Here is a 66,661-nt window from a genome sequence, read left to right on the forward strand (position 1 = left end):
TGTGACTAAACAAATTACATGGACCAGTCTCAAAACAGGCATATTTAATTAATTCTTCTGTAATGTTCATTGCCCTAAGTATAAAAATGAAAAATGGTTGTTTGTGGCTGCTAGTAGTTTAGCATTGAAGGAACATACATTTTCTATTAAAATTTCCTGTTGTGGTTTACCTGTGCCACTCATATGAGACTTAGTAATAGTGTTGTTTTCTATATAGTCATTGTACCATTATGTGCCTTTTATTCTGTTGGACACAACTGTCACTTTAACTGAATTGATTACTGGAAACTCATGCATAATTCCTATTAGCAAATGTAGCACAAAAACAGGAAGCACAGTGATCTGTTACCAATCTGGCATTTCATCATACTCATTCTGAAATACTGCTGCTTCTGCAATCAACATAGACTGGAGTAAGAATCATCCACTTCAATGTATATATTGCACAGGGTGCTATTTAGCATTCCCATTCAGAATGCTTGTCATTCAAAAACTTGTTTGTTCAGAAACAGTTACAGTGCAACGTATAACATTAATATATCAGAGGTGAATTTCAGCAGGTTCTGAAGAACTGGTAGCAGAAATATTTAGTTCAGATAATCAATAAATACCACCTTTGATTGGCCCCTCCCATTGATTCTCTGCCCCCCCCTAGTCTCAGCTGATCGGAAGGAAATTGAGATTTTACAGTATCCTTCCCCTGCCACATCCACCAAACCACGCCCATAGCCCGGTTGTAAAAAACATTTGAATCCCACCACTGTAATATATGTGAAGTTCTTGTCATCTAGGAAATCATATAAAGGCCATACCCCACTAATGAGGCCAATATTAACTCCTTAAAAGGTAGGACATTATTTTTTAAAAAAATACCTATGAAAGTATGGTATTGCATTGGCTATTATTATTAGCCAAAAATCCCTCAAAAAACCCAGTCGAAACAAAACAGAAAAATAATGTAGAAACAAGTAACACTTTGAGGAAAGAGCTGACATTTGTTTTTGTGAAATTGATAGATGAGCACTTTTTGCCATTTGGCAGAATCCGGAAGTTAGTTTTAAAAATTTACATCCTCTTGAATAAGGCAACAGATTAAATACTGGCAAATATCAACCAGCTAAGCAGTACAAATTTGTGTCAGTAGAGGGCATACATTCATTTTAAGTACTACCACTAAAAAATCCCAATACTGTAGAATAGAATTCTTTATTGGCCAAGTGTGATTGGACACACAAGAAATTTGTCATTGGTGCACATGCTTTCAGTGTACATAAAATAAAACATACATTTTTCAAGAATCATGAGGTACAGCAATGATTGTCATAGGTTACAAATAAATAATCAGGAAACAATATTAATATAAATCATAAGGATACAGCAACAAGTTACAATCATACAGTCATAAGTGGGAGATGGGTGATAGGGACGATGAAAAGACTAACCGTAGTAATAATGCAGCCTTATTTTCAGGGAAAAACTGTTCTTGTGTCTAGTTGTTTTCGTATGCAGTGTTCTATAGCATCATTTTGAGGGTAGCAGTTGAAACTATTTATATTCAGGATGCGAGGGGTCAGTAAATATTTTCACAGCTCTCTATTTTGACTTGTACAGTATGCAGGTCCTCAATGGAAGGCAGGTTGGCAGCAATTGTTTTTTTCTGCAGTTTTGATCATCCTCTGTCGGTCTTGTTGGGTTGTGGAACCGAAGCAGGCAGTTATAGAGGTGCAGATGACAGACTCAATAATTCATCTGTAGAGCTGAATCAGCAGTTCCTTGGCCAGTTTGAACTTTCTGAGTTGGCGCAGAAAGAACATTATTTGTTGTGCTTTTTTGATGACGGGTGACCATTTTAGGTCTTGAACTACAATAGAACCTAGAAATTTGAAAGTCTATACTATTGATACTGTGTTGTCTAGTATTGTAAAGGGTGGTAGTATGGGAGGGTTTCCCCTAAAGTCTACCATTATTTCTACGATTATGAGTGTGTTCAGTTCCAGATTGTTCCGATCTGCATCATGAGGCTAGTTGTTCAACCTCCCATCTGTATGTGGTTTCATTGTTGTCTTGAATGAAGAATTTTAGTTTAGTTAGCTAGTTTAGTTAGAAGAATATCCAGTATGATGAACTAAAGTCTACAAAGAGGACTCTTGCATAGATCTTTGGAGAATCAAGATATTGTAGGATGTAGTGCAGAGCTATATTAAAAGCTATCGATCTATTTGCTCAGTATGCAAATTGCAGGACTAACAGTGGATCCATGTTGGTTTTCAAGTGAGACATCACCAGCAACTGGTCTGTAGTCACTTAGTTCCTTGATGGTGGGTTTCTTCGGCACTGAGATAATGGAGCATTTGAAGCAAGAAGAAACCTCAAGTGATTTGTGGAAGACTTTTAAGAAAAACCAGTAATAAAGCCTACTGAAGCATAAAAATTTGAGTTCTTACAATCTCAATCAGATAGCAAAGCCATGAACAAGACAAATTATCTTTTTCTAAAAAGTGAAATGTTAAGAGAGGGATTTTAGTCTTCCATCATTTCAAAAATGCAGTCTTGTTTTAATATATGTCAGTTCTACCTGGCCACAGATGTCCAAGCTTTGCAAAGAATTTCATTTTGTTAATTTTGAGTTGACACTTCTTAAAGCAAGTTTGGTAGCATGAAGTAGATTAATAATGAAGCTAGGGAAGAATTGGAGCTATGATTCCTCTACCAAATTTGTAATACAATAATCCCTCGCTACTTCACGGTTCCATCTTTCACGGATTCGCTATTTCACGGGTTTTCAAAGGGGGCTTAAATCCATTAAAAATTCATAAAATTCTTCTACAGTATTACTGTACTCTATTAAAGAAACTGGGAGGACATCACATGTAGTTCCAGCTGAGAAACATTATAGAATGACTGTTTAATGCAAAGGGTGGGTTTTAAAAGTCCAAATACTCGTTAAACACATAAAAAATATCTTTCCTCATTTTTCAGGGGTGGTCTTGGATCACATCCCCCGTGAAAAATGAGGGATCACTGTAATGGAAAAACTATTTAACAATTACTACCAGATAGGCATAAAGATAAATTTGCTTAAAAGGAAATAAATGATGAATACAGAAGATTCATCTTCTCCAATGCCAAACTTTTGATGTAGCCTATAAAATATCACCAAACTGATTTTTAATGGCCTAGAATGGGGACATTAAATATATGAGGAAAATATAATAAATTTAAATTAACCTTTTCCCCATTCCATAGCGTCAGTCCTGAGGTTCTGCACACTGGCAGCAGTCTGTACATATGTTACTATACCAGTATAGTAGTTCCTGGAATTGGATTCAATTTTATACTTCACAAAGAAAGACTGCTCCCACTGATGAAAATCAGCCAACTTCAGCATACATTTGAGAAATTTAATTATTCCCAATTCAACTATTTCATTTAAATTGCCCTTCCGCCACAAAAACACTAGTTCCATAAGCAATATTTCATAAATTTAGGGCATATTATGTTCCAGGTATCTTCTGAAAGACAACCAAAATTTCATGATGGTGAGAATTATAAAACAATACTGAAGAAAGCAGGATTCCATTACTATTTATTTAAAAAAATGAAACACTATAATCAAAAGCTAGGTTTTATTTGAGCTGTCTGAATGTACAATGATTAGGAGGATTTTTAAAACAAATAATTCCAGAATAAATCTTAGGGACAGGCTTGACACTGAATTAATCCAATGTTAAAACAAAAAGACAAACACAAGCAAACATAGTAAAGATTAACATTCAAGATTTAACTTAATCTAAATAATTTCCACTTACAAGACTTCTTTAAATTGTTTATTTTATTTTCTGGAATTATGTATATATCTGTCATTACCTTGTATCCACATTTCCAAATGTGGAGGCTCAACTACCCAAGAGTAATAGGGTAAATTTGAGGTAGTGTGCAGTATTAAACCAGACAATCACATCCATTTACTTGCAACCGATAGCATCCAATTGGGCAGCATATCAGTGATCATTATAATTACCCAGCTTGACAGAAAGCAAAAGCGAATATACTTATTAGTGTAAAGAGTTTTTTTTAAAAAACCCAATCCCATAATAAAGATGACAAGACTTTTTTCATTAATGGCTTTTATCTCTGGGTTTTGAAATTACTATGACTGAGTCAGTAATAATGATGAACCAGAAACAAATTTGATCTGGAACTGTCAGTATTGCCCTAAACGCCTGCCAAATTATTAAAGTTTTTGGGTGGTGGAGGGAAGCACTCTTTTCTTCTAAAAATTATTGTACAAAATATGTTTTAGGAGTACAATTTTACTAGTAAGTAAAATTGAAATAGTGTTATTTCTTAACAGTATGCTTGTGTCCTATTAGATGGAATTACATTTATCCCACCCCATAAGAGCCAGTAGACATCAAAAATACTTAATTCAGATTACTTAAAAGTCATCACTGATTTGTTTTGGTAAGGTAAAACATATGCTTATTTAATATGGATGGAATGGACATAAGTATTTTTAAATCTTTTACATTAAGTTGTTACATCCAGAGGCTGTACTTATCTCTTTACTACTAGTAAATATATGCACAACTTTGTCCATAATGCCTCCTATATGTATGCACATGATTGAGAGACAAAGCAGCTGTAGTTGTAAATTACAGTTGATAATAGCCACTGGGGAAAACTCATTGCCTAACAACCAAATCACACAGAGTGACAAATTCTACATTCTTTGTAAGTACAATCTAAAATGTAGGGCAATTTAATGATAATATAAATGAGCTAGCTACTGATGCATACAGTTACAAAGACCCTATTGTGAAATAGCAAATTGCTTGCACCAGCACAGTAATTTGTATCTTCATCAATCCCAATCTATATCTTTGGCTGGTAGATGGTCACTTTTATCACTATTTATTCCATTTTACTAAGAAAGGATATATGAAACAATATTGATATCAAACTGAACTTTACTGAAACAACTTTTAATTTGAATTATTAAGGATCTGAGAGAAAAAATGTAGTAGATTTAATCTGAAAGTCAAAAAGTTAACACTACCAAAATGTAATCAATTTTCTCAAGATTTCATTCAAATCAAAACTATTTTTAGGATCAATGTTCAAGCTCTAAGCATTTGAGATTTTATTGATTTTGGAATACATCTACTGAAGTCATTAGGTTTATGGGACTAATAACTAAATATGGAACTAATAACTAAAATTGAATCCAATTGCTAGTGCATCACTCTAAGTGGAAAATGTATGTATTTTTAAATATATTAATAAAATACATCCTTCATACTGGTAAAACAGCATCTCAAGCAAAGAACTGGTTGTTAATTTTCTTGGATTCAATCTCTGCGTGATCAAATTGCCATTGGATACAAATAATTCATAGTTGCCTTAGATATTAAACATATAAAACCTAATTAAAGTATTTTAAATGGTATGGACTGAATCATTACTTTTCCTAGATCTAACACTGTAACTGACAAACATTTGCTAGCTATTGTGACAACTCACAGTTTGCCTTATATATTTAATATAAAGTCCTTCACTTATGAAATCAAAAAAGCAATTTAATTGGAAGCTACAATGGCTTGCTCAAAATGGGAGCATACATTTGTCAAATGTTTTCTATCCCCTAAAAAGGTGGACACTATAAGTAGTGAAACCTCTGACAACAAGAAAAAGAAATCAATGTAAATTTTAGGACTCACTAGAGTTTAGCAAGATGTTTTAGTCGCATCAGTATTTGTGCTGTCTTACTATATTCCTAGAGAAAGAACTAATCAGGAACAATGTATGTTTTGCACAAACTTCAGAATTGTAGAATTTTTCTTAAGAGTTAAACACATCAGAATCTAAGCATTTACAATACATCCTACAATAGTCTCAGACAATCACAAGAATAAGCAGAACAGGTTAACTAACTACATAAGGCTTTAAAATTAGAAGCACAGTGTATTTGAATATTATTTTGCTTACAAGTCAGGCTATATTTTAATTTTATTCAAGCAAAAATGTATTCTAGGGAAAGGCAGCTTATTTTATGATGAGTTGTCAACATTTGTTTTACTATATAGGAATACATTAGTAAAATTTCATAATAATTGAAACAATTCTATATTGTAAAACATTCAAATCAAAGTGTCAATTAAGTCTGTAAGTTTGTCTATATTAAAAAAGCAAATCAATATTAGGTTTTTTGGAAGATTTTTACATGATTTTAAAATAGCTGTATATAATGTTCCTTAGATTATTTGTTGATATTACAGAGATATTGGTTCCGTATTTTGTTGAGTTTCTATTGGCCTTGTTAATAGAGCAGTGCTTTGAAAACAGCATTTTTGGCCATTAATTAGTTAGGGAAAGAAGAAAACACTGAGAAGACGACAAGGTAATAAAATACTGATTTTGATTTGCTTCCTACAATAAGGCCTGAAAATTCAAGTGGTTGTCTTCATTCTTTTTTATTCCTTCAAATGCAATGGCTATTTGTATTATATAACTGCTTCAATTATACCTGTGCAATAGAACATGTCACAGTACATTTTGAGATGTTTTAAAAATATTGTATATAAACTTGTTTGGGATATGCTAAAGCATTTGGCAACACGTTTACAGCATCAAAGTTTACATAATTACAATATTACTTCCTTCCAAGATTTTTGTACATCTTAAAAAGATTTGCAAATTGACTTATGCATATAAGAAAACTTGCACAAAATATATAAACTACACAGGTTTTGTTCCATCATCTACAATTCCAGTTAATACTGGCATTAAAACCTTCATTAATTATGTTTACAAATCATTTTACCTGTACATTTATGAAGGCAACTGACCTGATTTGAAAACAAAACCATCAGGTTTTATGTTGTGGCTATTAAGATCTGGAGTTCATCAATGAAATTCAACAAGTAACTAAACATAGTGGATTACAAATTCATCAGTTCCTGTGATACAAACTGTTTTAATCTTTCAAGATACTGTACGTAAAGTTCCACATCATTATGTCCTGCCCCTTCAAGCCACAATGGTTCCACAGGTCTTTGGCAACGCTCAAATAATGCTAAGCCATGTGAAAAGTCAATCACTTCATCTTCAGTCCCATGGATTATTAACACTGGAGAAGTTATTTTAGATATCTTGTCAATACTACAGAAACACAGGAGAAGAAAAATAACACACATAGCAGAAAATTCCACAGATGTCTTACATGCACATATGATTAAAATGAATATTTACTATGCTTTCTTGACAGTGTGCCATTAGAGAGTTTATTTGATGGAGATTTTCAAAACCAGGTCACACAAATTCATGCAGATATTAAACTTTTTTTTTGGGGGGGGGGACTGGATTAGCATCCTGCTGTGTACAGAATGCAGCAGAATTTTACTGTTAACTGAAAAACAGTATAAAGTGAGAGTTTCCCCTAACTTCCCCTTAGGGTTCCAACCCCACTTCCATGTTTCAAAGAGTAAAACATTTTGCAGCAATACATTATTGAGGCTGAAAGACCTGAGGAGGATGAAAGCACTGAAAAAAGTTGCTGGCCTCCCTTTCATGTAACTCACTTCTGCAAAAGGTAAAAACTTAAATATAGGTAGTCCTCAACATACAACCATAACTGGAATCAGAATTTCCATTGCTAAGCAAGAGAGTTGTTAAGTGTGTCACACCCAATTTGACCACTCTTTTTGTCATAGTTGTTAAGCAAATGATTGTTAAGTGAATAATGTGGGCATTAAGTGAATACAGCTTCCCCCACTGGCTAATTGTCAAAAGCCAGCTGCAAAGGTCCCAAATGGTGATCCCATGTCCCATGTGATCTGCAACCATAGTAAATACCTACTAGTTTGCACCTGATCCCTGACCATAGTGTCAACTTGCAAAACAACTTCAGCTGAAACCATTCTTTCTCATGCTTACTCCTGCTTCCTTTCTTGCCTGCCATTCATGGGGGGAAAGGATGGGAAGCTTAGGAATGTGGGGCCTCAGCTGCTAGTCAAAACATCTACTGTACCAGCTTGTGTGAACCAGGGCCATGTCAATGGATACCTGTTGGAGTGGGAACCAGTGGCTCAACTGATTGGCCCATGTGATCTAAAAGACACAAGGGTGTGGGTGGGGAATTTCTATTCTTTTAACTATCCCACAGCATGGTGGTAACCCATTAGAGCAGTGGTTAGAGCAGAGGGGGGTGGTAGGAGGTTGCTAAGAGGCAGGGGGGCAGCAGGGATGCATTAAGAGGCCATGTGGAAGGCAGGAAAGCGTGTTGGGGCAGCAGGGAAGGGAGGTAGAAGTTTATTCCTTTGCCCACAGCCCTGCCATGCTTGGCGGCCTTCCATGCAACCTTCCAGGTAGCCCACCCACCCCCGCCTGCTTGCCTTTAGTGGGTGGGTGGACAGCCCTTGGTGGAAATACAGATGCTAAGAGCGGCGGGAGAAAGGAAAATGGATGTCCCAATTCTGCTGCACATACGTGCCCCTCATTTCTGCAAAAGCAGAGCCACCTCTTGCAGGGCAATCCAAAGAGGGAAGGGGGGATGCTGCAGAAAAGGCCGCCTTCTACCGGGCCGGTGCTTGGGGCTCTGAAGCAGCCCACTGGCTTCTCACCCAGATATCGCCCGGCTCTCTTTGCAGATCAGCCTGGCCAACTGCTGGCACCACTCTAAGAACTCGTTTAATATGCTTTAACTGTCTGATATATATAGCAGCATCAAAGAAAAAAAGACTACTTACCCAAAGCAAGTTTCTCATTTAATAATTTTTCTTTTGACATTCAAGCAAAGATGGGTAAGAGAACTAATTTCTAACTGCATTTAAAAAACTATGGATGAGAACTAATTTCTAACTGCATTTTTTTTTTAAAAAAGCATAGTAACTTACTTTGGGAATGCATCAAAGCAGTATGTCTTCTTTATATCTGGAAAAGCTACTCGCATTCCTGAAGTCAGAGGAGAATGAAGAATTACAGCAGCACTTTCGTAACGAGCAGCAAGATCCACAGATGGCACAGTCCCTATGCTCTGGCCATAAATAATCACATTTTCAGGGCGAATTCCATATCTGAAAAAGTAGTTTTATATGTAGTGATGAAATATGCTATCAAGATAAATATACAAGTGCACATAAAATAGTAAAATTATGTATTTTACAGAATGTAAAAAAATGAATCATTTTATCACTTTTATAAAGGGTAAAAAGTTTTATAAGTACAAAAAATTATATTCAGGCAAGTATTTTTAAATGAAATGTACCAAAATATTATACTTTTAAGACTAAAAATAGTTATTGGTATGTTTTTTAAGTAATGTCTGAAGACAAGTACATAAAAATGGCATCCAATGTTTGACAGATATTTGTCATCTCAGATGGCTGTTCAATTGCTTTCTGAAACACATAGCACATAAAGTTTATTAATCCAATTACATTTTTCTAAACTGGTTTTACATACACAGAGAGAATCACACCTCATTCTTTCTGGTAAGAGGAATGCATGATGCTTCTTTTTTGCTGAATGACAACTTCCGTTTTATGCCAACTAGAATGCTAGTCAGGAAGCCAAACAAGCAATGAGGCAAGCAAGTACAGTACTTCAATATTTAGAGCAGTGTTTTCCAAAATTGGCACCTTCTAGGTGTGTGGAGCAACTATCAAAAATCTCATCATCTGTCATCTGTCCGAGTAACTCTGTGATGTGAAATTTACACTTGAAATTTCAGTTCAATTCAGGCACACTGATTTAGAGCATCAGCAACCCCCACCCCTTTCTTAGAACATGTACAAAAAGTATACTAGTAGCTGCACAATTTCTAATTAACAAATATCAGGAAGTATTGTGATCAAGGAACTACTCAAAAGTATAAAATAGCCTAGAGATCATACAATTCTCAACATCAATGTCGGCTGTTTGGTGTTACTAACATCTATTGCTTTAAAAACTAATAAGCATACAAGGTATGGTCAAACTTTTAAATTATTTAAATTATTATTTATCCCCATTCCAGCATAAAATCACAACAAACACTGGCCTACTAATTTATAAGTATTTAGCAAGGATCTGGTTTATCTTGTTTCAAACTGGAGGTCCCAATAATTACTTAAGACTCAAGATTTACATAGAATCCTGTACACACTCAATAAAATCAAAGGGATTATTTAATTAACATATTCAGGTTTTTAAGGACAAATAAACAAATCCCTCTTTCTATATGCATTTCCAAGTAATTAAAACATGAAAACATAAAGAGTGACTGCCTTACAATGCAAAAATAGTTTTGAAAAATTTAGGAATGATGAAGAGAGAAATGTGTTGGAGACATCAGTTAGCCTCAAGTAGATAACATATTTTTCTAAAGGCTAAAAAATTAGTTTGTAAAAAAAAACCCTCCATCATGCCTAGTAACAATAATAAAAGGTAACTCACTACTAACTGGAGCAAACTGCTCTTGATAAACAGAAGCAGGACAACAGCTTGTTCAAAAATATTCTTCCTCTCCACCCACAAGAATGAAAAATACAGTGCAACCATCCACTAAGATATTGCTGAAACTGCACGTGTGGTTTAACCAGAAATATTCAGGTAAATAGTACAAACACTGAGTGAAAAAGAGCAACAGCTGTTCTACTATAATCAGTGAGGAAAGGTTTCCACAGGTGCTGTTGGGAAGGATGTAGGAAAGAGTAAAAGAATTAATAAAAATTGGAATGTATCTTTACAAATAAAAATGAACAGAGCAAAAAGATAGTAAGCCTTAGCTCTCTGTGAGATAGCTAGATTTTTTAAAAAGTAAAAAAATTCTTTAAATATGCATATTAGATCACTGCATAAAACTTTCATTCTTAATGTTTTAGCCAAAAAGAGCCACAATAAGTAGGCTAGTACTAAGCCATTATTTTAAATTAATTGTTGCTTTAGTGATATAGTTCATATATAACGATAAGCCATATGACATGATTTACAAATCAAAATGGATTTCTGTAATACAGAGCTAAATATAAATAAACTACATGATGGCTTAGAATGATGGGAAGTTAAACAATGATGCTTTAATATAAGAAAGCATTCAATGTAGAATCCCTACCTCACTAAGTCAGCTTGATTCCAAATATTTATTTTCTGAAGATATGAATTAATCTGAAGTACTGATTCAATATAGCACCTCTCACTTGATTTTCATGGTCAATGGAAAATATATCAATAATATTAATATTTTACTAACCTACACTTTATACTTTACTGATCTGAATTCTGCTGTCACAATGTAAACAAAAACATTATTTTTCATGAATTAGTAACATGTCCCTTACTTTACTTAGTGAATTTTTTAAAAAGACAATATGAACAGATTTTTAATGTAAAATCTCTCAAAGGGCTGGGCAAACCAGGGAAGTAGAGTCCAATCTCCTCACATCTTATTTCTTGCAAGTCTCTAATGAAGCTTTCCTGAGGATTGAAAGAATCTGAATAATACCGGCAGGGAAAAAAATGTGAACAGAGTTACAGTCACTGTAACACATAGCCACTAACTCTACCTTACCCCTTAGTCCTCATACCACATTCTGCACACTTTTCCCAATGCTCAGATAAACTTTTTCAAGAGGGCTTCTGCCAGGCCTATTATGCACAGAGTCAAATTCACCATGAGAATAAACAAAAATTCTACTAACTTTGTAAAATAATATAATTCTATTTACCTTGTTCTAAGAGCTACCCAAGCAGCATCGATGTCAGCATACAAATTCTTCTCTGTTGGTTTTCCAGAACTTGCTCCATATCCAGAATAATCATATGAAAATATGTTGCAATTAATCCGTGAACCAAGTCCTATGTAAAAGCTGCTCATCTGACCTAAATCAACAGCATTCCCATGCGAGAAAAGCAAAGTATACTTGGCGTTAGGGGAACAACGCACAAACATACAGGCAATCCTGTTACCTTTGCTGGTTCTAGTCATGAAACATTCAATAGCATCTTTTTCTCTAGAAGAGTATTGCCAGTCTGCTCGATCAGAAAGATGTAGAGTCCAACGACTCCCACTTTCATCACACATGAGTGTATAGGTGGGGTCTGGGGGCAAAAATGCCAGTTTGGAAGCTATTTTTCCTGGACATGGTGGGCAACAGAATAGGCAGCAGAGTTCACTAAATGAAAGATTGTTCATCCTCCAATCTGAAATAAGAGGGAAAGGATGTTACCTTCTAGTAGGAATTCAACATCATTAAATACTAAATATACCATGAATTTTAGAAAGGTTAAGAAGGAGAGGATCAAATTCATTACACGTTTTCAGTAAAATATTTAACTTTTACATACAATACCAATATTATATTAGTAATTATTGCTAAAAGAGCCATCATAGGGCTTTCAAATCAAAATTTTGAATAAGAAGAAATTAGTGTTCTAAGGAAAAAAACATTTAATGGTAAACTCAATACCTTTTGTTTTTCTTAAGTGGAACATTAAATAATACCATTAGGAATGTTATTCAGCTTTCCTCTTAAAATAATAGCTCAGTTATAGAAAAACAGAACACTATTTAGAAACCACCTGTAAATTGCAACCAACTTAGGTATGACAAAGCATTGATTAATGCAATAGATGTGACATTCATAATCAACTGAAATCATGAGTGTATTTGTTTTCAAACTGCGAATATATTGCAAAGTTTACAAAAAGATTTACAAAATATAACAATGGTCAGACAGCAAATAATAGAACAACTCTGGGTAAAAGGCACTTTATGCACAGAATAGTCCACAAGCTGAAATACTGATTTGAAAAGGCCTTTTGACTTAGAAGAAATGGTTCTCATTTGCCTCAATGAGACAAATGATTTTATTTTTAATTTAACTCCTTTAAAGTTTTTATGCTGTTGATTCTTTAATAAGTTCAAACAGAAAAATGACCCATTTCAAAATAACACTTGACAAAAGGATTCTAATGAGGATTTAGGCATAATACATGTAACAGCCACTAGCAAAACAATTCTTCTAATGCCACTACAAATTAATACACCCATTTATAAAATGTGACATAAAAGGGAGATACCGTATACAGTATAGATATTCTTTAATGACCATTTATTCAGCTACTGGTTTAAGTTACAAAAACACTGAGCACAGAGACTTATAGCTAGTCCTCAAAGTTGCAGCAATTGCAGTGTCCCTATGGTGGGTGATGTCCTTGTAATTTGTGCATTTGGCTACCAATGCACAATTACAACAGTCACAGCACTCCATGATCACCATTTGCAACTTTCACTGTTGGCTTCTGACAAGCAAAAGCAATGGGAAGTTGGCGGAAAGTCACACTTCAGTCACACTGTGGTTAAAGGCTGCACAATTTTCTTAAGAACCACAACTGGAACTGCTGTCATAGGTTGTTGTGGCCACATGACTTTCAACTTTATAACCATGTTGTTTAGTGACCAAGTTCCTTATCCCAATTATGGTCATTAATAGCGAACTATATTGATTGATTGGAATTTATATGGCCACCCGCTCACTCTCAGTGATTGAGTGGATTACAAAAATTAAACCCAATATAAACACAATAAAAACAATATTCTACATACACACACCCTGGCAACAATTATCAATCAGATAAGTCATCTGATGGGGTCCATCCCATCTGGGTTCCCCAGGCGCATTGGCAAAACCAGGGCTTCAGGGCCTTGCAAAAGTTTCAAAATGGAGGCCAATCTAATCTCCCCAGGATGATGTCTCAGAGAGAAGGAGCCACCAGGAGGAAGGCCCTTCTTCTGGATTCCATCAGATGTACCTCCTTACGAGGGGCGACCCACAACATTCCCTTGCCTCCCCCTCTCTGTGAAAATATTGTCCTTCAGATAGCCTGGTCCAAAATCATGTAGGGCTTTAAAAATGTCAATTGGCACCTTGAATCCAAAAGCAAATGAACAGCCAATAAAGCTCCTGCAGGTAGTGACACCTACACACATCTGGGTCTGCACAAAACCATGCAAGCTGTCTCATTTTGAACCAACTGGACCTTCCAGATATTTTTCAAGGGCAGCCCCAGGTAGAATAAGCTGTAATAGTCAAGATGGGTGATGACTAAGACATAAGTGACTGCGAGCCTCAATGCATGTGTACAAACAAAAAGCCACAGTGGGCAGGAAAAAGAACCTTGGTTCTTCTCTAATATTGATTAACCCAATGATAACCTTGATTGAGCCACCAAGAGTTTTTAAGCCACTACCTCCACCTAAGGAAATGGTGTTTGACTAAGTAATGCAAACATTGCTGATATACCAGGTGAAAAAGAATATGCTAAAATCTAAACGCCAAATATTTTATATAATTCCAACAGCACAACATCTATTTGTTTACTTTTTACTACGGTAGTACATTATGCAAACATTTTAAACAAACTATATTATAACTTTAAATCACAGTATTAATCATAGTTACCATACTTTTAGTATCTAATTTTCCTGAATCCATGCAGTAATCATGAGACACCAACAAAAGGAGCAGTAATAGACAGGAACCATCAGTGTTGCTATGTCTAATCCAAATAGTTTTGTCTGTTTTATATCTGAATACTGACTACTTATTGTTTTTAAAATGTCTTCACACATAACTTTGGGGACCAGAGTGGATTCTTCTTCATTTGGTTTGGCATTTAATTGTCTTTAGTTTGATTCTGTTCCAACTATGGGATTCTAACTTTATTTTATTTTATTTTTTTATTTAGTCAAGCACCGGTAGTATACAAAGATATAACAATGTTTATATACATGATACTAGTAAGAGAGAAACATTAGGACAGGGGGCGGAAGGCATGCTGGCGCCCCTTACTGACCTCTTAGGAATTGGGAGAGGTCAACAGTGGATAGTGTAAGGCAGTGATGAAAAACCTATGGCACGGGTGCCACAGGTGGCACGCGGAGCCATATCTGCCAGCACACGAGCCGTTTCCCTAGCTCAGCTCCAAGGTGCATGTGTGTGCCAGCCAGCTGATTTTTAGCTCACACAGGGTGGGAGGGTGTTTTTGGCTTCCAGAGAGCCTGGGGGGGTGGGGAAGGGCATTTTTATCCTCCCCCGGCTCCAGGGAAGCCTTTGGAGCATGGGGAGGGTGAAACACGAACCTACTGGGCCCACCAGATGTTAGGAAACAGGCTGATTGTGGCCTCCAGAGGGCCTCCGGGAGGTGGGAGAAGCTGTTTTTGCTCTCTCCAGGCATTGAATTATGGGTGTGGGCACTTGAGCATGTGCAATAGCACACATACATGTTCTTTTGGCACCCGAGGAAAAAAAGGTTGACCATCACTGGTCTAAGGGTAGTTTGGGGGGTTAGGTAATGATACTACAGAGTCTTCTGTTGTATTTTTACTGTTCTTGTAGTAAAGTTTGTAAACCTTATTCAGAGTTGATACCTTAAAACAGTGTTTCCCAACCTTGGCAACTTGAAGATATCTGAACTTCAACTCCCAGAATTTCCCAGCCAGTGTTTGCTGGCTGTGGAATTCTGGGACTTGAAGTCCAAATATCTTCAAGTTGCCAAGGTTGGGAAACACTGCCTTAAAATACATCACTGCATCGAACACCCTATTTTAACCAGAACATATTGTACCAAGAATGCTATGATCTTCCTTAATAATAAAGCTTTTTATTAAGCATTAAAAATGCTGTACATTTATTCCTCCTCCTTGAAAAACAAGAACCTCAGGAATTAAACAAATCTGAACATACCCGAGTTTGAAAAAGTAAACTGGATGCAAATAAATCTATTTCTCAGAAGCCGAAGGACATTTCATTGCAGAACTAGCAATGGTACTACACAGTAGCAAATATTATTTTTTTTACTGAAAAATGATAAAAATTGTACTTTCTAAATGTATGTTATGTTCCATAAATATTTTGAACAATAAAGACCATGGAATTGCTGCTTGGAACAATTGTATTCTAGCAATTCTTGCTCTACTAGATTGCTAAATAACTTAGATATTAAATCTGTTTTTCTTTACTGAGCTACTTACAAATTTAACACATGTGCAATATACTGTACTGTATTAAATATGAGCTGGGGTAACACCTTTGCATAACAAGCAATCTGATAGCAGCACTAATGATGCTAATACTATTTCCTTTAGAAGTGTGACTAAGAAGATATATTAAAACAAGCTATACTGTAGCACATTTTCACTATGCAGTTAGTTCAGCAATGTGCATGCTTAAAAATAGAACCTAATATTTTCAATATAGAATTCAGAGACATTTCTGTACTACAAATAAGTGAAAAAAGACTATTTCATTAAATAATTTTTTTCTCGCAGCCCCATCCATTTATCAAAGAGAATTATATTTGAATGTTTGATACTGCAAAGTAAATGGAAGATCAATCTTGCAACCCAATGAATTATCAAAAATCACAATCTTTTTAGTTCAATAGGGTTAATTCCAATGTGTGCATTAGCTGATAGCAAATGGATCTTTCATGATTTTTAGGTGCCTTAAAAAAAGGATGATAATTCATTCTAGATTTTTCAGCCTTCAAAACCAGTAGATAATGTTTCTGATATTCCAGCCACAATAATGAAAGACTAGTTGTTGCTTTGAAATTACAAAACGTTTGCTTAAATTTTATTGCTCAGCTTCTAAACAGACCTATGTCATGAATCAGAGAGAATGAGAAATGAGTACAGTGTTTCCTCAATTTTCGCGGGTTCGAACTTCGCGAAAAGTCTATACAGTGATCCCCCGAGTTTCGCGATCTCGATCTTTGCGAAACGCTATATCGCGATTTTTCCACCCGATGACGTCACTCCCTTCCTTTCTCATCTTTCTTTCTCTCTTTCTCTATCTTGCTTCTTCCTCTCTCACTCCCTCTCTCATCTCTTTCTTTCCTTCTCTCTCTTTCTCTATCTCTCCCCCTCTTGCTCTCGAGCGGCAAGCGAGCAGCCAGGCGGGCGGGCGAACGGGCAAGCGGAGCGGCCGGGAGGGCGGGTGAACGGGCAAGCGAGCAGCCGGGCGAACGGGCAAGCGGAGCAGCCGGGCGGGCGGGTGAACGGGCAAGCGGAGCGGCCGGGCGGGTGAACGGGCAAGCGAGCAGCCGGGCGAACGGGCAAGCGAGCAGCCGGGCGGGCGGGTGAACGGGCAAGCGGCAAGCGATCTTGGGGTTTCCCCTTTGCCTGGGCAGCGGGAAGACCCAGGGAAGGTTCCTTCGGCCGCCCAACAGCTGATCTGCTCCGCAGCGCGGCAGCAGCGAGGAGCCGAAGATGGGGTTTCCCCGTTGCGGGCGGCCGAAGGAACCTTCCCTGGGTCTTCCCCGCCGCCCACACGCAAACTCCACCATCTGTGCATGTGCGGCCATGGAAAAAGGGGTGCGCATGCGCAGATGGTGTTTTTACTTCCGCACCACTACATCCCGAAAAATCGATTATTGCGAGGGGTCTTAGAATGGAACCCTCGCGATAATCGGGGGATCACTGTACCATGGTTTTTCAAAAATATTAATTAAAAAATACTTTGCGGTTTTTTCCCCATACCACGGTTTTTCCTGCCCGATGATGTCATATATCATCACCAAACTTTCGTCCACCTTTAATAAATATTTTTTTTAATAAACTTTAATAAAGAAACATGGTGAGTAATAATCTAAATGGTTGCTAAGGGAATGGGAAATTGCAATTTAGGGGTTTAAAGTGTTAATGGATGGCTTGCGATACTGTACATAGCCAAAAATAGTGTATTTACTTCCGCATCTCTACTTTGCGGAAATTCAACTTTCGCGGGTGGTCTCGGAACGCATCCCCCGCGAAAATCGAGGGAACACTGTATACAGAAAAGCCTTGACCTTACTGTGACATATTGCACCCTGATAACACTAACCTTTTCCCTTAGTTGTGTGATATGGTTTCAGGTTATGAGTGAAACAATCAAGTCATCACAAAGGCTATCAATATAAAAGTAGTGCAAAACAAAAAGTACAAGTCAGTCCTCAATCTATGACCACAATTGAGCCCAAAATTTCTATTGCCAAGGAAGGCATTTAAATGTTTTGCTCCATTTTATGATCTTTTTGCCACAGTTATGTGACTCACTGCTGTTGTTAAGTGATCATTATGGTAATTAGTGAATCTGGCTTGTTGGAAGCTAGCTGAACAAATGGTGACCACATTACTCCAGGACAATGCAACTGTCATAAATACATGCCAGTTGCCAACCACCCAAATTTTGAGCAGGGAGATGTTGCAATGATCATAAGCGTGAAAACCAGTCATAAATCACTTTTTCAATACTGTTGTAATCTTGAATGAGGACAAAATGTATCCCTAATTTTATCCCTAATATTTTACCAGTCTTTTAACAAAACACAGGAAAAACCTTTATTTTATTTGCAAAGAATGAGGTACTGTATAGCCACATAATTCCATTTTAACAATATTCCAAAACAGAAGCAGTATATATTTTTATCTTCAAGTGCAGCAGCTCCACTATTCTTCACTGCAATGTCCATTGCAATAATGAAGGATGCTGAGTTGCACTTTTGTGGCTTATTTGCCAGTTTCCCTATATCTGACACTTTTTCATATTCCCACTCGAAAATAAGTCTGTAGTACAGAAATGTAGAATAAGCTAACAATCAACTTGTTAGCTTATTCTACAATAACTAACTAGTCAGAGCATTTTATAAATGGGTATTTCCTCCCTATTTTCCCAATATAGGAAGAAATAGGGTGCCTTTTTCCATGTATTAATTTTGAAAATCAAGGAATAACTAATGCCAGTAAGAGTGTAACTGGCACTTCTCTCCTGGCAGTATCATTCAAATTCAGAAATATGCTATTCTATTTACCTTGTGAAACATATTTTTAATTAAACTATATAATGAGCATGTCACTTTTAATGAAAGCTTCTACACACTGAACATTTATTACACTTCTATGTCTGCCAAACTGGAAAGACTCAAAGTAGCTTACATTAAAAACTCAACGAAAACAACCAGAATGCAAAAAGTACTTTAAAAATTAAATGATACCATTGGGTAATACATTTTTAAAGTTTCAATCACCATAAAAACATGATCACAAACACTTCAGCCTATGGCCTGCTCAGTCACTTTTTTGTGCCTTTTAATGTAGAGCCAGCTTTGTGCCAAATATTTAAGAGGAGCAACAACAAAGAAGGTACACAACTGGATCCCACAAGATGTCATTGTTTTACTGAAGGACCTGACCCCTACGTACTTGGTAAGAACCTATAGGATGGGAAAGGGCATTTAGAGAAAAGCAATTTCATAGATAGTCAAACCCAGATAACACTGTGTAGTCATGGGTAGGTAATTAATTTTTCCAAGGGGCCACATAAAAAATTGGTACTGTTGTGGAGGGCTGAACCAAATAAGACTGTGAAGGTGTATAGGCACACATGCACACACATAAATAAATTGGGAGGGGGAGCAGTTGCCTTCAAAATAAAAGCAATGCAGTTGTATTGTGAATATGGCATACACTTATTTACATTTGATTTCTAATTTTCAATTAACCTCACATAAGCTAGATAGGGACAGCCAAAAGATTGGCCTCAAGGCCATAAAGTGCCCAGATCTGTTATAAATAATACTTTGAATTATATATGCTTATCTGCCAGTTAAGAATGAAGAGTTAAGAGAACTCTCATGAAACTAGGTTTAGTCACAGGACCAATTTTTTTCTTTTTGAAAACCTTATTTGTGGAAAAGAATTTTTTTTTGTATAGTATGTTGTAGGAGAGGAAGACAAATATCTTGATATTGTATTTTTCATTTTTTCTCACAAATATCTTCCCGTAAATAATGTACCAGAACCTGGGCATGTTGAGTCTTTCAATAATTTATAAATTTAACATAGCTAACTTGAATATTTTACACTATTTCCTCTTAGCCATTCTTTCTTAGAATGCAATGAACACATCATTAATATGGAATGTTAGGGTTATGGCATACAGATTGCCAAGAATATGCATTTAAAATAAACGAGGTAAAATATGAATTTGTTCCAAGTTTGGAATTGGCAATGTACATTTTTTATTTGAGCAAGGATAGTTTTAGACATGCTATGCAATATATTTAAAAGGATGCCTTTTTAGATGATTATATGTTATGGAACACATGGGATAAGCTATCAGAAGACATAAGAAACTAGACTACATTATTACTCTGACAAAATGTGAATCTACATAGACTTGATTTACTTGAAATAAATTTTTAACCAATAGACCCCTTCCCCCACAATTTTTTTTAAACAGTAGAATTTAAGAGTTTCAACTAAACCCAACTAAAAGAAACACATTGTTAAAAAGACCACCTGCCCATCCATAACAGAAACCCCACCTTGTAAAGTATGTTAGTCTCTTAAAATGCCAAGGATTAAGAAATCTTTAGGATCTCAATAAATAAAATCATAAAACCCACTTGTTTCTATTAGTTTTTAGCCAAGAATATAAACCTCCAAACAAAAGCCCCAAAAGACGTCTTCAGATCTTACGAAAATCCAAACCAGGGTCGCAGGAGTTGGGGCGAGGCTCGTGGGAAGAAAAGCTTTGTTCACAAACGCAGCCCAGCACTACTTGGCGCTTTTCTATCCCCTCGAACAGTATGCCTTTCATCCTCTCTCTCCCAAAGCTGCCTCGCATACAAAAGAAGGACGAGCACAGCGCAGGTCATTCTCTCCACCAAGACCCAGAGAGTTGTCGCCCCCCCCCCCAATCTCCAGAGCGCACACACCATTCAAAAAACCCCGACTTCTCGGGCCTGCTCGACACGGCCAGAGGAGCAACCCCCTCCCCTCCCTCCGCCCCGTTATATATAGGCTTGGGGTGCTGCTCACACCGGGAGGCGAGACGAAGCTCTCTTTCCAAGGCAGCCCGAAACTTCGCGGGCAGCCAAAGACGAAATCAATGGAGCCCAGTCCTGGCGCCGCTCTGGAAAGCCGGCGTATTGCAGAGGGGGGGCGGGAGATGAAGCACGGGGGGGGGTATTGCGCGCGCATACTGGGGAGGGCGCTACCTATTCCACGCGGGACACATTTTGGGGCTCCGGTTCCCAGAGCTCTCCCGGCGTCTTCGTCCCGGTCCTCGAGAAAGCCTGAGGGACCGCAGGCGGCCTTCATTTTACTTCAAACAAGCAACCCTTCCCCCTCATCCTACTTCACCTCATAGAAATAGCCCCCTCCTCTTTATCTCAGACAAGCAACCCTTCCCCCTCCTCTTACTTCACCTCATAGAAATAGCCCCCCTCCTCTTTACCTCAGACAAGCAACCCTTTCCCCTCCTCTTACTTCACCTCATAGAAATAACCCCCTCCTCTTTACTTCAGACAAGCAACCCTTCCCCCTCCTACTTCACCTCATAGAAATAACCCCCCTCTTTACCTCAGACAAGCAACGCTTCCCCCTCCTCTTACTTTACCTCAGACAAGCATCCCTTCCCCCTCTTACTTCGGCCATGACTGCTGGCGAGGCCACTATCTTCGGCCGGCTCCCCCCCTCCTTAAATGGTGCACTCACCTCCGTCCGCAGAGACCGCACGGCCGCGTCCAACTGCTTTAGCAGAGTGTGGGCGCGCTTCGGCTCCGTCCTTGAAGCGGCGCCGTTCGAAAGCCCGAGGGAGTCAGTTAAAGCCGAGTAACCGCCGAGGCTCCAAAGCCGGGCGACGGCCTAAAGCGCCGGCTCGAGTTCCTCCCTTCCTCTCCTCAGCGGCGCCCAACCTCGGGGTGGCGGTGTGGCGGGGGGGGAAACAACCACCGAAGCTAGAGCGCCGCAGAAGCTCCCGTGCGGGTTCCGTAGGAGGAAAAAAAAAATCCAACCCGCCTCCCGAGGAACTAAAAACCGGAGAGAGGGAGAAGCTGAGGATATAGAACCTTGCCAAGCGAGGCGAGGGGCGGGACTTAAAGCCTCTCTGACCGGTAGCTCTCGGGAACTGACCAATAAAATGGGCTGCGTGCCCTTGTCAGATTTCTGGCGGGAAGGCGGGATTATCTTCATTGAAAGCCAATCGCAGCCTGAGGTAACCTGAGGAGTTTCAACCAACCTCTTCGCCGGATGTGAGGAGCCGGTTTGCTTCCGGGCGAAGGATAGAAGCATGGAAGATGAGTTCGCAGAGAGGGAACCTATCCCGGACGCGAGCTCAACGGCATCAGAACGCTGAGACCTTCCGCAATGACAAGTACGACACCAGCGCCCAACGCAAGGTAGGAGGCCGAGTTTCAGGAGGTTCCCCACCACTACCACCACAAACCTTCCTTTCGGTCTCAGAGCGGCAGGTCTCTTCGCGCGTCGATCAAAATCTCTTGGATCCCGACTCTTTTTAAAAAAAAAATTTAGATGCGCAAACCCCAAAAAGGTGGACAGCTTGTGGCAACTTTATAGCAGTGTTTCCCCAACCTTGGCAACTTGAAGACATTTGGACTTCTGGGAGTTGAAGTCCAAATATCTTCAAGTTGCCAAGGTTGGGAAACACTGCTTTATAGCAATAACACTTAGACTTATGTATCGCTTCATAGTGCTTTTACAGCCCTCTGTAAGCGGTTTACAGAATCAGCATATATTGCCCCCAACAATCTGGGTTTTGGGGGCAATATAACATTTTACGCATCTCGAAGGATGGAAGGCTGCTGAGATTTGAACTGCTGAACTACAGCTAGCAGTTAGCTGAAGTAGCCTGCAGTGCTGCACTCTAACCCCTGCACCACCCGGGCTCTATGAGCTGTGGACTACAATTCTCAGAATTCCTGCGCTGGGCATGTTCACAGAGTGTAAAGTTGTCATAGTTGTTCACCCATCCAAACTAGTTTAAACAGTAAAGTGGGGGGGGGGGGAGTTTCCCCTCTAGGAGCGCGGTTTGCTGGTACAGTAAGATAATAATAATAATAATAATAATAACAACAACAACAACAGTAATTTATTAGATTTGTATGCTGCCCCTATCCGAAGACTCGGGGCGGCTCACAATAATATAAGCAGTGTACAAATCCAATTTTTAAAAAATCCAATTTAAAACCCTTATAAAATAATCACACAATCCAATCAAACCATACACCAACCTTGACAATTGTGTGTGTGTGTGTGTGTGTGTGTGTGTCAATTTCCCCATGCCTGTCTGCAAAGATGAGTTTTTAATGACTTACAAAAGGCGATGAGGGTAGGGGCAGTCCTAATCTCTGGGGGGAGTTGGTTCCAGAGGGCCGGGGCCGCCACAGAGAAGACTCTTCCCCTGGGTCCCGCCAGACGACATTGTTTAGTCGACGGTACCCGGAGAAGGCCAACTCTGTGGGACCTAATCGGCTGCTGGGATTCTCAGCGCAACGAGATTCCACAGATTATTTTATTACAGGCATTCATACAATAATTTCCTCCTAGCCAACGAAATGAGATATATGTTGTATGATTGAACTGGTATGATTGTTTTTAAATATTGGATTTTTAGATTGTAATTTTAAATTTAATTAGATTTGCCATTTATAGTATTGTTATATTATATGCTGTGAACTGCCCCGAGTCCTCGGAGAAGAGCAGCATACAAATCTAATAAATAAATAAAAAACTTGTGGTTATGATGCGATTCTTCTGCAGTATATTCTTTCCCATTGGGCAGGTAAAGAGATGTTGAATGGTCCTCGGCTCTACATATTGCTTCTACATGCTTTCTTTCTTAATGAAGAACAAAGGACCCGCAGGAATGCTCTCTCCAATTACCCCTCATCCCCGTCAGAGGCAATAAGAATACATAGATGTGGTCACATTTAAAACTACATTACCCAGAGCGCAATTTCACTACATTTCCCCTAATGCAATGTCTTAAAGAAACATGTCTAAATACAATCTAACTATTTCTGCCTCTGGTGACTGTACACCCGGGCTGCAAAAGAACTTGGAGTTTCAGCACTTTTTGAAAATGATTAGGAGGTTTTCATGCAGTTACTTAAGAGTGAGAAGATGTGTGTGCCTTGAGCAACTGCTAGTAATCTTTGATCACACCTGTTCATTTTCTGTTTTAGAGCACCCAGGTACCTTCATTAAGATGGTCTGGTTTAATGGGTAAGGCTGAGAAAGCAGCGTTTTTATACTCATTACTGTAAACACCACTTAGGGTAATATGCTAGAGTTAAAGAAAGATACTGCATTAAACTTAAGAAGTTGGGTGTGGTTGGTGGAATTGTGACCCATTTATAGTATGCAGAAAATGAGAGGAAGTTGTTTCACTTAAAAATTGAATTATGCCCTTACTTAAGCCACTAATTGGCCATCCTTTAGAAAGGAATCAAAACATACTAAATAAGTACACATCAACAAAATAACTACATTTGCAAAGTCATAATTGTAAAATCTGATTTTGTTTAACAAATCAGAGCAACTTACCACTGTGTTTCCTCGAAAATAAATCCTCTCCTGAAAATTCCAAGGAAAATAATTTCCTCTAATTAAGGTTAAGGAGACAGAGCTGGAATCAAGTAAGATGGCAAGAGGAGCCCTGTCTTGCTCCATCTGCCCCAAAATAATAAGACCTCCCCGAAAATAAGGCCAAGCGCTTATTCAAAATATATATATATAAGACATGGTCATATTTTCTGGGAAACATGGTATAATGATAAAGGGATAATAACTGTCAGATTGTCTGGATTAGTTAGATTTAATCAGTATTAAAATCAAAAGCACCCATAACATTTAAGCCCCTGGTTCATTTGAAAGGACATAGGTTCAGTGCCTATAATCAGGAACTGATCCAAATAAACTCATAATCACAGAATGGTACAAATACAATAAGTATCAAATTAAGATTGAATGGCCTGTAGAAGCCTGGAACAATAAGAAAGTTTATATTAAGAAGAATATCATTTTTTAAAAGGATCTCTTCAAATCCTAATGATGTTTTTAGAATGGTAGAAGAATGTTTTCAAAAAAGCCCCTGACCATGATCAGGAGGCTTATTTGCTAATCTTAAGTGCCTAAAATTTCAGGCATTAAAATGTTGCTTTTCTAAGTAATGAACAACATTTGTTAAAAAACACACAAATACGATTATAAAATCTGTCCAAATATAAACCATTAAACTTTGGAATAGCTAAGTTTCCTTTCAATTCAATTCTCTCAAGGCCAAGGCAATTTTTAATTTTATAGGAAAAAATAAATATTTTTACTTCGTGTATTAGGTCTTAGAAATATAATTTCCCTATCATTGACAGTCTTGTGAATTAATGCAGTTTAGACACTCTGATTTTTAATCAGAAATAAGGAGATTAGAGTGTCAATATTTTTTTTTAAATCACTGGTTTTCAGTAGAAGTGGAAGAATTAAAAAATGCCTATAAATTAGCAGGTAGCAGCATTTGGATGGCTTTATTTGGGCAGAGAAATCAGGACTGATTCTTACTTGAATAAGAGATGATAGGAAATATCATCTCTTATACAATATGTGGGCTCTTGGCTAGAGTAGGAAGTAGAAAGCGTATCCTAGAAAACAAGGCAGATTACTTCTGTTAAAGGCAGTTGTGTTTGTGTTTTAAAACTGCCAGGAGTTGGGCTCAGCTCAAGAGCATCATTACCTGTTGTACGATAAGAGGCTGAAAATGTGAAGTTAGATTAGATAGTAAAGTCACCTTCAAGATGGATACACAAAGATGTTTGGCTGTAAACATGTTATTATGTTAACAAGCACCCCAACTATAATATACATTGCTGTTAAAGGAAACAAACTGCATTCAGGATAACTAAAATATAGGTGCCATAAAGCACATACGGTATATATACATGTGTGTTCTATATCAGTATATGAACATGTACAATTGCTTTGTTCCACATAGAAACAAAGTTGGTTTGTTTGCTTTCTCATCCTGCTGTCCTTAGCAGAGGACTTTTAAAAGCCTAATTGGATTGAACTGTCCTGTATTTAGAGTGAAAATGGTTAAATGAGGTAGATGAATGAGGGCGTGCATAACTTGGATGAGTACAACTGCTATATCGGGAATCTGTTACCCATTCCCTTAAAATATTGTGCAATATAACGGTAGCTATTAGATGAAAATTTACGTTCTTGTTACAAGTCAACTGCTTTTTCCATCAGGGCAAACACCTGCCTATTACCAAATTCTGCTTTTCATTTCCTATAGACTAGATGCCTATAGGAAGTCTGAAAACAAGTTATGAGTTCAGGAACCCTCTGCTACTGATCCACAATAACTCAAATACACCACATGCTTTTAATTTTGAAAGCAGTAAATATTATTTCTGTGAGTCAGTCTAATCATTTTAAAGCTGCTGTATTTTATGATAGGCAGTTTCAATTATATGATGTCAGAAGTATTGTATGTGTTTATCCTACATCTGACATCATTCAGCTTCCCTGGATGATTCTAAAATCAGCTATTTCTACTACAATAGCAAAAATTACATTATCGTATCATTTTGTATGATTTATAAAGCTGTATCATATTGTACAAATGATGGAAGAATATAGGTGTTACATTATTGATGCTCATTTTTATGAAATTTTCTGATCTTGAATGTATGTTAAAGCCTATTAAAAGATCCTCTGTCCCTTTCTCCAAAAATGGTTTATTTGAGCAAGAATGTGGTAGCCAATAACTTTTATGTTTATTATTCATTGTCCACTACTGCTTATAGATGGCATGATTGCTGCACTTTAGAGAAACAAATATTTGGCCACTGGAAATAATAGCCCAGTTTGGTCATACTCCTAAACAGTATTAATACTGGAAGAGCCAGTTTTAGCTTTGTGTTTAACAACTAACAAAGGTGGAGTGTCATAACCTATGGCAAATAAAATAGGTAGTTTAATTACAGAACAAATGTATACCTAAGCACAATTCAGAGATAGCTGTAGGCTAATGTATAAATAATTCCTTATTCACCTTTATTGCATTGGATTTTCAGTCCTTAAAAAAAACAAATGATTTGTACACTGGAAGCATTTAAAGGAAATGCTTGTGTTGTTGTTTTTACTTTGTGTAATTATAGAAAGGCAGTGAAGCCCATCTATAAATCTCAAAGAAAATATAGTCACTGATACGGAACAAACATTTTAAAAGATAAAGAGGAGACTCATTGTGAAATATACTTTATATGCCACAGTTGGCCTATTTAAATTTCAGTTTCCTCCTATGAGTCAGTGATATGTCACAACTATGCCCTGCCTCTCATGCTTATTTTTTAAAATTTCTGTTCTTGCATTTTTCTAATGATAGAATTCACATATTTTTCCTCATGTATTTGCAGTGGATTATTTCCCCGTGGCAAATAATTGTAAATAATAGTTCAAGAAGGGAATGACTTAGCAAGAATTATGGCTATCTTTTAAAAAGTCTTGACCATCTGTTGTTCAAAACTGGTGTGTACTAAATGATACAGTGTTAAAAAAACAAACTGATGTGTGATTATCTAAGTCCTTAATTAGTCTGTTTCTCCACATGTTTGCATATTTTAGTGGTTAAGCCATTTCAACTCAGTCCAAATTTGTATCACTTTTACTCTTAAGATCTACCCTGCAGGGAACAGAGCAGGAGAATAGTAAGATATTGATGTGATACCATGGATGCATTTATGTAGAAATAATTTTCATGTCTGCTTAGTGTTTCCAGACCAAACTAGCTAAGACCAAAGTAGTAATAATACAAATAATTACTTAGACTATAGTATACGTAATCTAGTATACCATCTTGAATTCCTGTATCACGTATCTTAAACTGGACTTCGGATGAAACCTGTATCAGTTGATTTCATTTCCCAGTGGGTCTTCATTTCCCTTATTTCTACATTCCCCTGCGTCTGCTTTTGAGACATGGTAACACTTCAAGAATATATTTTGGGAATGAATGGGAAACTACCGTACTTGGAAAAAGCAGAGTTTGCTTCTTCAAATTCCAGTGGAGAAATTACTTTCATAAATAGAAGCATGACTTGAATATTATCTTTTCCTGTCCTACTAAGGAACCAGAGTATGACTTCTGTTGGATACTCATGTGATAGTCAGATGTTTTGAAATAGCCTGATGCAGATGTTAACTTCTCTTTATACTTGAGTTTTAGTAAAAAAAAATGGAATTTGTCTTGTGGCTTCATAGAGAATCATAAGAATTTCTAATATAGATATTTTTCCCTTTAGAGCAGAGGTCCCCAACCTTTTTTGCACCAGGGACCGGCTTTAAGCTAGATCAGTTCTCCGTACTGAAGGAGCGGGTCCAGCAGTCACATGGGTTGCTCATGTCCAATCCGGTGGAACTGAGCCTAGTGTTAAAAAAGCTTGCTGGATCCGCCCCTTCCCCAGAATTCGCTCAGTTCGCATATCCTGCGGTTGTATTGTGATAGCTCGTTCAACATTCTAACACCTTCCCTTCGATCTTTCCTTCAAAAGTAGTAAGAATTGTTTATCCTTATTTGTTTACTTGCACTAATAGCGCCAGCCGTTTGTGGCTCGGCTTTTTTCCTTGGGAGAAGTTGCGGTTTCGTTTTCCCCCGGCTGTTTTGCCGTTTACGATCCCCGCTGCCGCTTGTGGATTCCTTTAATCCTTTGGCCTGGAGGTCTTGGTGCAAGTATTGCTTCATTGATTTATTATAGTATTATTGTTAAAGGGCTTAAGAAATACCTCCTGCGGAGTGAGACGCTTGTTTCTAGTCTCCTGGACTTAGTCGATCGCTTCCCCTTTAAGAATTCTATTACGGAGCGATTTTTCGGCGCGAAGGCCTTCGCGCCCTTTTTAAATTTAGGCCTCTCGTGTTGGCCTTCTGCCAGCCGCGTAGGCCTCAGTCCACCGCTTGGATCCCGGAGTGGGCTTTGGGACGCTCAGGCTTAATTCTCCACCGGCTAAGCCTCCAACCAGAGTGCCTTGGTTACTTTAATTAAAGTTTAGGGAGGCTGGCCACGCTGTATTTGGGGACACGAACTCTGGGTTTGCCCAGATTGCCCTCAAGTCTCAGCAGCTCCGAGGCCTAGGAGCAGGATCCATTCCTCTTGGGAAGTCTTTGAAATTCTTCTCCCTAATTATTCAGTTATTTGGCTCAGCCTTGTCTTCTGTTAATTGTCAGACTATGGCTACTTTTCCCAAGAGAGGCACCACTCAAGGTCCCAGAGAGGCCAGGCCTACAGGCGATGAGATTACCAGTATCCCCCAGGCCTCGACCTCCTCTTCTTCAGGGGCCCGCCCCTCGACCAAAGTCACCAGGGCTGAGAAGAGAAGGGACCTAGCCCTACAAAAAATCCATGACAAATCAGCAAAGCGTTTGAAAGTACAGGCCCAAGTACTCAGTAGTCATGACCCCCCAGAGGCTTCTAATCTGCCTTCTTCTGGGGTCACTGTGTTATCTCTGGATGAGCCAAACCTAGACAGACCCCAACCTAACCTATGGGGAGTAGGTCCAGAGGAACCAGATATTATTGAAGATTCCCCCCAGCCAGGATCCTCCCAGGCCTTCAGGGATTCTTCTGCCATTCCTGCTGATATTTCTAATTTACCTCCTGAATTCCAATCTATTTTTTTCTGTGTTATCCAAGGCCATTGATGCTAAACTCTCTACCATCAATGCGCTTCCCTTACCTCCTCCACCTCATCGTCCCTCCCGCCCCTTGGGTTCTTCCCCAACGGTTAGAGCTCCTATTCAGGATGAATCAGATTCCTCTCAGGACGAATATGAGGATATGGAGGAGGATGAGGATCCCTTTCAAGGCCTCTCAGATGATGAGGAATCCCAAATAAAGGTTCCTTCTCCAATTACTATTTTTCCCTCTCAATTGTTCAAATCTCTCCTCCTCAAAGCTAGAATTTCTACGGGATTGGCGGCCCAGGAGAAACAGGCCTCCACATCCACTGATCCCCCGGAGGAGAATTTACCTTACTTCACAGAGGAACAGGAGGATAACGAGGTAATTCCTATGCCTAAATTGTTTAAAGATGCCTTACTTAAGCAGTGGGATTTCCCAGCCTCTGGGCTTAATCCCACAACCAAGGACAAAAAGTTGTACAAACTCTCCTCTTCCTATGAGGAGCTCCTATCTTTTCCTAAACCGGATGAACCTGTCAAGATCCTTCACTCGGCGGCTGCTGTGCCAGGCGAAGCAGAGGAAGTCCTCCGCCCAGAGGACAAGCGGATTGAACAGATGCTCAAAAGAGGATTCACCGCAGATTCCTGGGCCATTAAAAGTTCTGCAGCGGCTTCCTTTTTCTCCAGAGCCATGCTTCTGTGGCTTCGCCAACTTCAACAGCATATTCCTCCCGATGACTTGAGAGGTCAACAAGACTTCAACAAGGTCTTTGCAGCTGCTCAGTACGTGGCTGATGCCACTTTACAATCTACTAGATTTTCTGCTAAGTCTATTGCAGCTTCTACAACGGCAAGAAGACTCCTATGGCTTCGCCCTTGGCAAGCAGGAGTACGTCAGAAGTGGCAGTTATCTCTGGGACCCTTAAAGCGCGACCTTCTTTTCGGGGATCTTCTGGATCCACTCCTCACGGAAACCACGGACAAGAAGAAAGTATTGGGTCCAACCACCAAAAAGGCTACCAAAACGCAGTCCTTCCGTCGCCCAGGGCGTCAGCAAGATCAAGCGGCTTCCTATCAAAGATCTCCAGGTCAGTATTCCCCCCGCTTTCGTTCCCAAGGTAGGAACTCCAGGGGCAGAGGTTTTCGCTTCCAAAGGGGAGCGTCCTCTAACAGGGCTTCAAAAAAACCTAGATGGTAGTTTTTCCTCGATTCCCATAGGTGGCCGCCTAGCCCATTTCGCCTCTAATTGGCGTCTCACCTCCAAGGACCCCTGGGTCATTGACACTGTTCAAACAGGCCTTCTTTTAGAATTTACTTCTCCCCCCCCCCCCGAAACGTTTTATTTCCTGCCCTTCTCCCAGGTCCTCCTCAGATTGTAACCGTATGGAGGAGGCCATTTCCCACTTATTGTCCATCAGAGCCATTCAACCGGTTCCCCCCGGTCAGAAGGGTCTAGGTTTTTATTCCATCCTATTTATGGTTCCAAAATCCTCCGGAGGTTGGAGAGCTATTTTGGATTTAAAGAAGCTGAACCTATTCATCAAATATAGGAAGTTTAAGATGCACTCCTTATCATCCATTTTGGCCGCCATCCACCCGGGAGATTTCATGGTCTCTTTAGACCTCACTGAGGCCTACCTCCATATTCCTATAGCCAAATGCCACAGAAAATTTTTACGTTTCTCCTTTCAGGGCAGGCATTTCCAGTATAGGGCGATGCCATTTGGCCTTTCCTCGGCCCCTCGGGTCTTTACAAAGCTCTTGGGGTCCCTGGCGGCCTATATCCGGGCGTCTCCCATCCACATTTTATGTTACCTTGATGATATTTTGATTCATGGGAACTCCCTAGAGAAAGTGAAAACAGACCTTTCTGTCACCATGTCAGTTCTACAGGACCATGGATTTTCCATCAACTTTGACAAAAGTCATCTCCTACCTTCCACATCCATTTTACACCTGGGATCCGTTATTAATTCAGAATCCTCCCAGGTCTTTCTCTCTCCTGAGAGAAAAATCAGTATAGGGGAGTTAATTTCATGCATTTTATCTCAACCTTCAGTTTCCATTGTATCCCTGTCTTCCCTTTTGGGGAAGATGGTGTCATGCATAGGCATCATTCCCTGGGCTCGCCTTCATGCTAGGGAACTACAGTGGCTCCTATTACCCTTTCAGAGATCGGGGCACAGCAACTCAAGTCGTCGCATTGTCATCCCACCAATCGTTCGCAGATCCTTCAAGTGGTGGAAGTCTCCGGCCATGGACAAAGGATCCCCGTTCAGGTGCCCGGATCAATTTGTCATCACCACAGATGCCAGTCTATCGGGATGGGGCGCCCACGCCCAGGGGATGATAGCCCAGGGCACGTGGTCCCCGGAGGAAGCTTCCAAGCCAATCAATTGGCTAGACTTAAGAGCCGTATCCCTGGCTCTGAAGCATTTCTCTCCTCGCATTCCCAACCGGCACGTTCTCATTCTCACCGACAACATTGCCACAAAAAGCCATATCTGCAGACAGGGGGGCACGAGATCCAAGGCCCTCATGAGGGAGGCCCTCAAGTTAGGCCTTTGGGCGGAAAAACATCTTCGGTCGCTCCTAGCCGATCACATCTCGGGGAGCCTCAACGTCCAGGCGGATTGGCTATCTCGAGCAACGATAGACCCAGGAGAGTGGAATCTCCATCAAGACCTGTTCCATCAAATCAGCCTCAGATTCGGCCTACCAGTTCTGGATCTCTTCGCGACCAATGCGAACGCCCAACTCCCTCGCTTTTTTTCCAGATTTCCATCCCCGGGAGCGGAAGCAATCAATGCCCTCCGGAGCCCATGGCCTCCAGGCCTACTTTACGCATTCCCTCCAATTCCAATTCTCCCGGACGTGATTCACAAGGTCCTCACCGAGAGGGCCCGAGTAATCCTAATCGCCCCTCATTGGCCCCGCCGGCCCTGGTTTGCGGATCTCCAACAGTTGTCCGTCCAGGACCCTTGGCGACTCCCCGTTTCGGGGGATATGCTGCGGCAGGGGGCCTCATTCCACCCAGACCCGGAGTGGTTCCACCTCACCGCCTGGCTGTTATCAGGAGAGACTTAGAACTGCGTGGCCACGACCCCGATACAGTGGAGGTCATTTTAAAGGCCAGAAGGGGTTCGACCAATCGAATCTACGACCATACGTGGTCCAAGTTTCACCAGTGGTGTCTACAGGAAGGCCTCTCTCCCCTGTGCATCCCCATACACAGGATCATTTCCTTCCTTATGCAAGGTTTCCATCAAGGACTTTCCACCAGCACCCTCCGGCGTCATCTGGCGGCCATTTCCTCTGTCCTAGCGGGGCCCCGCAGGCAGCCTCTCCGTTCCTTTCCAGAAGTTCAGGAATTCCTCAAGGGTATAGCCAACCTCAGACCTTCCAAGGTCCACAGGTATCCATCCTGGGATTTGCCACGGGTTCTCCATTCCCTCACGCAGGCACCATACGAACCCCTAAAATCGGCGTCCCTCAGGTACCTATCCTTTAAAGTAGCATTCCTGGTGGCTATTACCTCTGCCCGACGCATTTCGGAGCTGGCTGCCCTCTCAATCAGGCAGGACCTCTGCCAATTTCATCAGGACAAGGTAGTCTTGCGACTGGACCCCACCTTCTTACCCAAGGTCAGTTCCATGTTCCACAGAACTCAGGATATTGTCTTACCTTCCTTCTGTCTCCAACGGGACCATCCCTTGGCAATTAGATGGCACACCCTGGATCTCATCAGAGCGCTGAGGATCTATATCCAACGCACAGGACCCTTTCGGAGGTCAGAAGCACTTTTTATAGCCTATCACCCCAGAGTCATGGGTACCAAAGTGTCTTCAACAGTGATTGGCCGTTGGATCAGAGGGACTATATCTAAGGCCTACGAGTCGGCCTCCCTTTCAGTTCCAAAGAACATTACAGCGCATTCCACCAGGAGCGCAGCCACCTCGGCCGCTTGGGCGACTCAAGCCCCGTTGGAGGAGGTCTGCAAAGCAGCCACTTGGGCCTCGCCAAATTCCTTCATCAGGCACTACAAGATTGACTCTTACGCTTCAGCGGACGCTGCCTTCGGCAGAAGGGTACTCCAATCCGTTATCTCTCACGATAGCAATCTAATCCCACCCTAGGGACCATCTATTGGGTATGTCCCATGTGACTGCTGGACCCGCTCCTTCAGTACGGAGAATAGGCGTTGATTGCTTACCTGAACGCCTCTTCTCGTACGGTGAGCGGGTACAGCAGTCACTTCCCGCCCTTGTATGTGTCTTCCTTACCTTCCTATAACCTTTCTTCCTCTAACAATGAGAGTTGAACACTACAGAGCTTCACAGCTGAGCCTAGTCTATGGATTCGCGAATTCTGGGGAAGGGGCGGATCCAGCAAGCTTTTTTAACACTAGGCTCAGTTCCACCGGATTGGACATGAGCAACCCATGTGACTGCTGTACCCGCTCACCGTACGAGAAGAGGCGTTCAGGTAAGCAATCAACGCCTATTTTCCATGGCCCGGGGGGGGGGCTTTGGTCAAATGGGGGTGGGGTTATGGAGGGGTGAAGCTTAGTGACGCAGCCCTCCACACTTCTCCACAGGGCGGGGAGAATCAGGAGGTTCCTTTGGCGGCTGGGGGCTGCCTGACTTTGTGATTTTGGCTGGGGGGGGGAGTTAGGAAGGTCCTACTTCTCCCCCCCCCAGCCAAAAATTCAAAGCCTATCTGCTGGATACGGGCGATGAGTGGGACAGAGCGGCGCGGAAGCCTCTTGCAGCAGCTGCCACAGCCACCGGCTTCGGCGCCGCTCGTCCCGCTCATCGCCCGTATCCAGCAGATAGGCTTTGAGTTTTTGGCTGGGGGGGGGGAGAAGTAGGACCTTCCTAACTGCCCCCCAGCCAAAATCACAAAGCCAGGCAGCCCCCAGCCGCCAAAGGAGCCTCCTGATTCTCCCCGCCCTGCCCGACGCCCCACCCTGTCCTGCATAATGTCCTCTGCCGGGAGGGCAGCGGCGTCGCGGACCGGCTGGAAAACCCCAACGTCCCGGTCCGCGGACCGGCGGTTGGGGACCTCTGCTTTAGAGTATCAGTAAAATCATGGCATCTCCTTTGCATGTGTGTCTGTCTGAGATCTTCCTTCTTATCCTATTTTATTTGTACTCTTCTCTTATGTCTAAGTCAGGATTGTTAAACTCATAGCCCATGGGTCAATTCAGGCCCGCTGGGTGCTTAGATTTGGCCTCGGGAGCCGCCCTGGAAATAGCGAAATTGACTCTACCAATAAAAAGTGCAGCTTGGGAGAGCTGTGCATGGTCTCCCCAGGCTCCATTTTTGCTGGCAAAGGGCTACAGGAGGCCGTCGTGGCTGAAAATGGAGCCTCGAGTGACCACCAAGATCAAACACAACCCTGATGCGGCTCTCAGTGAAAGGAGTTTGACACTCCTGGCCTAAGTGGTTAGAGACTTGAAAAAAAGTGTTTCTGATCCTTCAAACAGATTCATCTTAAATGAATCCTCTGTAAATGAAGATTCAAAGGCTAGGATTAAAGATCCTTTATGGAACTCTATATTTCTTGCTGTCTCAATTTTACTGAAGTTTTGCCAGGTGGATGTCTCTTGCTCCTTGCTTGGAATTTTTGGGAAGGCAGGGAGGCGTGGGGAGTTGATCTCATTTTGTATTGTGAGCGTAATAGAGAACTTTAAAGAGAAAACTTGTAGTTCAGAATTGAACTGCGGGGTCTTTAGTGCTCTCTTGTTTCCTTGCAGATATTTCATTACAAACTAGGGAACATTAGTACGAGTGCTGATCAGGCAGGGGTTCATCTTAGCCAATGCTCCCAGTGACTGGCGCGTGGGCATCGGTGCAAGATTTGGCTTCTGCACATGCGCCAGAAGCCAAATCTCATGTAAGGACATGTGAATGAGGAAATTTGGTGATTTTAGCCAATATTTTTGCTTTCACACGCCATTTTCACTACCGAGATGCCATATTGGGGCATACCGGCTGCAACCCACTACTGGTGCTGATGTTGCCAAGCTTAAAGAGCACCAAGGATCCCACAAATAACTCTAAATTTAGAGAATATACAGTTTTCAAAGCAATTCTCTTATCCATCTTCTTACTTCTATTTCTTTGTTAACTGTGTGGAATGTTTCAAGGTCAAAAAGTTATGAAGGCTGGTCCAGCATTTTTTTAAAAAGAAAAGCCAAGGCTTTTTTAAATCTCACATGGAAAAATCTGCATTATTTATTGACTTGATTTGATTTGATTTGTATGCCGCCCCTCTCCATAGGCTCGGGGCGGCTCACAGCAATAATAAGAACAATATACGGTAACAAATCTAATAATTAAAAAACTAAAAAAAACCTTATTTAAAATAAAACATACACACAAACATATAATGCATAAAATATATAGGCCAGGGGAGATGTCTCAATTCCCCCTTGCCTGACGGCAATGGTGGGTCTTAAGAAGTTTACGAAAGGCAAGGAGGGTGGGTGCAATCCTAATTTCCGGGGGGAGCTGGTTCCAAAAGTTCAGGGCCGCCACAGAGAAGGCTCTTCCCCTGGGTCCCGCCAGCTGACATTGTTTAGTCGACAGGACCCGGAGAAGGCCAACTCTGTGGGACCTAACTGGTCACTGGGATTCGTGTGGCAGAAGGCGGTCCCGGAGATTATCTTACTCTGATCTTTATGTCTTATAGTATTGTGCATGGTATATTATTATAGCATTATGTATCACTATTTATCTTTGCTTGTCTTGGTAGTATGACCTTAATAGCCGTATATTTTCATTAAATTTCTTAGCTTTTTAAATTTGAGAGATTAGTAAATTTATCCTGTAGCTTCTGCCATTGGAAGCTACAGGATAAATTTGGAAAAAATAGAAATAGTTACCATTCTCCTTCCCTGTGAACATTAAAATCTGGACATTTTAAAAAGGAGAATAGACACAGTAATGGGAGGTTGAAGTGAACACAGGCAGTATGGATTCCTTTGAGTGTGAAAATCAAGTGTGTATTTGTTAAACCAATTGACTACCTGCTCATAATTGAGTCAAAAATTTCCACTGCTAAGCAAGATAATTGTTAAGTGAGTGCCACCCAATTTTACAACTTTTTGCTATGGTTGTTTATCAAATCACTGCAGTTGTTAAGTGAGTCATGGTCATTAAGTGAATCTGGCTTCCCTATTGACTGTCAGAAGCCAGCTGTGAAGGTTGCAAATGGTGCTGCCATGACTCTGGGACAGTGCAGTTGTCATAAATAAGTGCCAATTGCCAAGCACCAGATAACCATTGACAGACTGCAATTGGCATAAGTGTGGAAAGTGATCATAAGTCATTTTTTTTCAGTGCTGTTGTAACTTCCAAAAGTTACTAAATGAATGGTTGTGCAAGTCAAGACGGCTTGTGCCAAAACTAGCTTCCAGGTATAGGTAAAACAAAACTGGAATAGGAAGTAAATGTCAAACAGGAAACGAGTCATTGTGAGTGCTACCTCAGCTTTTATTCATTGTCTCAAATGGTATTACCTGGGAATCTTATAAATAGCAGCCATGAAAATCTACAGTCTGAGTCATGGTTTTGTTTTTTAATTGCAATATTTTTTTTGTTTTCTATAGATTCTGGTTTGACAAGTTACATGGTTGATATTTAAATAACTGTTGGAAAAAGTATACAATTGGTTTAGAACTGCACACATTTTGCATTTCATGCGGTCAGATATTACAGGCTTGACTCTTTATTTAGCAAGAAACATTTCCTTTTTCAATTGTGATCTTAGAGTCCATTAATGGGATAGTAAAAGAAAGCTCAGTCTGTTTTTATTTTCCGAAAGAACATCGTGGAGCGTCATAGATTTCTTTCATGCTTGGCCCTGAACTGTCTTTTGAAACTTGCTGTTGTCTCCCAGAAGTATTAAAATTGTGAATGATGCTAATGCACTCCCAGTAATATATAAAATAGTACATTATGTTATTTTTTAATACATAAATTAATACAAAACACTTCTCAGAGAAAGAGGAATGATAAGCTCGCCCACACATGTCCTTCCTAGCAGCCTTCTTTAAATAAATTAGAGGTACATGACTTCGTCCTGAAACCTTTAGTGGGGAAATCAGATAAATCATTGACATATTTGATTTATTAATTTAGTAAATGTGTATAGCTACCTTTTTTCAGGATAGTGTAGATCAGTGTAGATAGTGCTCCTTCTCCCGTTATTCACTCCACAATAACCAAGTCTGGTAGGTGGAGCTAAGAGGGAATGACTGACTCAAAGAAACCTATGAGCTTGCATGACTGAGGATGGACTGTTTAAAAGTTTGACAGATACCATGGCTGCAAGTTCCTCTGGATAACTTTAGATTTTATTATCATTAAATTTTTACTGGCTTGCCCTCCCCCCACATAAAAAGGATTAAGCTTTGAATTCTTATGATGTATTTGAAATAAAATGGGAAGCTGTCAGCCTGTCAGAGTTTAATTTATTTCAGTGTTGTCAACTCAGGGAGACAAAGGCATGAAGCACTTAAGTGGCCCCTGTCACTTACTCTGCAGTTCACATTTTGGATAAAAGGGCTATCACCTGAATATTAGATTTCTGTCTTTCAAACCAAATATTCTGGGCATATTCATTACCTTAATCATACTACTGTATTTAAGATAGAAAATAAATTCTATGCATTTCTTAATTTTGTCTTCCGTTTATCTCTTACTACAGTCCATTGTCTTGAATAAGATGTTGGGTTTGGACTTACCATAGTTGAAATTCTTAACGGAATGTTAAATTCCCATGATGCCACTCTTTTCAGTTACTCTGATAAATGGGAATTATTTTAACAAAAAAAGTCCAAAATCAAGACAGATTGTGTTGTAGACAAAGTGTCATGAGGTAGTAGCTGGTGCATGTACATGGAAAACATGGTTTTGCAATTAAAACTGTTCTGGCTATACACACAGGGTAAATCAGATATAATGACTATACAGAACAATAAAAATTATCTCTACAATAGATAGCTTTGGACTTTGTGTTGATGTGGAATTCAAACCACAAATGTTCAAATGTCACTTTTGGTTTTTTAGTAGGTCACTTGTTATTTCCTGACTTTTTTCATGTATAAAGCTATTGAGTATTATAATCAATAGATGTAGAGATAGCTAACAGAGGGAGTGTTAAAGCATTCTTATCTGCTTTTCTTACCTAAAAGACTCATGTTGCATATCCCTATGGAATATACCTATTCATTCTCAGGAGTTTCATACTTTTCTTTTTCACTCAGTTCCGTCTCCTTTCTCTTCTAATTCAGACTTATGAAATTCAGAGACTCATTAATCTCACTGTCCATAATGGAGGACAGCACACCATGGGCCCTTAGATGTAGATAGAATTCAGGAACTTAAGGTTTCCTCCCTCCCTCTCTGGACAAACTGTCCCTGTAGTTTTCTTAGGATGATTTCACAGGTGGCTTGCCATTGCTTTCTTCCTAGGTCTCAGACAGAGGGACCCTATTGGTTTTGTGCCTAAGATGGGACTAGAATTCACTGTCTCCTGGTTAACCGCTACACCAGACTGGCTCTTCGGATTGTTCAGTGGTTATGCTGTTTCCTAAATAAACTTCATCTTTAGTTTTCTTTAGTGTAAGCATCAGAGCAGAAGTTATTTTCCTAACTACTTATTTATTTATTTTGTCCAATACATAATACACATTGAAGAGAATAGATATGTAACAATATAAATAAAGAAAAGAATAGAAGAAAAGATATAAAAGTATAGGTGAACATATTTGAAAGGAAGAAAAGATAAATGAGATAAGGAAAGACAATTGGACAGGGGACGGAAGGCACACTGGTGCACTTATGTACGTCCCTTACTGACCTCTAAGGAACCTGGAGAGGTCAATTGTGGATAGTCTAAGGGAAAAATGTTGGGGGTTAGGGGTTGACACTACTGAGTCAGGTAATGAGTTTCACACTTCGACAACTTGGTTGCTGAAGTCATATTTTTTACAGTCAAGTTTGGAGCGGTTAATATTAAGTTTGAATCTGTTGTGTGCTCTTGTTTTGTTGTTAAACAATTATTTCTGCCACATAAAGCTATCTGTTGCCCTGCAATAAGCTATTGAAAGGTTTAAAGATTATGAAAAAAGAGATAGGGTTTTTTATTACAGTTCACAAGTGCTTACCTGTTTGCAAGAGGGACAAATCGATAACGCAGGATGGGCAGTTGTAAGGAGAGCTGACAATTGAGATGCTGAACCAACAGGATGCCCTCTTCAGTTCTGCAATTTAATTTGTCCCTTTCTCTTAAGAACATAGTGATTGTGTTTGCTTCCCAGAGCTGTATATGTGAGATGGCAGATATATAAATGTAACAAATACAATAAAATAAGCATACACCTTGAATCCAAGTTAATATCCTTTGCATTTGTTCTGTGCTTTTTGTATCAACGAGAACTGAAAAGTATTGCTCCTGTGCCTTTTCTCTTTGGCTGTCAAAACAAGGAGTGGATTAGACCCCTTTTCAGGCTTGAATAAATGTCTGCCAACAAATTATCAATAGGATTACCAATGCATTCAGCAATTTATATAATTTAATATTTAATGTAAGGAATTTTTTGTCACTTCTGCCACTGCCTTCCCTTTTTTCTTAAGTTAAAGCAGGAAGGAATACCCATTAAGACACACATTTCTCTTCAGGTAGTCTGTTGAAGCTATGTGGAGGGTAGGTCCAAGGTAATATATTTTTCAACACTTCTGTCTTTTATTTCATTGCCTTCTTCATGCTTAAATGGAAGAGAGTTGGCTGACGTCTTATACAGAAAGCTTTTGAAATTAAGCCAAGGACTGCATTAAATTAAGATGAATCCTCTAGATGGCTCAACAGCTACTGATTGCCCTTCCCTGATGTAGATGCCAAGTGATGATCTGATATCTTCCTGCAAAACAATAAGAGTGACTTATTTAGAGCCAAGAGAAAAGGGGGAGTGCTCTGAAGTGGCTTCCTCAGCCATACTGACTAGGGTCCTGGGAATTACAGTTCCAAGAATCTGAAGGGCACCAGATTAGGTAGTTGTTGTTTTTTATTGTGTGATGCACAGTCACATGCACAATGATTAGGTAGGTTGGGTTTATTGGTACTAATGACTTCAAAGTTCTTTAGTATCTGAAAATAGGCCACTCTATTGGATATGATTTTATCATTTGCATACAGCAGTAGACTTACGTAGCTTGATTGCTCACAAAAGCCATAAGAGGAATTTTTAAATACAAACAACCTCTCCCTTAAATTTTCCATTGAAGAAAATGTGTATTTCTCTTATCTGAAATACGATGAGCTTCAATCCTCAGAAGATTCTTAATTGCTGTAAGTTTCAATAATTCAGAAGTAATATTGATCGCAGAGATGACACTTAGACTCCAGGTTGAACAAAACTCTGCCTTTGGAGACAACATGCTGTCAATCTAACGTCATATCTAAATCAGCAGGTTAAATTCAAAGATTATTTTTTTATGACACCTTCTCGATTACCAGAATTACCAACATTGTCTTGAGGAGCCAGGACTGGAAAATGTAAAGGGGGGGGGGGGGAATCTTTTGAACAACTATGGTGAGAGGGGGAAAATGAAAGAGAAATCCTAATGAAAGCCATAATGCTCTGAAAATAATGTTTTTGATATAGATTTGCAAGTTTGATTAAATAGTACTATTAAAAAATCATTTTAGGACAATAGGGAGACTATTATTCTGTGTGGCTTGTTCCACTTGAGATAGTTTAGGTCAACAAGGACAGCTTAATGATTTATGATTTCTTGAAATAGTGTTGTAATAAACTTATAGCTATTGAATAAATATGTGGTAGTTACTAACAAATGCAGCATCTATAAATTAAAAAGTACCTGTTAATTTTGACTGAAGATAATTTTGGGGTTGGGGAGGGCAAAAACATGATACATGGAGGTCAGAAATTATTTTTTCTTGTTTTCTTCCTGTAAATCTAGGTACATCTTATAGTCCAAAAACATGGTAATTTTTCATTATAGTTCTACGTACCATACCAGAAAAAAAGGCCAAATATTGTGCTTTCAAGGCAAACGTGAATGTTCAAGCTTTTTGAAGATTAAATTGCAATGCCATATGACCTTCTTTAAATTCAATCTGAGGGCATTTTCAGAAATGGATTGTAGGATGGCATAAGATAAACATGGATGTTTAAACTCAGAAATCTGACTCAGAAATTCTGAGTCAGAAGTACCAACTCCTTTGGCTATAATCCACAAAATTATTTGAGATACATCAAGCAATTACAGTAATACCTCATCTTACAAACCTAATTGGTTCCGGAAGGAGGTTCGTAAGGCGAAAAGTTCGTAACACGAAACAATGTTTCCCATAGGAAACAATGTAAAAGCGATTAATGCGTGCAAGGGGGGAAAAATTGCAAAATGGCGCTCCACTGGGCGGCGGCACCCGGCTGTCACCTTTTAAAACAGCCGGGGGGCTTCTCAGCGTTCTCCTAAACCCAAACCCGAACCAGAACTTTTCAGGTTCGGGAGGCCATCGAGAAGCGCTGCCGCACGGCTGTCACCTTCTGAAACAGCCGGGGGGCTTCTCGGTGTTCTTCTGAACGCCGAACCCGGAAGTTCGGCAAAAGTTCGGGTTCCGGAGGCCGCCGAGAAGCGCCTGGCTGTTTCAGAAGGTTACAGCTGGGCGGCACCGCCTGGCGGAGCGCCATTTTTGCAATCAGCAACGGCATTTTCGGCCAATCTGGAGGCTGAAATGAAGGTGGGGAATCCCAATAGGGAATTCCATGGGTGGAGCTTTGACGTCACGAAGACGTCCTTCCTGGAGGCCACGTTTCAGCCGACCAGGAAGGACATCTTCGTGACATCAAAACTCCGCCAATGGAATTCCCTATTGGGATTCCCCACCTCCGTTTCAGCCTCCAGATCGGCCGAAAATGCCGCTGCCAATTGCAAAAACGGCGCTCCGCCAGGCGCCGCCACCCGGCTGTAACCTGCTGAAACAGCCGGGCGCTTCTCAGCGGCCTCCGGAACCCAAACCCGAATTTTTGCCAAACTTCTGGGTTTGGCGTTCAGGAGAACGCCGAGAAGCCCCCATGCTGTTTTAAAAGGTGACAGCCGGGCGGCAGCGCCCAGCAGAGCGCCTTTTTGCGATCTGCGGTGGGTTCGTAAGTCGAAAAAAGTTTGTATGAAGAGGCAAAAAAATTCCGAACCCCCGGTTCGTATCTCGAAATGTTCGTATCTCGAAATGTTCGTATCATGGGGGGTTCGTATCACGTGGTACCACTGTATATCTAGTCTTGCTTTTGGAAGAAACCATATAAAAGCCAGAGCAGGGGGGAGAGGAGAAACCTCTATTCTCTGTCATGCTGACAGAATAATACAATTTGTAGGTGTTCCTTTGCTTCCTTGCTTTGAGGCTGAGTCAATCATTTCTTTAGTTCCACCTCCTCCTACTGTGCATGCCCAGTTTTGACTCAGCCTTCATGCAAAGAAGAGCCACGGAGTATACTCCAGAAGAAAAGATTTGTTTTAGACCACAGGAAAATTAAAAGTAACTTTATTTTCTTAATACTGTAGTTTCATAAAACTGAATTTGTTTCTTATGATATTGGCCTAAGGATGATAAAGTCAAATAATATTAATTCTTACTCTAAAATCTTACTAGGTAGCTTTCTCAAAACAATCCGGAAAACCAAAGTGTGAATTTAAGTATTTCCTCGTGCCTGTCCTTTCCATGAGTCAGTGCCTAACAAGAAGGTTCCACAGAAATGACAGGCTGCTGATATCCTGTAATGAAAATTGTGGGTCAGGAAATACATGTTCTGTAGTTTATGTCTAGCAGTAGAAAACGTTTACAGTACTAAGTATTTTTAAAAAACCACCAGTCAAACTAAAATTGAATTGTTACCAATTTGAAGGATGAATGCATATCATTAAATCTGATTTTTCAACTTTTTCTCATAGAAAATCAATGCAAAAAACCACGAAGGGCTCTGTCAACACTGTAAGGGGGTCCTGGAATGGCGGATAAAATTCAACAAGTATAAGCCATTAACACAAGCTAAAAAATGGTGAGTAAATTGTTATTGTAATATACTAGAAGCCATATAGCCAGTCCAGCAGGTATGGAAACTTTTAATTGATTGTGGCCAAAGAGAGGATAGATCAGATTGTATTAAAACACACCAATTTAAAGGGAGCAAAAATACTTTAAGAGACAACTAAACTAAATGAGCTAGCGGTACTTGAACACACTTGTAAATGGACCACAAGCTTCCTAACAGGCAAGAAGCAGCAGGTGAAGCTAGGCAAAATCACATCAGATACCTGTACAATTAACACAGGGGTCCCCCAAGGCCATGTACTCTCACTGCTTCTCTTCTCTCTATATAAGAGTGATGGTGAACCTATGGCACGAGCTGGCACGTGAGCTGTTGTCCTAGCTCAGCTCCAACATGCATGTGTGTGCCAGCCAGCTGATTTTTGGCTCACACAGAGGCTCTGGGAGGGCATTTTTGGCTTCCAGGTGGCCTTCGGGGGAATCAAGGAGGGTGTTTTTACCCTCCCCCAGCTTCAGAAAAGTCTTTGGAGCCTGGGGAGAGCAAAAATGAGGCTACTGGGCCCACCAGAAGTTGGGAAACAGGCCATTTCTGGCCTCCAGAGGAACTCCGGGGGGCATGGGAAGCTGTTTTTGCCCTCCCCAGGCATTGAATTATGGGTATTCATGCATGTGCAATAGTGTGCGCGCACGCTCCTTCAGCACCCGAAGGAAAAAAAAGGTTCGCCATCACTGCTATATACCAATGACTGCATCTCAGAAGATCCATCTGTTAAACTACTGAAGTTTGCAGATGATGCAACAGTGATTGGTTTCATTCAAGACAACAGTGAAACCGCATACAGATGGGAGGTTGAACAACTAGCCTTATGGTGCGACCAGAACAATCTGGAACTGAACACACTCAAAACCATGGAAATGGTGGTAGACTTTAGAAGAAACCCTCACATCCTACCACCTCTCACTAGACAACACAGTATCAACAGTAGAGACCTTCAAATTTCTAAGTTCTATCATATCTCAGGACCTAAAATGGTCACTTAACATTAAAATCGTCATCAAAAAACCAAAGAATGTTCTTTCGGCGCCAACTCAGGAAGCTCAAACTGCCCAAGGAGCTGCTGATACAGTTCTACAGAGGAATAACTGAGTCTGTTATCTGCAATTCTATAACTATATGGTTTGGTTCTGCAACCCAACAAGACAGACCCAGACTTCGAGGGTAATCAAAAGTGCAGAAAAAACAATTGCTACCAATCTGCCTTCACTTGAGGACCTGTATACTGCACGAGTCAAAAAGAGGGCTGTGAAAATATTTACTGACTCCTCGCATCCTGGACATAAACTGTTTCAACTCCTACCCTCAAATGTTGCTGTAGAGCACTGCACACCAAGACAATTAGACATGAGAACATTTTTTTCCTCAACGCCATCACTCTGCTAAACAAATAATTCCCTCAACACTGTCAAATTATTAACAAAGTCTGCACTATTATTACTACTAGTTTTTTCTCATCATTCCTATCACCCATTTCCTCCCACTTATGACTGTATAACTGTAACTTGTTACTTGTATCGTTAAGATTTTTATTAATATTGTTTCCTCATTGCTTATTTGACCCCTATGACAATCATTGTGTTGTGCCTCATGATTCTTGACAAATGTATACTGAGAATATATGCACCAAAACAAATTCCTTGTGTGTCCGATCACACTTGGTCAATAAAGAATTCTGTTCTATTCTATAATCTATTCTGTACTAGAAATATGCATTGTTATGTACTTCCGAAGCATCATTAGTAAATGACAAGGTACACCAATTAGCATAAACCCCTCCTTGTATACTAAAAACTGTTAATTAAGCCAGAGCCATACAAGACTTCCTTAAGCTAAAATAGGTAAATAGTTTAAGTAGGAAAATGCATCTTCAAACTTTCTCAAGCCTACAGTTGATAAATAAGTAACTAGTTCTTCCATTTTTTCATGAGCAATTGAGACGCAACCTTAGGAGATTGATTTTAACCACAAAAACAATCATCAGTCCTTTCCATGATAACAAAGGAAGCAATTTTGCGCAGCTTTAAGAATAGTTTTTCTGTGACCCTTGTCTTTTCTAAGATTTTTGGAGATATTTTTTTAATTTAAAAACAACATATCTAGGTTTTGTAACATGCATTTCTGCCAAGAGCATCAATATGTGATTCATGCAAAAGAATTGTAAATAACCCTTGAGCTGAACTCTGTTTAAAATGTCTTATCAGTATTAGTCAAGTCTCTATTTTCCAGTGGAAAGGAAGTGTTCAAAACAAGCATTGTGTCTTAATTCAATCCTGTACATAAAACAAAAAAGAACATAACTTTAAGAAGCGTCTGCACTTCATTAAGGGATAATTTTAATACTACTAACATAGTAGTGTGAAAACTACTCAGAGTTGCATTAATGGTTCTTGGCAAGCTAAAAAAGAAATCTTGCAAGACAGGGACTACCTGTATTTGTTACACATGTTCCTCCTGCAACATGCTTGGCAAGGCCTTTGAACAGATTGGCCTCAAGTTCCTCTTACTCCTTGTTTCTCTTGGATTCTTTTCAGTGAAGATACAAAATCACTTATGAGCAGGATTATCTGCTGGCCAGAAAAAGAAGAGCTCTATGATCAGCTCTGTCAATTTATGAATATGCCTGGTATAGTTGTTGCTTAAAAAAACCATAGAGAGACTGGTTGGCAGCTGCTACTAAATATTTAAATCTGATAGTTTTAGTTTCATAGATCCTTTAAAAATTAAGTACAGTGGTAACTCGTGATACGAACCCCTCGTGATACGAACCCGGGGTTTGGAATTTTTTTGCCTCTTCTTACGAACTTTTTTCGGCTTATGAACCCACCACAGATTGCAAAATGGTGCTCAGCTGGGCGCCGCCGCCCAGCTGTCACCTTTTAAAACAGCCGGGGGGCTTCTGGGCATTCTCCCGAATGCCGAACCCAGAAGTTCGGGTTCGGGAGAACGCCCAGAAGCCCCCCGGCGGTGGCACCCAGCGGAGCGCCATTTTGTGATTTTTTTTCCCCCTTTGCATGCATTAATCGCTTTTACATTGTTTCCTATGAGAAACAATGTTTTGTCTTACAAACTTTTCGCCTTACGAACCTACTTCCGGAACCAATTAAGTTCGTAAGATGAGGTATTACTGTATTTTTCTAGCAAATGGTAAATATGGCCAGAGAAATGGACAAAAAAATTTAATGAAAGATGCATTAGAATGTAAAACAAATATGCCCTGGTATTGTGAAGTCCACATCCATAAACTAATCACCATTTGGAAGTAATTTCCAAATTCTTTGTTCTTGAGTTGTATTTACTCCATAAGAGATTATAGTGATTTATTTAGTAAAAAGATTGAACTAATGTATTTTTTGGAATATAACACGCACGGCCCGCCCTCCCAGAAAGGTGCATCTTATACTTTGAATGTAGCCCTGCCCACCCACCACCACCCACCCTACCTGGACGGAGGGGAGGCGGCGTTCTGATAGCAGAAATGGAGCTGTGGGTGAAGCTCCAGGTGACTGGCGTGCGGGCGTGCATGTCGGGGCAAGATTTGGCTTTTGTGCATGTGCAGGAAGCAAAATCTCCCAAGAGGATGCATGGGCGCATGAGACAATTTTTTGCTTCATCGGATGCGCAGAAGCAAAAAACCCACCCCACTGAAATCTCACACGCCTGTGCATTTTCTCGCAAGATTTCTCATAAGATTTAGCTAAATCTTGTTCCAACGCATGCGCCGGTCACCTGGAGCTGCACACGCATCAGTAACAGAGATAAATTTCAGCCCCTGCCTACTGATCAGCACAAGCAGCTGATAGTTTGTTGGATCGGCCTCCTGATCATCAGTTGTTTCAGGCTGCAGAGATTGCCATTGCTGCCTCCACTCACCCTATTTTCGGCCTCCGCATCCCATTTCTGGCCTCCGCATGCCCAGGTTTCCACCCATTCTGATGCCCACCACCCAGAATGGGTGGAAAATGGGCACACAGAGGCGGCAATAGGCTATGGCAGGAGTCTGTCTCCAACCTTTTGGACCTCAGGGACCACCAAGGTCATACTTTTAAATCCCGTGGACCACCAAATTTGAAATTTTAAATCCCATGGACTTTAATTCATAATTTTAAGTCCCACAGACCACTAATATGAATTTTTAAAAGATAAATACATTTGTAAAATAATGATAAGAATTTCAAAATTTCCAAAAGGTTTTCCAAATAATATCTTTTTTTAAGTTTAGGATACTTGGAAAAATTCTATTTATGATTTCACCAGTTGCTAATTTATAATGCTTTATGTCAAATAGCCATATGAAATATTTTAATTCAGCTTTAATTCTTTTCCTCTTAATAGCATAAAATGTCTGCAAAAGACTGTAAAGGATCCTTACCATATTATCTGCAAGTCATGTGCCTGCGAACTAGAGTTGTGTGCTAAGTGGAAAGAGAGAAGACATCGCGATTCCGTAAGATTTCTTGTAACACCATAAAATTAATGATTACCTTATGATACCTAATAATTCTGCCTCCCCTATGAGGTCATTAAGAGGTGGCGTGATTAAGATCTTGTCACCAGACAAGGTAAAGTGGGCCGGGGGAGACATGAGGTTAGAAGCCAGGACATTTCATCTGTGGGAGCTGGCAGGAACTCACATATAAGGTCCTCGCTTAATGACGCATGATTCTCTTTAACTATAGAAATAGGGACTTCTGGGTTTACTGTTACTAAGCAATATGATCATATGACATCACCACATCACTTAGTAACAGAAATTTCAGTCCTAATTATTACAGTTAAGCAAGGACTAGGGTTGTATATACTACCAGAGTCATTTGATCTGGGTTGTATAGCTTTTTTGTTCAAGCTGGGGAGAGAAAACCCTTGGAAACTGGGTATGTATACCTGGGACTTTCCCTTCTGTTTGGAGGGGTAGAGGCAAGTGCAAATGCAGTGGAAGTTAAATGTATGATATTGTTTTGATTTGAACTTTGTAATCTATGATTTTGATAAAATATGTTTTACATATACATTCTGCATGTACACAGCTATATTAAAAATTATATAAACCTATAAACAAGATGGCAAAATATTTATTTATTTATTTATTATTTATTATTTGGATTTGTATGCCGCCCCTCTCCGAAGACTCAGGGCGGCTCACAACAAGTGAAAAAACAATCCAATACATAATCCAATTAATTAAAATATTAAAAGTTTTAAAAACCCCTATACTAACATACACACACACAAGCATACCATGTATAAATTCAGCGGGCCCAAGGGGAGATGTTTAGTTTCCCCATGGCTGATGGCAAAGGTGGGTTTTGAGAAGTTTACGGAAGGCAGGAAGAGTAGGGGCAGTTCTGATCTCCGGGGGGAGTTGGTTCCAGAGAGTCGGTGCCGCCACAGAGAAGGCTCTCCCCCTGGGGCCCGCCAACCGACATTGTTTAGTTGACGGGACCCGGAGGAGGCCCACTCTGTGGGACCTAATCAGTCGCTGGGATTCGTGCGGCAGAAGGCGGTCTCGGAGATATTCTGGTCCGATGCCATGAAGGGCTTTAAAGGTCATAACCAACACTTTGAATTGTGACCGGAAACTGATCGGCAGCCAATGCAGACTGCGGAGTGATGGTGAAACATGGGCATACCTGGGTAAGCCCATGACTGCTCTCGCAGCTGCATTCTGCACGATCTGAAGTTTCCGAACAAAATATTGTTTGGATGTTACTATTTTATACCGTAAACATGAATGGCTATACATGAACATATGGGAGTAGGCTTAACACAGAATGCCCTTAGACTTCTACTTCCAGTTTGTGATGTTCAGCATATTTTCTTATGTTACATCTCTAAGATAATATTCACAGTTCTATATGATCTTGCTGTGAATATAAAGAGATTCCATAAAACTCAAAAACTCAGAATGGTAGCTGACACCAGAGAAAGCAGAATCAATATTCCAAAGAATTCTAAGAGGCTAGGACAGTGTACTGTACTGAAATTAATAAGAAAAGAGGTATGTAAATTAAAATTTTCTGTCCAGGTTAGGAAAAAATAGACATAAGTATCAGATTAGGAGATCTAGCTTGGGAATGGTATGGTAGAACAGGGACAGACTATCTTAATTTGACTATAAACCCACTGTGAAACAACACCTATGGTGGTGGTGGTGTGGGGGAATCAAAGGAAGTTTGATGGGTTACCAAAAGTAACAATTCCATTTGATTTCTATGCCGCCCAATCCTGAAGGACTAAGGGCGGCTAATTTGGAATACTCTATCCAGTTTCTAGATGTCTTAATCTAAGAACAAGTTTAATGAACTGCATTGTATGTTCAAGAGAAGAGCAAATAGAAAAGTCAGTAGCTGAGTACAAAATGAGTGGTATTTTTCCTTTATATCCCCCAGACCTGTGATATTTTCCTTTTCCTAGGGTTTCTTGTCCAGATCTGTTGTCGCTCCCTTTTAGTGACTCTGTAATTCTTCAAATCATTCACATTTTGAGTTTGGGATGAGTATTGTTAAGTGTAGTTTCTCTAAACTGTTAAATAATCAGCATTTTGTAATTTAGAATTTTAAACATTTAAAATAATATTTAATAACAATATTTCCTCTCCCTTGGTGAGATATACACATATTCACAAAAAGGATTTATGGTGTATTTCTACCAATAGCCTACAGCTAAAATTATGGACGGTTTTGCAATGTACAAGCACTAAACAGTTTTAGATTTTGGCAGTGTGTCATTATAGAAGCAGATGGTATCTTTTGTGTCGCTGGTGACGAGCTGCATTGTACACGAACACTCTAGGCAGAAAAACATTATGCCTGTACTGGCATGCCTCCTTAGCCAACCTGAGCCATTACTTTGCACTGTCTGCCTCACCAAGCTCCAGGTTACAATCTGTCCACTCTTACATTAGATTTTTTGCCACCTGGGAGAATTGATAAAAGGTCATTTTCCTTTCCTATCAGTAATAAAGCCTGACAAATATTGCTATCTTTCTTTTTTCATAGAATTCAGACAAATCTACAGCATACTGAGCAAAAGCCTTCCCCAAACCATCAAAGAGAGAATAACAGAAAGGATGCGTTTGAGAATGATGATGAAACAAAGTTAAGTGCCTTGGAAGATGAAGATCTGGATTTACTCACATAGCAGATTAAAAACTTAAACTGAAAACTACAGGGATCTAAACAATTTCTTCAAAACAAAGCTTTTAAGGCATTGTTTCATTGGACACTTTTCCTGTGTGTGGCGCTCACAGGAAAAAGTTTTCATAAATCTTATAACTCCTTTTTGTTCAATTACTACCATAAATTTGCTTAAACGTTCTGTTGTTAGGATAACTTTTTTATTTAAAATAGCAACAAGTATGGTATCCTATATCTGACTTTAATGTATTTGTTGTTTCTCATTCTTTTCTCGACTCCTGTGCTTTCTTTCAGTCACCTTATTCCTTTTGTTTATAAGGCAAGAAACTCCCCACTTCATTTTTTTCCTTCAACAATTGTTGTTTCTTGTTTCATCTTTTACATTTATTTCAGCATGTTTGGTGCTTCCTCTGCCAAGTTTCTGTTTTTAAAGATATAGCAGCATCACAAAATCAACCAATGATTAGAGGAAAAGCAGAGCTGCCCCATCTCCTCGGCTAAGGGAAAAGGGGCTTCACCATCTTCAGTGGCCACTCATGCTATTGTTTTTCCTCTTAAACAAATCATAAGCGAACAATGGAGGCGTTTAATTTTTTGGGGGTCTGCTTTTCTTCTTGCCTCTTCTGCCTTTAAATTGTTTCTCCCTCAGTCTTACTTTAACACCACTGATCTTGTAAAGCATTTGAGAGCATTTGATAACACACACGGACGGATGGGCAGACAGAAGGGATAAAACACATAATAAGCAAGGGGCCAGTCAGATCCATTCTGTGAATCCTATACCCAGAACATGAAAGTATCTAGGCCTCTTACTGCAAACCCTTTGCACAGTGCCTAAGCGTCTGGAGATCTGGTGGTGCAGTGGTTAGAATGCAGTATTGCAGGCAAACTGATGGGGCTCAAGCTTGACTCAGCCTTTCATCATTTTAGCCTTCCAGGTAGATAAAATGACACAGATTTGTTGGGGATAATATGCTGACATTGTAAATTGCCCAAAATGTGCTATATGGCGTGGTGTATATAAGTCTAAGTGCTATTGCTTTTGCTAAGATATAGAGGCCATACTGATAAAGATGAAAAACATTATCAAGGCATTATCCTTTCTAAACTGGAATTAATTTCATTTTGAAAATGAATTGTCAGATGGGAAAAAGAAACCAGTTGCTTTACAAGAAATATGTTTTGCTTCATTCTTATCCTTGGTTTGGAGAAAATTAAAGAAATTATTATAAGAGCAGTTTGGATTGTATTTATTATGGTGAATTTAAAAGCGGCAATTATGATAACTTCTTAACATGTAAATAGAATGTGTAGGATGATGCCAGTTTTGTGCCTTGCTTGCCCATTGCCACATCACACAACTAGAAGACTGGCTTATATTTTGATATCGCTTATCTCTATATACTTGTTCTAGCTTAATAAATGAACATGGCCTTGATGGTGATCAGGGTGATTTCCTGCAACAAAACATTCTTATTGGTACACAAATGTGTTCACAGAACCATAATTGCTGCCAATCTCCACCCTGAAAATCTAACTTGACAAAAATAGTAGGAAATGAATTTTATGCTGGGATATCAAGCTTTTATTTGAACCACAGTGGTGAAGTGGTTGCTTGCAATTTGGCCATTTGAATCTCACCAGGATAAAGGTTGACTCGGCCTTCCATCCTTCCAAGGTGGGTAAAATGAGGACTCAAATTGTTGGGGGCAATCTGCTGACTCTAAACCGCTTAGAGAGGGCTGTAAAGCACTATGAAGCGGTATATAAGTCTAAGCACTATTGCTATTTATGTCTGAATTCTACCATGGGAGAAAGGCATGATACTATTCCCATGAAGAGATGTCAGTCACAGGAAAGAGGGTACAGGTTTATTTTTTACAATATTCAAGATTAAAACAATAAATAATGGATGAAAGCTTTATAGAGGACGATCCAAATCTGAACTAGGGAGAGATTTCCTAACTCTGAGAGTTATCTAAGAGTGAAAGAGCCTGACTCCTTATGCCCCTTATGGAAGCCCCATCACTAGGGGTTTTCAAGAAAAGATTGGGCAGCCATCCGTTCAGGATGGTATTTGGATTTCTGTGATCCAAATGCATAGGATTATACTAGGAGCATTATGAAGTACAGTAGTACCTCTAGATATCAGCTGCTCCACATGCGAGTATTCAAAGTTACGAGCCACGATGCGAGGGAAATTTCTGTTTGACACCCGAGCTCAAATTCGGGATACGAGCCGAGCTTCCACTAGGTGGCGCAAGAATCTCCTTGCTTCCAGTTGTCTCGGCGCGAAAAACAAAGTCTAAAGGCATTCGTTCGAGATGCGAGTTGATCGACTTACAAGCTCGGGTCTGGAACGAATTAAACTCGTATGTCGAGGTACCACTATACCTTCCAAGTCTATGATTATTTTGTGATCTCTATTTTTCAGCTGGAGAGTCACTTGTTTGAGTTGGGTGGCTATAAAAATTGAATAAATAAAAATCAATAAAGCCTACAACTATCTGAAGAAACTTTTTCTTCCCCTGAGAGTTGTGGGGAGAAAAAGAATTGACACATTATCACCTTTTTCTACCTGAGCAACACACTCCACTACATGGAGTGGGTCAACATTTGACCCACGCATTCTTATTTCTTTACATTGTCTTCCCCCAAAGTGAGAAAAGGTGAATATTTCTTAACTCTTATAAAAATTATCCGAGTCCTAATTAGTAAGATGTTATTCCTTATGCAGAGCTGTTTAATAGGGTTATCCATATCTCAGATATTTTTTTTAAAAATTATTGGGACCTCATATGACTAAAAAAGGTGAGGGCACATTAATGAACAGAAGACAGTTGCTGCGTTCATGCAGGAACTAAAGTCTTTTTCTGCCAAGTCATTTCTGAGACATTTACAACCCTACTATGAAAAATGTAGCAACAAAATCAATTTTGCTGCTGTTCTATATTCAGTATTTATATTCCACTCTTAAAATAATTTCCAGTGTAGCTTGGAATTCTTTAAAAAAAAAAATACAACCCTAAAGTAGCAGCAGCCAGCTGCTTCTATACTCCATAGTCAGCACTACAGAGCCAAAGGAATCAATTTTGGGTAGTGACTTGATATAACTTGGAGCCAGAAGCTAGGCGGATGGAAGTTGTGCCATAATCTCAAGCATCCTTGAGTGATTGGAACTGCAGTCAGACCAATAATTGAAGGAAATTGTATGTCTGTGGGAGGCAACTTGCCATCACATTTAATGCACTTGCTATACTCCTCATGAAATAGGAAATCCGCATACCGAGGGGCATATGGAGTTATTAAAACACATCATAGTTGTAGCTTTTGCCGGATATAATAGTCGGTTGAGAAGAATGGCATAGAAGTCTAATAAATAAATAAAGGGATAAGAAATAGACCAGGGAGGAAATCCTGGCTATCAGTCTTGGGGATAGATTTATTTATTTTATTTTATTTATTTATTTATCAAATTTGTATGCTGCCCCTGTCCGTAGACTCGGGGCGGCTAACAACAGTAATAAAACAATATAAACAAATCTAATATTTAAGTTAATTTTAAAAAAATCTATTAAAAGGAATCTATTAAAAAGAAAATATACAGGGGTCCCCAAACTTGGCAACTTTAAGACTTGTGGATTTCAACTCCCAGAATGGACTTCAACTCCCAGCTATGCTGGCTGGAGAATTCTGGGGGTTGAAGTCCATAAGTCTTAAAGTTGCCAAGTTTGAAGACCTCTGGGTTAGAAGAAACAAGGGATCTATATCAAGTGGAGTAAGCACTTTTCCTACCAGCTGCTTTTCCTATCAACCAGATACGAATGCAAGGGTGATTATTTGAAGGAATGTAAGTCTGTGTGTTTCTCAGTCTTACACCCGTATTCTATAGGCATAGCACTTTAGTATCTATGCACATACATGTTTAGTGTTTTGTTTAGGCCACCCGTTATCTCTCTGCTTCCTAGGAGACTTAAATAGAAATCTTACTGAAGGGACAGATTATATCTGGCTTTTAGCTTCTTATACCTGCCTTTACAGATAAGTAGCAACACCCTTTGATTTGTACCTGGAAATGAGCCAAGGATCAAAAATAACTCACAAACATTGGTTATCTCTTGACGGATTTTTTGCAGGGTTATGACAAGATCTCTGGGGTTTTTGTTAAGATCTGGCTGCCTGGTAGATTGTGGTTATCGCTTGCTTCTGTTTATGTGGTTGCAATTTTAAAAGTGTAAAAACATTTTTTGTAATAATTGAATGCCACTCAGAGTCTGCAAGATGAAGCAGCATTGTAATATTTAATAATAGATAAATACAAAATAATGGCAGGTTTTGTTTCTTAATCATGTTTAATTTGATCATGGCTATATTATAACTCATAACTTGAATGAATGAACCATGTTAAGTTGCAGTCTTATGTATCTCATTAGCTTAACGAGAGTAAACAATTGGGATTTTTACGATATTGTTATAGCTGGCCCTCCAGGATAAGATATACATTTGAATCTCCAGAAGTGGAAACTAGATTTTAACCACCTTTATCCCAAAGAGAACAAACCTAGTCAGAAATATGGATCACTTACCAACAGCCTTTGTATTTCCTGGATTCACTAAAGTTCGGCTGATTAAAGAACCGTTGTACCTACCTGAACGGTCTTCTCGATGCTCTGGAAGGAGAGTCCAGGATGGGTTAACCCTCAATCTTATTGGTTGAGACTGAGTTATAAATTAACATGTTAATTAGGCACCGCCCCTTGCCTGCCCCCAAGGGCTCAGTTTTAAAAAACGAAGTCATTAATATCCAACACAATTTTATTGAACCCTTATGAAACATAACGATTAGACAAAAAACAACCCAAATCCCTTGAATCAAACGATTACTTGGGTGGGTCTGGACTCTCCTTCCAGAGCATCGAGAAGACCGTTCAGGTAGGTACAACGGTTCTTCTCCACTGCTTCTGGAAGGAGAGTCCAGGATGGGATATGCCCCAGTTCTAGTCCAAGGGTGGGAGAGTGCAGATTCAGGGATTAACAGTAGAACAAACCGTCTGCAAAACTCTTCTCCCAAAGGAGGCCTCAGCTGAGGCATACGTGTCCAGTTTGTAATGCCGGATGAAGGTAGAAGGCGCAGACCACGTTGCTGCCCGGCATATATCCTCAGCCGACGCCTGGGTCCTCCAGGCTGCTGAAGTGGCTGCACTGCGAGTGGAATGAGCAGTGATCCCCTGAGGTAGAGTCTGAGTGGTGGTTTCGTAGGCTTCAGCAATACACTCACGAATCCAACGACTGATTGACTTGGGGGAAACCCCAAGCCCCGATTTAGTCTGTGAAAAAGAAATAAACATCCTTTCGGACCGCCTAAATGGCTCTGTCCGTCGAATATAAATTTTTACGGCTCTCCTGACATCCAGTTTGTGCCACCTGAGCTCTAACGGATGATTCCCACCAGCACAAAAATCAGGCAACACTATTTCCTGCTTCCTGTGGAATAAAGAGTTAATCTTGGGCAGGAACGCTGGATCTAACCTTAGGACTAGACGGTCAGGATAAAATATACAAAGATCAGAACGTACAGAGAGCGCAGATATGTCCGAAACCCTCCTGGCCGAGGTCACAGCCACCAGGAAGGCTGTCTTAATCGTTAAGAACCTAAGTGGTATGGACCTTAATGGCTCAAACGGTGGACCAGTCAATGCATTTAACACTAACGACAGGTCCCATGATGGAAAACGATGGATTGTGGGAGGGTGAGTGTTTGCAGCGCCCTTAAGGAAGTCCTTGACCCAAGGATGGAAAGATAAGGACCTCTGTTCACCGGTCCTAATGATTGTGGACAGGGCTGCAACTTGCCTCCGGAGGGTATTGGGGGCTAATCCCCGATCCAGACCCGCCTGGAGGAACCCCAATACCTGCAACACCGAGGCCGCCTCCGTGTCAGTACTGTTCTCCTGGCAGAACTTACAGAAGGCTGACCAGGTGGCCTGGTATATTCTCGAGGTGGATGGTCGTCGAGCCGCCTGTATCGTTGAGATGATGTCATCAGGTAAATGATGTCCCCTCAACCTGTTCCGCTCAATCTCCAGACGGTCAGTTGAAACCATTGGGGTTCCGGATGACTGACCGATCCCTGGCTGAGGGATATCTCTCTGTCCGGGATCCTCCACGGTGGGGATGTTGAAAGAGACACTAGATCCGAAAACCACGGTCTGCGTGGCCAGTATGGAGCGACCAGAATCACCTCTGCCCTCTCCCGCAAAATCTTGTCCACCACCTTCGGTAGAATCTTCGTCGGCGGGTAGGCGTAGAGGAGACCCTGCGGCCAGCGGGAGGTGAGAGCATCCACTCCCTCCGCCTTGGGCGAAGGGAAACGGGTGTAAAATCTGGGGAGCTGCGCATTGGTGTGTGTCGCGAACATGTCCACCAGAGGTGTACCGAAAATCTCCGTGATTCTTTGGAACAATCGCGAATCCAGTTTCCATTCTGTCGGGTCGAGAGTGGTCCTGCTCAGCCAATCGGCCTGAGTATTGTCGACCCCCGCGATGTGCTCCGCTGATAATGATGCCAGATTCCTCTCGGCCCAGGTGAAAAGGGCCGAGGCTTCCTGCATGAGACGTCGCGACCTCGTACCCCCCTGATGGTTGAGGTAGGCCTTGGTCGCGATGTTGTCCGTCAGGACCAGAACATGTTTGTTGTGAAGAAAAGGAACAAAGTGCTGGAGAGCTAGGAAAACTGCCCTGAGCTCCAGAAAGTTTATGTTTACCGGGTTGAGGTCCTCCTTGGACCAGAGGCCTTGGGCGCACCGATGGCCAATATGCGCTCCCCAACCCGAGAGACTGGCGTCTGTAGTTAGAGTGACTAGGTCGTGCGTGCTGAACGATAGTCCACGGCACAAGGCTGGGGAGACCCACCACACTAGAGAGTCCTTTACCTCCTTTGGGAGACGAACCCGCATGGTGGAATGGCTGGTCCGAACCTTCTGGGCTGGCAGTAGAAACCATTGAAGGTTCCGAATGTGGTGTCTGGCCCACGGAATTATCCCGATGCAGGAGACCAAGGTCCCCAGCACCTTGGACAAAAAGGCCAGAGATGACCGTTTGTCTCTCCGGACGGATGCGATGAGAGACCTTATGTTCTTCCTTCTCTCCGGGGAGAGGTACACCATGCACGAAGTCGTGTCGATGATGGAGCCCAGATGTAGGAGAGTGGTAGATGGAATCAGCTGACTCTTGGGCACATTGATGGTAAAGCCGTGCTCCGTCAAGGTCCTCATCGTCAGTGCGAGATCTTGTTGAGCCTGGGCACGTGAGGTGGACAAGATCACGATGTCGTCCAAATAAGCCATTAGACGCACCGATTGTGCGCGCAGGCTCGCCGTGAGGACGTCCAGTAGCTTGGTGAATGTGCGGGGCGCTGAAGAAAGGCCGAAGGGCATGGCCTTGTATTGGTAGTGTACGCCCTCGACACAAAACCGTAGGAACCGTCGATGAGGAGGATAAATCGGCACATGGAGGTACGCCTCCTTCAGGTCCAGTGATGTTAAAAAGTCCTGGAGGCGTATTGCCGTCAGGATGGTCTGCAACGAGTGCATCCTGAATTTCCTGTACAGAATGTACAGGTTTAGTTGCTTCAAATTCAGGATCAAACGGCAACCTCCCGATGATTTTGGCACAGTAAAGATCATTGAGTAGAAACCGGTTCTCCAGTCGTTCTGTGGTACCGGCTCTATGGCCTGTATACGTAAAAGGTGTGCTATCTCTTGAAACAACTCTTGACTCTTGGCAGGGTCCCGAGGTATCGGGCACTGGATGAAACGGTTGGGTGGGGGCTGAAGGAACTCTAATCGGAGGCCTCGCGACACCGTGGCTATAGCCCATTTGTCCGAGGAGGTGGCTCGCCAGAATGAGCTGTAAAGGCGGAGCTTCCCTCCTAACGGTTGGCCGTCTTGGAAGTCATTTGGGGCGTTTGAAGCCCCTCTGGCTAGTGCCTCTAAACGGGCGTCTAGCCTGTTGATATCCTCTGGTTCTGTCTTGGAACCCTGACCGGTCATTTCGAAAGGAGGAGGGCTGGTTGAATCGGCCCTGCGAATATGGCCGCTGGTTGTGGCCTGATCCAGAGGAGTTGTCCCAACGAAAGGACTGGCGTCTGTTGTACGGTGTAGTCCGCCTGTCCTGCCGCCTGTTGGACCTGGGGAGGACCTTCCTCTTATCCTTATCTTCAATAAGGACTTTATCCAGCACCTCCCCGAAGAGGTCAGCGCCGCGGAAAGGTGAGGAGGCCAGGCGCCACTTGGATTTGGTGTCAGCCTGCCAGTTCCTTAGCCACAACAGGCGTCTGGATGAAAGCGTTGTGGCCATCCCTCTCGCTGAGAATTTGGCAGCGTGGAGAGTAGCGTCAGCCGAAAACTCCGCTGCGGCCAGCAGTTTACTCAAGTCCTGCCGCAGCCTACCATCTTCCGGTCCCAGTTTTGACATCATTTCTTCAATCCATGCTATGGAAGCCCTATTGAAGAAGGAAGCAGCGGCCGCTGCTCGAAAGCCCCATCCAGACATGGCATGCGATTTCCGGAGGAGGATCTCTGCTTTCCTGTCCTCGGGTTTCAAATTATCCCCGGACTCAGCAGGAACCATGGCATTAGACACCAGGTTTACCACTGGTTGGTCAATTGGTGGAAATTGGAGTAGATTCTCCAGCTCTTCATCACAGGTATAGAATTTGCGTTCCAACGCTGAAGGGCCTTGAGCTGCCGCTGGTTGCTGCCATGGTCTTTTGGCGTTTTGTATGAATATATCTGGTGCCGGGATATGGTCTGTTTCAGGTTTGGGTTCTGTCAGTAGGATAGTTGACCTTGGTGTTTCAGCGGCTTTGGCAGGACCAGGGAGATCCACCGCTAGCTTTGCCTTGTGTAATAAAGTCCTAAACAAGGCAGGCTTAAAGAGTCCAGCCACTGAAGGTGGCTCAGGGGTTGTCTCATCATCTGACAAGTCATAATCCTTGTCGCTGTCCTCCTGTAATGTTCCCTCTGAGAACTCCAAACCTGAAAGGGGCGGTGCAGACCACAAATTCCGGGCTGGTTGATGGGGCTGTTGACTGCATTGTTGCACCCCCGATGCTACTCCTTGTGAGTATACATTGGTAATCATCTCCTGCAGGGCAGGAGATAAATTCTGCCAGGTGTCACTCTGATTCCTGAGTCCAGCAGCTGTGGGGGTGAATGAAGCAGTTGGGCCTACAGTTGCTTGAGGCGAAAAACCCCATGAAGGCCTTGTATTACTGGCAGACCCTGGCCTGCTTACCGGCATTGGGGCCTGGTGAGTAAGCTGGCGATCTGGGGACCAATCCCTGCCTGGCAACAAATCCCCTTGAGGCATGGAGCGTGGTGTTAAGGCTCCTGATGGTAATTGGCCTGGCATAGGTCCTGTAGACAGGGAGGGGGCCTGGAAAACAGTCTCCAACCTCTGCTCGAGTGCCTGAATCCTCCTTTCGGCTTCTCTGAGAGCTGAGGAGGAAGTCCCCTGCGATTTGGGCTTGGATTTGGCCTTATCTTTGGCCTTAGCCACTACATCTGGGCATGCCACCTTCTCTGGCCCGGGGACAGTTGGCTCCATGGTACTCACAGAATAATCCTTTGCAGGAAACAAGGCAATTTGACCAAACACAGCTCTGCGGTGAAGTAAAAACTACCGACCGAGGCTTTTTCTCCTCCACAAAATGGCGAACGGTCTTTGCCCACGAAGACTCCACCCACTCATGCCATCCCTCCAACCTGATAGGAGGACTATGAGGAGAGTGAGGAGGTAGGGGGGGGGGGTTCCCGCCAATTTCCATCAAAAAAATGGCGGCAGTAACCGTTACGCGGCCCGAAATATATCCAAAATGGCGGGCGCGAGTAGTGAGGGCGGCAAACGCCTCTTCCCTTCATCCCCCGGCGGCTATCAGAGAGCGTGAGGTCCCCGAGCCGAAATGCCTGCTGCCGCGGCGGCCGATCGATCCCCAGTAGCCCGGGGAGCCGCCGATCATATGGGAAGCTTGCAATGAGGCCGCCGAACATATGTTCCTCAGCGCGCGCGCGCGCGCGCTTCTTGTAACCAGAGGCCTTATTTCCTGGCCCTGGCTCTGCCTCTAATGGCGGCGGCGGCGGCCGCGGCGGCCGCGGCGGCCGTTCCGGCGGCGATCCGCTCTTAGCGCCGAACAGCTGATCGGCTGGCGGCGAGCGATAGCGGCAGCGGCGTTATGCGGCGATCCGCTCCTGGGCAGCCTGGAAGGGAGCTTCGACCCTCCAGCTCCTCCAAACAGCCTCCCAGTGGGGGGGGCGGACCCCCCCACCTTTGGCTGCAGCCCGGTCTGACCGCTGAGGTCAGGGACCTGAGGCTGAGTCCCCCTTCGAAACGGTACCCTCTGAGGGAAGAGGTTCCACAGGGACAAACGATGGGGGTGGTGCCCACTGAGGGCAGAGACCCCTACTTGGCAACTGCATCTGAAAAACAGTAAAATAGAAAGGAGAAAGAAAACATGTTAGTAAAAATTCATTTTAATTATCACATTAAATAGACTTAATTATCACATTAAATCACTAAGCAAAAACTCATATGTCTCATTCCAATGACTGAGTTTAAAAAACTGAGCCCTTGGGGGCAGGCAAGGGGCGGTGCCTAATTAACATGTTAATTTATAACTCAGTCTCAACCAATAAGATTGAGGGTTAACCCATCCTGGACTCTCCTTCCAGAAGCAGTGGAGAACTACACAGTTCATTTTCAATGGCAGGCAAGAGTAAAGCATTTCCAGTGCTCCAGTTCTTTTTCATGTAAGAAAAGTAGAACTGGATGTTATCATCATGGGAATGAGATAAATGCTATGAAACTAACAGATGCAGACATTCCTTTGCCCAAAAAGAAAATGAGCTGTGAAATCAACAATCCTTGGAGCATTTACAAAGTACTTTTGAGTCGGAGCCTGCCAGCCTACCCAGGATATAATTTAGCTGCTGGTACCAGATGCCACCAGGAGAATCGCTCCTCTTTTCGTGGCTCAGGATATCTATTACACTGACTGAGGCATTTTCTGGTCCAAATCTTGGCCTGAAGCCTGATTCTTTTTCTGGATCATTTTCAGTCAGCCTTCAGAATTGACAAGACTCAAACAGCACCCACCTACTCAAGTGTTGTAACTAAAAAGGAGAGTTAATGACAATATTCAATTCAATTCAATTTATTACATTTGTATGCCGCCCCTCTCCGAAGACTCGGGGCGGCTCACAACAATAATAAAAACAATATTCCAGCTAAAACAAATCTAATATTAAAAAGCACATAAAACCCTATCATATTTGAAAAAGCAAACAACATATACATACCCAAACATAAATATAAAAAAGCCTGGGGGAAAGGCGTCTCAACTCCCCCATGCCTGGCGGTATAGATGGATCTTGAGTAATTTACGAAAGACAAGGAGTGTGGGGGCAGTTCTAATCTCCGGGGGGAGTTGATTCCAGAGGGCTCTTCCCCTGGGGCCCGCCAAACGACATTGCTTGGTCGACGGGACCCAGAGAAGGCCAACTCTGTGGGACCTTATCGGTTGTTGGGATTTGTGCGGTAGCAGGCGGTTCTGGAGGTACTCTGGTCCAATGCCATGCAGGGCTTTAAATAGTTTTAGTCTTAAAGGTCTAAGGAGAGTTTTGTACCAACCTCTTAACAAAGCACCATAGAGATCCATGAAATTACTATATGTAATTAATTCCAATTCCAAAGTCACAGCTAAACATATTCCACTATGCAAAGCAATGTTGAACGAGAGTAATAGCAGCTGGGGCACAATTAATGTTAAATACTTTTTTCAATTATTTTCAGAACTATTTTTTAAAATAAGACCATGCTAGTACTTGTTACCAAGCAATACTAAGTATTGCTTGGTAAAGGTAAAGGTTCCTCTCGCACATATGTGCTAGTCATTCCCGACTCTAGGGGGCAGTGCTCATCTCATTTCAAAGCCAAAAAGCCAGCGTTGTTCAAAGACATCTCCGTGGTCATGTTGCCAGCATGACTAAATGATGATTAGTACATGAAATGCTGTTACCTTCCCACCAAAGATGGTCCCTATTTTTTATACTTGAATTTTTACATGCTTTCAAACTGCTAGGTTGGCAGAAGCTGGGATAAATAATGGGAACTCCCGCAGTTACGTGGTGCTAGGGATTCGAACTGCCAATCTTTCTGATCGACAAGCTCAGCATCTTAGCCATTGAGCCACTGTGTCCCTTATATTTTGTTTGGATATCTGGCTGAATAAGGGAACATTGGAAAACTGCCCGTAAAGAATAAGGTCAACTTTTTTCCCCTTTGGGCCTCTTTAGACATTGAAAACAAAGGAGGAAACTTATCTCTTCACCATCTTTATGTCAGATATTAACAGAGAACATGCACATCTAACTAGAAATGTTGGCAAGAAGTTGAGAAACTAAACGTCTGTTTTGTACAATGAAGTTTACTCTAGAGCAGTGTTTCCCAACCTTGGCAACTTGAAGATATCTGGACTTCAACTCCCAGAATTCACCAGCCAGCATTCGCTGGCTGGGGAATTCTGGGAGTTGAAGTCCAAATATCTTCAAGTTGCCAAGGTTGGGAAACATTGCTCTAGAGGTTCATATACATTTGACAAATGTCCTCCTAACAGGCGGTGATACCGCTGGAAAAAATGGCTAGAGACACATTCTAATGCACTAAAGGTGAAAGGAAATCCTGACAAGGTCAGAAAAATATGTCACCGCACAAGCAATCTCTGAGAAATAAAGGGCAGGTTTTGCTACAATACAAGTGATTAAACTTAATAGTTCAGATGGCAAAGCAGAGCAAGCAGATGGCACACCAAGCAGGAAAAAACAGGAATTGGGAGGGGAAGAATGACAATTCTTCTTCTTCCTGCAGTGGGACATTTTTGCCATCCCTTTTACCTATGTCTGGCAAAAACTTTCCATTAAAAGTTGTTTCTCCTTTCCACCATTGTTGACGGGGGAAAACTCATGTGACATATAGCATAAGGCCAGTTTAAAATGTTCAAGCAAATTTTGTTTTACAGTCATTAAGAGGGAAACTGCGGAAATTGTTCAGTTCAGCTCATTCCAACTGCACTATCACAGCCCTGTTTTTATGTTTACAATGACAGGGTCAACCTTTCTTCAAACAGCTAGTTCTCGCTTGCCAATCACAATTGAGACTGTCAACTTTGTCACTAAGCAAGAAAACCATTTGACCATCCCAGAGTTACATTTCTGCCTCTGTCATTAAGCCATTTGCTTTAGGTGTTAAGCAAAACATCACGCGACCCCAACTTGCAATTTTATTGCCAATTTCTCCATTGACTCTGCTTGTCAGAAGCTGGTTGTGAAATGCACCTATGGTAGTCACTTGACTATGGGATACAGTAATGATTATAAATATCCACCAGTTGCAAAGTGCCCGAATGTTGATGATGTAACTACAGAAACCCTGCAGTGGTAGAAATGGTTCAGATGGTTATCTAACTTTAAAAACAATAAAACAAAACCCAATCAAAATCTCTTAATATAAATCAAAATAAAGATATATACAATAGAAATTCGGACCAAAATCAATACAATCCCTGCCTGAGTTCAATCCACTTGATAATTACTAATAACTTACTAATATCATAACTCACAAATACTTCTCACTCACAAAAATAACAAACATAATCAAACTAACTCGTCACAATGCATATTCCTGCTAGTTTGCAGGTATTACCCCTCCTCTCTTTTTCTCTCTTTTCTTTCTTTCTCTTTGTTTCCTTTCCTCCTTCTTTTCTTTTCTATCCCACCTCCAACTACCTTTCCTTTCCACGTCACCCTTGGACTACTAAATACTACAGTTATAAGATTATCCAAATAAGAATATTGAATACAAAATAATTACATATAGACAAATATTTGGAATGTATATACAACAATATATATAAGCTACTGTATAAAAATATTGTTTACCCCATCCCCATCCTACTTTTCTTTTTGTATTCCCATCCCCCCTTTCCCTTTTTTAAAATAACCTAATAAAGTATATTTTTTTAAAAAGAAAGAAACCTGCGGTGGTCATAAATGGGAGGATTGGTTACAAAGCTATTTTTTTCAACTTGTAATTTTGGTCATTAAAAACAGCAGACAGTAAGTGAGGACTATCTATAAGCATGTACAGACATGGAGACCATGTTCTGGCTGTTTGCCGTGGTTGTTCATTCTTAACTGAATTGTTTCCAGCTCTTCCAGTTTTTCAAAAAAATTATGTGACCCATTTCAGCAACAAATGGGTAGAGAACTCAACATAGAAACAACAGAGTCGCTTTGAGAAGGGCAGCATGCAAATCTAATAAGTAAATAATAAACTCAATGTGACCACTTGTTTATATTGACCTTAGGTGACGTAACCTCATATTCCACATCTCCAATGGGGAAACCCATCTCCAGTCACAATATGGGAGTTGAAATCCACAACTCTTAAAGTTGCCAATGTTACACACTGATATGTTAAACATTTTGGTGAACTGAACTAATATTTATTGATGCTGAATGTCTGTGGAAATCCTTTGTCATCCAGGCCATAGTCATCTCAAAGGTGCTTTTTATTTTAAAAACTGGACTGTTTTTTTTTCCTTTGAGGAAGAAAAAGAAGAAAACATTTTGCTTCTCATCCAAGAGGCTTCATCAGTTCTGATGGCAGAGAGATGGAAGGATAGGTACTGACAGATGAGATGGGATGATGGGGAGAGAAGGATATATATAGGTGATATACTATTGAATAATGTATGAAGAGAAAATAATATTTATTGCTGAAGCATTTGTAATTGAATCAGAAGTATTAAGCACATTTTCTTGGTTCAATCCTGTGCCAGTTCTAGTAGACATTTAGTATTGAACTCCTGTTTTTTAAAGAGTTTCCACTCAGTGGCCAATCTCTTGCATTTATTTGTTTGTTTGTTTGTTTGTTTGTTTGTTTGTTTGTTGGTTGGTTGGTTGGTTGGTTGGTTGGTTGGTTGGTTGGTTGGTTGATTGATTGGACATTTATGATGCCCCTCTCCGAGGACTCGGGGCGGCTTACAACATATAATAAACAATATACAATATCTTAGATCCAATTAATTAATTTAAAAGTTTAAAAACCCAAAGAGACCATAAAAAACAATCATTCCATTTGCTCGGCATTCTCATATTCATTGGCCAGGGGGCATGAATCTAATAGCCCCAAGCCTGGCGGCATAAATGAGTCTCAAGACATATTGGTTATACAGTGTTATAATAAGCCCTAGCAGCTCCTTTTGGTATCTGCTTACTCTGACGAAGTTAAGAATAACACAGCAAATGCTGCAAGTAGGTTATTGCACATAGACTGAAAGAGATTGAGTATAGTATAAAGCTGTATATACATTGGGGGGGGGGGGAGATTTTAAGGATTCAACAATATCTATCACTGTATTTTCCCGGTCCAATTCAGTATTGATTAAGAAAAAACAATGTGGGTGATAGGGAGAGAAGAGCATTAATTGTGTAGAGCAATAGTTAGGAGAAAAATGTGAATAAAAATCTGTTTTGCTTAGAAACTAGGTAAATATTGTAGATCTTTATACATACCATGAGAGTTTAAAAATGACCTTTTTGTATCAGGCAAGTGTGTTTCTACACCAAAAAAACCCTGTGTTTCATGTCTAGATATTGTGAGAAGCCAAATAATTTTTTTATTTTATTTTATTTATTTATTTTGTCCAATACACAATAATACACAATGAAGGTAATAGAGGACACCTTCAAGGAAATAGAATTAGAGAAAGAATAGAAGAGAGAGTATAGGATAAAATAATCAGTGAGAGGCTAGAAGAAAGATATAGGGATA

At 40.9% G+C, this 66,661-nt stretch overlaps 2 protein-coding genes across 2 annotated transcripts; one reads left to right on the forward strand and one right to left on the reverse strand.

Annotated features, from left to right (window-relative positions):
• Window positions 1–3,611: 3,611 nt before the first annotated feature.
• Window positions 3,612–22,349, reverse strand: ABHD17B (abhydrolase domain containing 17B, depalmitoylase). Its single transcript, XM_070742667.1, has 4 exons — window positions 21,521–22,349; window positions 11,706–12,180; window positions 8,895–9,074; window positions 3,612–7,161 (listed from the first exon to the last, which is right to left on the reverse strand). Exons 2-4 carry the CDS (start codon window positions 12,170–12,172, stop codon window positions 6,942–6,944), a joined length of 867 nt encoding a protein of 288 aa, XP_070598768.1. The 5' UTR covers window positions 12,173–12,180; window positions 21,521–22,349; the 3' UTR covers window positions 3,612–6,941.
• Window positions 22,011–52,003, forward strand: C2H9orf85 (chromosome 2 C9orf85 homolog). The gene is given in 5 exon segments (XM_070742669.1): window positions 22,011–22,203; window positions 43,484–43,590; window positions 47,971–48,054; window positions 48,056–48,082; window positions 50,634–52,003. Coding segments are annotated over 5 exon segments (462 nt in total). The 5' UTR covers window positions 22,011–22,101; the 3' UTR covers window positions 50,776–52,003.
• The last annotated feature ends 14,658 nt before the right edge of the window (window positions 52,004–66,661 follow it).

This window comes from Erythrolamprus reginae, chromosome 2 (genome assembly GCF_031021105.1).
Source record: "Erythrolamprus reginae isolate rEryReg1 chromosome 2, rEryReg1.hap1, whole genome shotgun sequence".
NCBI classification, from domain to species: Eukaryota; Metazoa; Chordata; class Lepidosauria; order Squamata; family Dipsadidae; genus Erythrolamprus; species Erythrolamprus reginae.

What these genes read in the sequence shown, in the direction of transcription:
- ABHD17B (XM_070742667.1), bottom strand. Translation starts at nt 12,172, where the DNA reads ATGAACAATCTTTCATTTAGTGAACTCTGCTGCCTATTCTGTTGCCCA. An exon ending in TGGGTAGCTCTTAGAACAAG is followed by an intron (nt 9,075 to 11,705) that starts GTAAATAGAATT and finishes CTACTTTTTCAG; the next exon opens with ATATGGAATTCGCCCTGAAA. An exon ending in TGCTTTGATGCATTCCCAAA is followed by an intron (nt 7,162 to 8,894) that starts GTAAGTTACTAT and finishes GTGTTTCTGTAG; the next exon opens with TATTGACAAGATATCTAAAA.